Below are 72,089 nucleotides of genomic sequence, written 5' to 3'. Positions count from 1 at the left end.
CTGCTAAAGACAAAGCTAAGGAGGGGAGGAAAATTGTTTTCAATTAAGTGAAAGGATGTCACAAGGAAGGAAATTTAGACTATTTGGCTTGGAAATATTTAAGATTGATGTGAAGACACATTTTCTAACAATAAGAATGGTTCTAAACTGGAATGGGCGCCCTCTACAAGTGGCACTTCCCCACTTCTGAAGGTCTTTAAGCCAAGACTGGATGATCACTCGTCAGGCACATTAGAGTGGGACTTCCTTTTGGTTTGGGATTGGACCAGATGCCTCTGAGGTCCCTTTCAATTACCAAATTCTATAATACTGTGATTCTATCATTCCTCTCCCAAATGACAACCCTTTCGATACTTGAAGACAGCCATCTTTTTCCTCTTTTCTTCTCAAGTCTACATATCCCTAGTTCTTTCATATGGAAAGATCTTGATGCCATTCATCATTTTGAAGTCTCTTTTCTGCATGCTTTCCAGCTCAACCACATCCTTTATGAAAATGTGACACCTAGACCCAAAGGCAATCCTGTGACGTTACCAGGAGATAGTACAGTGGGAATATCACCTCTCTAGTCCTTGGCACTCTGTGTCTATTCACGTGGCTTAAAAAAGAATATGCCCCTTTTAGCCGCTGTGAGCACAAGTTAATTAAGTATGAATTTCAAGATCATTAGAATGTTGAGTTCCAGAATAAATCAATTGTTTCCAAATAAACACCCACAGAATGTTTGCTATTCCAGGTCTCTATGGGCCATGTGTAGGAGAGCAAAGAAGAACAGAGTGTGGCAGACATGTTAAAATAAAGGATTATACTTAGTGGGAAATGGTCATGTTTATCTTCTCTTTCTCCCTTCTTAGGTATTAATTAAACAAAATGTCCAAGATAAACCATACCATGGTGACCGAGTTCATTCTCTTGGGACTGACTGACCAACCTGAGTTGCAGCCTATCCTCTTCATAATATTTTTACTGGTCTATCTCATCACTGTAGTGGGGAATGTAGGAATGATCGCGCTGATCAGGGGTGACCCCAAACTTCACACTCCCATGTAATTTTTCCTCAGCCACTTGTCATTTGTAGATCTCTGTTATGCCACCAACGTCACACCTCAGATGCTGGTCAATTTTTTGTCTCAAAGAAAAACCATTTCATTTGTAGGCTGCGTCATACAGTTTCATCTTTTCATTGCTTTGGTAATCACAGATTATTACATGCTCACAGTTATGGCCTATGACCGTTATGTAGCTATCTGCAATCCACTGCTCTACAGTAGCAAAATGTCCAAGAACGTCTGTATCTCTCTGGTTGCTGCAACCCATATCTATGGCTTTGTCAATGGTCTGATACAGACCATCCTGATGCTTCGTCTATCCTTCTGTGGCCCTAATGAGATTAACCACTTCTACTGTGCTGACCCACCTCTCATGGTCCTCTCCTGCTCAGACACTTACATCAAAGAAACTGCCATGTTTATAGTTGCTGGTTCAAACCTCACCTGCTCTCTGACAATCATTCTCATCTCTTACATGTTCATTTTTGTGGCCATCCTGCGCATCCGCTCGGCTGAGGGACGGCGTAAAGCTTTCTCTACCTGTGGCTCCCACCTGACAGCTGTCACTATCTTTTATGGGACTCTATTTTGCATGCATCTGAGACCCCCCTCAGAGACATCTGTACAACAAGGGAAAATTGTAGCAGTTTTCTATATTTTTGTGAGTCCTATGTTAAATCCCTTGATCTATAGTCTGAGGAATAAAGATGTAAAGGAGGCTGTGAAAAGAATTGTCAGAAATAAATTACAGGCTAAATAAGGCCACGATTTCCACCCTATCTGTGTTTCTCCAAGATTACATATAGATGGCCCCCAATAAGTGTTTGCAGATTAATTGCTATTAGTACTAGTATCCAAAGAGACAGCACGGTAGACGTCCAAGAGATATGTAATAACAAGGAATTTTCAGTCCTTGTTAGCCATGGTTGGAGCATATATGTAAACATATCTGTATGTATACACACATACACATATATATATATATGAACATATGCTCCATATTGAGACCATATACTTCATATTCACTTTAAAAAGTTTTAATTGATATCTTTTTTTTTTATGCTAGTCATTTACTGATATGTATTCCAAAAGGATGGAGTATAGTACCTTCCCTTACAAGAAAGAAATCAAGAAACATGGACACAGTCACCATGTATTTGAATGCATGTACTATTCATTTATCTATAGTGTTCTCCTTCGCTATCTGTCCTGGGGGGAGGAAATATATATCATCATTTGTTCTCTGGGACCACGTTTGGAAAATGGAATTAATCTGAGTTCAGACAACAATGTGCTGTTCTCATTGATATTACCATAGTCATGCTCATTGTTATCCTGGCTCTATATTCTTTACTCTGCATCAGTTGATGCTGATTCACATTGTCCTGAATTCAGATGTGTTTCATAAGATACTATACTATTCTATTCTATTTCTATACTACAACTTGTTCATCCACCCCCCAACTAACCAAACCCACAATATTTCCAGTTTTTCTCCGTACTATACAATGTGCTAGTATCCACACATAGAGCATTTCTTTATTTTACACCCTTGTGGTATAAGATATGACAAGTCATGGAATTAAAAGGTCAGAGGCTGTGAGTTGCTCAATACTATTAATTATGTAATTCTAAATTGTTTTACAAAATATTATGTATACGTATATATGTCAGTATATACAGACATATATGTATATGTACATATGTGTGCATATATATGCCTTTTCAATGTCCTTCAAACATTGCTTAGTTCCATTTTTTTGTCATCTTTGTCAATGTAATGCATTCTTTTAATTAATAAAATTCATTTTTCCTATTGGATGTTCTAGTTATATTTTATAATGGAGGTTGCGTTGAGTAATTAAAATGATGGTATAGTCATAATTTAAAGACTGCCTTTTCAGACCACTAGTTAAACAAAAAATAAGGTAAGGCTGAAATCTGTGAGAAGAAACATGATCAAGTTTGAACTAACTGACCATGAATACATCATCTTAAAAGTTTCCAACTGTATTCTCCATATCTAAGACAGGTCTAGGCACCTGAAATCAATGACAAAACCACATTAAATTTACTTACCAAGAATGCATTGTTCACTTGAGAACTGTCCAACATTGTCACATGACACTTCCCACCAATTTGCTGGGGAGAAGGTATTTGCTTCTTTTCAGCAGTTCTTTAGGAACTGAGTCTAGGACCCTAAATAGTCATTCAAAGTTCTCCTTACACAGGAGGATCTTTGAAAAATGGTATAAATACAGAGCACCCTTGTTTAGATATTTTCTATTTCCTGCATGAAAAGGAGCTTGCAATCCATTTCGTCCAGGCCTTGTATGGAATGACAGTTTGTTCAAGATGGCGAAAATTACAACAGGGGAATAATTTCTTTTCTTTTTTTTTCTTTTTTAATTCATCTTGAACTTAAATACAAAAAGACAAAAAAAAGAACATTCCTATATACACAGAATAAAAAGAGGATTAAATAGAAAACCATAAATTTTCATAACACATTATTTACTTTTTTGTAAACCCATATAATAAATCATACATATCATTTTCAAAGTTACCCGACTTTTCCTTCTAAGTTTACTTTTGTCCTCTGTTGTGTACTTTTATTTTCTCTCAGCCTTCCCACCCCACCCTAGAACTGGTTACCTTTAGACACAGAAATGTACATATGTATAAAACCATGCTATACAGATTTCTATTTTTCAGTTGTTTCTCTAGATGTGGATAGAATTTTCCTTCACTGGTCCTTTGTATCTGATTTGAGTATTTACAATACTCAAAATGACTTAGTTGTTCAAAGATGTTCTTAGAACAATATTGGTGCTACTGTGTAGAACATTCTCTTGCTTCTGCTCATTTCACTCTTCATCTTTTCATGCAAGTATTTCCATGGTTTTCTAAAATCAACCAGATCATCATTTTTATAACACAATGGTATTCCATCACAATCATATACCATAACTTGTTTAGCCATTCCCCAACTGAGGAGCATCCCCTCAATTTCCAGTTCTTTGCCACCACAAAGAGAGCTGCTATAAATATGTTAGAACACTTAAGGTCTTCTCCTCTTTCCCTAATCACTTGGGAAAGGATCTAATAATGATATTGCTGGGGCAAAGTGTTATAATTCTTTGGACATAATTCCAGGTTGCACTTGAAAATGGCGGAATCAGTTCCCAGGAAATCATTTTAGAGAGGTCATTCAAACCTCTGAATCTACCTGATCTTCCCTGTTACATTTTAGTTGACAACCCCATTTAACAAAAGGTATTATACCTCAACAGAAGACATTTTCTCAGACAAGTGTTCATACAATTATATGATAAATTTTTTCTCACATTTTTCAGTCCATCTGCTCAATCAACTAACTGGGCCTAAATGGCTCAGTATTTCTGGTAACTGTTGAATGGGATTTGCCCTAGAAGATGACCTTTTAAGATCCCTTTTGGAGTTATGATACTTGCATCTTTATTTGTTTAACTTTTTAAACCTAAAACAAAACCAAAAGAAACAAAAAAGAGCCTGATTCTTCTCCTCACTTCAATCAACTCTGCATATCACAGCCAGTTATCAGTTTATGTGACAGTTTATGTTTCATGAAAAAAATATTCTATGACCTTAATCAGTTCCCCTCACTTCATTGCTTTCTCACTGCTTACAGAATGTTAAACAACTGGCATCCTAACACTGCAGGTCCTCTATACCAGTTTGCACTTCTGATCTTTTCTTGGGTGATCCCCAACGTCAATGTTCTCTGTCTTTGACCACCAAGTTCTTCACTGGAGTGCATAGGGTGACTGATGCTCTCAATCCAAGCCCACTGTGAAAGACGAATGCACTCAGATCTACTATTAGATGTCAATCTGTTAATTAAAGAGTCCTATTAAAGAGGAACCCATTGCTCCAGTAAAACTGCCTTCCTTGCGGTTCTCTGAAATACTATGTGCTTTCTAGCTTCCACATCTTTTGCCAAATCTCTCTGTCTATAAAATGACCTTGAACATGCAGTCACAGACACAATTCACAGAGTGGGAATGAATCCCTGAAGAGATCTTATCCAACCCTTATACAAACATGATATCCCTTAGCAACACCCCAGATAAATGGCCATTCATCTTTTTCTTGAAGATTTTAAGTGAGGATGAAACCATTGCCTTTTGAGGAAATGTGTTCTATTGTTGGATAACTCTAAAAGTTAGGAAGGTGTTCCCTATGTCATGCATAGGCTTACTGTTTTGTAACTTCGCATATAGTTCCTAGTTCTGCCCTATGGGGCCATGAAAAATGACTCTTATGTCTGACTCTCCCCTTCCTTCCACATAAGAGCCCTTCCAACACCTGAAGATAACTATTACATCCTCATCTTCTGAGCAGGCTTCCTCTGATTTCCACTTTTCATTCATCCAAAGTCTGTAAAGCCCAGGTGGGACCTGCCCCCCATCTAGTATGAAGCCTTCTCTTATCATATAAGGTCATGATGAGCTTGCCTTTTTATTGGCACATCATATACTTCTCTCCAACTAATAGTCTTACAGATGTTCTTGGAGACGTTGAGAGGTTAAGTGAAGTTATTTACCCAAGGTCACACAGTCAACATGCGTCAAAAGCACAAATTCGAACACTGGGCTTCATAACTTCAAAGTCAGCTGTCTATCCATTTTTCCCATGCTATCTCTTAGTACCAGTCTGCTTTGGCACAGCTAGTTTGCTCCCTGAGGAATCCCACAAATTGATAAAATCAACACATCACAGACCCCTCAAAATTATATACATCACTCATATTTAACTAAAAATAAATGCAAATCAGCAAACACATTAAGCATCTATTAAGTGTTATGTGCCAGGAATAAAAAAAGACAAACAATTAAAGAGGAACCACAGCACAGAAGCAAGTGTGTGTGCTGGATCTGGAGTCAGAGAACCTGAATTCAAATCCTGGCTCTATTTTCTATTAGCTTTGTGACCTTTGACAAGTCACTTAGTCTCTTTGGGCTTTAATTCTGTTATTTGTAAAATGAGGCATGTTGCACTTGGTGGTCTCAAAGGTTTCTTCTTCCCCTAAATCTACACTTAATCCTACGAAAGACTTCATCTTCCTTGTTATCAAAGAGTCATTTCAGTTGTATAAACCCTTCATGACCCCATTAGGTATCCTGGCAAAGACACTGGAGTGGTTTGCCATTTCGTTCTCTTGTCCATTTCACAGATGAGGAACTGAGGCAGCAGGGTTGAACGCCTTGTCCAGGATCGCACAGCTAGTAAGGGTCTGAGGCCAGATTTGAACTCGGGAATACAAGGCTTCCTGACTCCAGGCCTGACACTATCCACTGTGCCATCTAGCCTTCCTTACTTAGCAAAATCAGTCAGTTAAGAATCGTCTACTGGGAAGAGGCACATGGTATAGCAGATAGAAATTTTGTCTAAGAATTAGCAAAACCTGAGTTCTGGGCTCCTATCCAACATAACAGTCACTCTGTCAAGAAATATTTATTTAGCACCTACTACGTGCCAACCACTTTGCCGGGAGTACAAACACAAATATAATCCAAGACAGACCCTCCCATTCAGGAGCTCACAACCTAATGGAAGAAGACAACAAGCTTCAAAGTGGGAGGAGAGGCAGATACTGGGCATGAGGGCGGGATGGAGAGGTGCAAAGAAATCCAAAACTTCTACGGGTGAAAAATGGGGAAAAGATGGTGCTGATACGTTGTCACTACCAGGAAGATTATGATGGAATTTTGCAAGGATGAGTTTCCTGGGGAAAGAAGGCATGAGGGTAAGGTCTAAAGAAGTTGGGTTATATGACCCTGGGCAAGTCATGCAACCTTTCTGTGCTCTAAGCAAGTCTCTTAGACAATCAGTTTCAGAGAATGTGCAAACTTACACTGGTAGACATTTTCTTACCAGTCAATTTCCTGAAATAAGAGAAATCACAATATCACTATTCCAGTCCCTATCCTAAAAATAGGAAGCCACTAGAAGACAGGCTACATCAATCCCAAGCTTCATTCCAGGTGAGCTCCATTCCAGTTGGGTGTCGATACTGTTCTATAATGCACTGGAAGGTTTCCCAGTATGCCAGGATCTCTATCTTCTCAAAAGGAAATATCTTGGATTTTCCAGAGCCTTCCGTCTAAAATCCATAAATAAAGCTGATCTGAGGGTGTAATTCATGCTGCTTAGTCTATTTTATACTTCATACAGCCTGCTGCCTAATGCCATCAACCATTTCTATTATACTGATCCCTGCCCCTTTGCTGGTACTGAGCTGTTCTAACACCTTTGTCAAGTAGACAGCCATGCTTATCTCTGCAGGCATGAACCTCTCAAGCTCCATCTTGATCATTCTCATCTCATACATTTTCATCTTTGCAGCTATCCTACGATCCACTCCACTGAGGGGCAATTCAAAGCCTTCTCCACTTGTGGCTCCCACATGCCAGCAGTCACCATATTTTACGGCACTCTCCTCTGCATGTATGTGAGGCCTGCCAGCAAACAGTCAGTGGAACAGAGCAAAATCATTGCAATGTTTTATATCTTCCTCTGTCCCCTATTGAACCCCTTTATCTACAGCTTGAGGAACGAGGGTGTTAAAGATGCCCTTAGGAGAATCTTTGGGGAAAACATTAAAAAAATGAAAAGAAATAAAATGCTCACTATATTATAATGAATGAACAGAAAGAAAGAAAGAAAAGAAACTCCCAGGGGAAACATACAAAATGCATGAGCTCTTTTCTATATACCACAATATACCACATTATATTGAAGAGGATCTCAATAAAAACTGAATGCAACCACGTGGTTGCACATAACGAGCATGGGGTAGTGGGAAGAACAGTGGATGCAAACCCAGAGAACCTGGGTTTAAACAACACGTTTGTTATCATTCGTGTGACCTTGATTATATCATCTAACCTCCCTGGGTCATCTTTAAAGTGAGATGACTGGACTAGATGTCTTCAAAGGCTACTTCCATCTCTGAGACTATGACCTTATGAATATCGGTACTGATGGTGATGGTTTCCTTTTGATTGGATAGAATGTGTCATTCTTTATTTATTTGTTTGTTTATTTCTTTCTTTGTTTATTTGTCTGCTCACTCATTTATTTTTTTCATTCATCCATTCATTCATTCATTCATTCATTCATTCATTCATTCATTTATGGCTAGCCAATGGGGTTAAGTGACTTGCCCAGGGTCACACAGCTAGTAATGTTATGTGTCTAAGGCCGGATTTGAACTCAGGTCCTCCTGAATCCAGGGCGGTGCTCTATCCACTGTGCCGCCTAGCTTTCCCCTTAAATGTGTCATTCTGTTAGACCATAGGGAAAAATATTCTCTAAAGATGGTGATTCTGTTTCCTTGTGAAGCTTTTTTTTAATGAATAAAGAGTAAGTCTTCTAAGCATCTTTAGTTTTATATTGTGTACCTTGACATAGAAATATCTCCTTAACATTTCCAGTTGGTCAGTGCTTATCTTGATCCTCGACAATGTTAATTTTGCAAACGCCATTTGGAATGTAGGAACTTCCTATAACTCTTTCATCATCTAACTCAGGAATCGTTCTTTAAAAACAGGCTTTCCAGCATGTGCTGGCAAGAAGCACCTCTTTTAACCAAGTTTCCAGTACTTCTTCTGTTTGCGAGGCAGTTTAGGTACTAGAAATAGCACTTGACTTGAAATTATTAGAGACCTGGATTAAAATGTCAGATTTTGTATCTACTGGCTGTGTGACCTTGGGGGAATCACTCTATCTCTAGGAACCTTAATTTTCTCATCTGTCAAATACGTGTATTAAATAATTAATTACACTAACCACCTCACAAGTGTTTTGTGTACCTTAAGGCACATAGTCATAATTAACACGTCCATGTGAATCATGACATGATCACAGAAGTATCTACCTTTGCAGATCCCACATGGTACATTCACATTATTCCCTGTGCTACTGAGAAAGTTAGATGTTACACTGAAAACATTTCAGTGTTATTTGTATATAAATGTGATGCGACTGAATCATCATCAGTAGGGAGTTTCATTTATTCTTCCAGTTTTAATAAGGTATTGATATTACTCTATCATGTTTTAATTCACATTGTCCCCATTACTTGAATGGACTATTCTTTCCACCTCTTGTTTCAACTCTCTTGCCAGCTATTTCATAAACAATTCCACACAATTTTAATACCAGGTTTAGAGGTAGAGGCTGGTCAACACAACCAGTGACACCCTTCCCAGGCCTTAATACACTCAGTTTTACAACTCCTGCTCTGGTAGTTAGGCTTTCCTGATTGCCGAGTGCATGAAGACAATTCCCATAGTCACCTATAGCTAGCCAACCCTCCTCAGATTTGACCTTCCTTGTGTCTAGCCACTTGTCCTTCTGCTATTTCCTCTCCCCATTTCCACCTCTTAAAACCATAATCAAACCAGACCTTTAACTTCAGCTTAGATGAACAAACAAATAAGGCCTATCTCTGTCCAATTAAAAACAAAACAATAAAAAAAAACAAAATAAAAACAAAAATGTCACTTTTTTTTTTGGTATTAGCATCACATCACCACCACCCATCCAGTGGATGGATCTATGGAGACTAGAGAAGATGAGCATTCCAATTCAATAGTTATTCATTACTACCTCAATGGTTAGAAAACTCCCTTCACCTATGTTTTTATTTTTTTACATAATCACTTGTGATGAAGGAATAAATTTTCCTCATCCTCCTGTTCTTCTAGCCCCATCTTTGCTCTCTTTGATTTCCCACTGCATCTCTGCCTATCCCTTCCATGGTACCCTTTGAATTCCAATGCTGTAAGGAACCAACTTGCCTTCGTTCTGGGCATTTTCCTTTCATACCCCATCCATTTACTTGTACTCACAAAGACCAGGCCTCTCCTAGATGGCACTTCATTTGTGGCCATCATTCCAGTCCTGGGTGCACCTTCTCTCATAATCTAACCCCATAACCTGATCCTTAGGAGAAAGCAGGAACTTCTTGGTCCCCTCGCCAATGTCACTGACAGACTCACCCACTGCCGCTATCATCCAATAGGCCCTTCTCCTTTGAACTTCATTCTACTAATCATTTTTCACCCCTTTACAGGTCAAATCAGGATTTGGCCCCCAGGTCAGTCTCCTTCTTTGGCATTTAGATCTTCTCATATCTTGGCTTCTTTTTAAATTTTCATTCTGTTGATATTCCACACCGTCCATGCACCCTGCAGTCTAGTCATACTTAGATGCTTGCTGTTACTTACCCATGAAATGCCATCTCTGTGCTTCGTACTGCCTGCTCACCATATTCTGAATGCTCTCTCTCCCAACCTCCAACTTCAGAATCTGATTTCCGTTAAGACACAGATCAAGTTCGGAAGCGAGGCAGTGTAGTGGACAGAGCACCAGCCGTGGAGTCAGGAGGACCTGAGTTCAAATCTGATCTCGGACCAGACACTTAACACTTTACTAGCTGCATAACTGAAGACAAGTCACTTAACCCCAACTGCCTCACAAGTGTATAGACATAAAATGTACAGATTAAGATCAAGTGGTGCTTCCTCCTGGAGGATTTATTCATTTTCCCAGCTGGAAGCACTACCTATTTTATACCTATTTTCCTTCTATTCTTTGTGTATGTATGTGTACCTATGTATGTATGTGTGTGTGTATATACATACACATGTATTTATGTATATGCACATATATATACACATGAACGCATATATGAAATATGTGTTATATTTATATGGTCTCTCCACATTGAATGTGAGTTCTTCCAAGGAAGGGAATATTTTTCTGTTGTTTCTTTGTACCCTCATGCTTAGTAAAGAGTCTGATAAATATTAAGTGCTTAATGAATGTTTGCGGATTAATTATTTGACTAACTGATTTTTCAAGGAGCTCAGTACCTGGCTCCCTTTCCTCCTTTCCTTCCCAACTCCTGTTCTTATATCAGGGGACTTTAACATTCCTATTGATGCTCTTTCAAATACATTAATCCCTACATTCCCTAGTGTTCTCATATCCCACTCTATTCCAATTCAGCCATGTCCAGGGGTGGTTACACCCTGTATCCTACATAGCCTCCCATCATTCCATCTCTCCAATACCTCACCCCTCTGAAACCTATTCTATGCCCTCTTTCTCAATCTGCGGTCCCTTTCCCTTCACTACTTTTTTCTGATCTGTCTCCATGTTCCTTCCTTTCCAATATAACTGTTACACGTAATTAATACCATACTACATTATTTTCTGTTTTCATGTCACAATAACCACAAAAACCACAACCATTAAGATAGTGCCATTTATTATCCAGGCACCATGCTAAATGCCTTTTGTCTCATTTTATTCTCACAACAATCCTGGAAGCTAGTGGTTATCATTATTCCCATTTTTATAGACCTTTTGTTGCATCATCCACAGGAAAGCTGACTCATCTGTGGGCCACTAGTTAATAGGTAAAAAAAGAAAAAACATGATCATGGATTCCATGATTTTCCACTCATTAGGAAAATCAAGGTTGATTCCTCTTGTGAATATTAGGAACTATTCAATCTCTCTGCTATGTATTCATGGTTGGGGGGGGAGGTGAGGAAAAGAGCCTAATTGAACCCCAGGGATTCAGCCCAAAGTGACAAAAGCCTCATAAACATCATTCAGTTGCCATCATGTTTCTATCTTCTTGAAGAGACATTTCTCCTTTTACATGTAAGGTTGGAAATTCTGTAGGCTCTGGAATTCAGAGTATATCACATATTGCTCTGCTTTCAGATTTAATTTGTTTGTGTTTGACGTAGGAATTGTAGAATAGGAAGTGATGAGGAAAATCTTGGTGATGGTATTGTAATGGTTAGAAAAAAAAATCAGCTTATAATTGAAAGTATCCTCCAGAAAGACTCGAATTCCAATCTCCATCTGTACCATACTAGTTTTGTGTCCTTGGGAAAGGTATTTAAGGTGTGGAATTTCACTTGCAAAATACTGATTTTAATACTTCCTTACTCAATAGTTACGAAGAAATCACTATAAGCTTCAAATTCTATACAAATGTAAATGTCTATTCTTCAGTAGGATTGAAAAAAAAAAAGATTTCCTTGCAACCAAGAATAAAGGGGGAAAAATTTAGACTTTTCCTAGAAAAGCATTTCTAATACTTCTGTCATTAGTTAGACATAGCATGCTGGGTAAATCAGTTCACATCTGTGGACCTTCGTCTCCTTATGTATAAGATGAGGGAGCTAGACTTAAGTTTATCTAAGGTCAGGAACATTCAATTCAACAAGCATCTACTGAATTAGGGATATTTGTGAGACTCTGTGCTAAGACTGAAATTGAACAATCCGAACCCTCGAGTAGTAAAGGAATATATATATATATATATATATATATATATATATATATATATACATTTTCTACTAGAGGAAATCTCTCTCTCTCTCCCTCTCTCTCTCTCTCTTTCTATATATATATATATATATATATATATATATATATATATATATATATATATATATATATATACATATATTATAAACACACACACACACACATGTATACGCAAAACACAGAGAAAAGGAAAAGAAAGCAATGCTGAGGAGAGTAGGAACAATTAGAACTTAGGAGACCAGGAAAGACGTCCTGCTGCAGAAAGGGGCAGCAGATCTCTATTCTGAAGGCAGAGGTAAGGAGGGAGATAATCCCAGGTTCGGAGATAATCCAAGACAAAGTCATGGAAAGGGTGGATGGAATGGTACTTCAGGTTGAAACGAATAATCACCCACTCAATTACAATGTATCAGGCAGGCACTGCCCTAAGCACAAAGGAAATAACCAAAAAAATGACAAAAAGGCAGTCCCTACTCCCAAGCAGTTCTCAGAAGTCCTCAAGAAATTCTAGTGAGGGAGACAACATGCAAAGAACTATGGATGAACAAGCTATATACAAATAAATTGAAGATAAACAGAGGGAAAGTACTATCTTTAAGTGATAATGCCTTGGGAATTGGGAAGGCTTCCTTTAGAAATAGAGATTTCAGCTTGGATTTGCAGGAAACCAGTGAGGACAGGAGGTAGAGATGAAGATGGTGAGCATTCCACACAAGGAGGACGGGCAAGGAAAGTGTGTGGAGGGGCAGCTAAGTGGCTCAGTAGATAAGCTCCAGCCTTGAAGTCAGGAGGACCTGAGTTCAAATCCAACCTCTGACACATGACACTTACTAGCTGTGTGACCCTGGGCAAGTCACTTAACCCCCATTGCCTCACCAAAAGGCAAAAAAAAACAGTGTGAGGAGACAAGATGGCATGTCTTGGTCTAAGAAGAGCAAGAACAGTGTAGTTGCATTGCAAAGTATGTGTAAATGAATAAGTGCAAGAAGATGGGCAAGGCAGGAGGGAGATAGCTTATAAAGGACTTTGAATGCCAAACAGAGGATGTTACATTTGACCTTGGAGCTAAAGAGAACTACTGGAATTTACTGAATAGGTTGGGTGGGGGACGAGTGACAAGATCAGACTTGAACTTTAAGAACATCCATTCCACAGCTGAGCACAGCATAGCCTGTAATAGGGAGAGACCTGAAGCAGGAAGACCAACTAGAAGGCAATTGAACTAGTCCATGCATGGGGTGATGAAGGCCTGTACCAGGGAGTGGATAGACACAGTAGAAAAGGGAACAAATATGAGAGATGTTACAGAGCTTGTATTGATAGTATCTGGCAACGGGTGGCAACTGAGATTTAAGCCTGGGTGACTGTTTCCTTAACAGTATTAGGCAACTTTGAAGGAGACGGGTCTGGAGGAAAGATGATAAGTTTTGGACATGTTGAGTTTAGTATGTCCAATGTGAGCAACACTCAGTTGGAAATGTAAGACTAGAGGTCAAAAGAGAGGTTAGGACTGGATAAGTAGATTTAAGAAATATTCATAGCATCCATGAGAGCTGATGAGGTCACCAAACCAATAACAGTTTGGAGAAGAGGGCCCAGGACAAAGCCCTGGAGAATACCCCAAACTGGACAGTATGGCCTGGGCAAAGACGTAGCAAAAGAGATGGAAAAGTAATAATCCGATAAGGAGGAGGGCCAAGAAAGAGTGATGATGCACAAATCTCGAGAAAAGCCTGCAGAGAAGTCCAAAAAGAGGAAGATGGAAAAAAAGGCCATTAAATCTGCCAGTTCAGTGATCATTGGCAACTTGGGAGAGAATGATTTTGGTTGAATGGTGAGGCTGAAAACCAGAATGTAGGGAGCTAAGAAGAGAGTGAAAGGAAAAGAAGAAGAGGCATTGATTGTAGACAGCTTTCTCAAAGAATTTTGCTATAAAAGAGAAGAAAGATATGAGATAATCCTAACAGACCTACGGCATATTAGGATATGCTTAGTTTCAACAATTTAGAGAAAAATTAATTTTCCCCAAACACACACTCTCTAAAGTGTTTTTTTTTTTTGGCAGGGGAAAAGAGGAGTTTTATTTATTCAGATAGCACATAGCCAACTGGGTAATTTCAGTCAAAGATGCTGACTAAAAATAGATTATAAATCAAATTTCTGTACTAATGGAGATGAAAGAAGAAGAAGGTAAGCAAGGATCTATTACTTATTTTTAAAGAAATTCTTTCTGGATTTTTCTGCAGATTTGTATTTTTATTTGTGTTCTGCTTAGATTCTTGTTAGACTTACCGTAAAGCTCTAAATATCATAGAATGAGTCTAAGCCACTGAGGAAAGCCACGTGCAAAAACAACAGATAAATTGGTCGCTCTGTGTGTGTCTATGTGTGTGCTGTGTAGGCATAGATAGCTCACCATATTTGCAAACGACATAACATGTGGAGGAATGGCAAACACATTAGATGACCAAGTCAGCATCCAGAGATCCTGGCAGGCTAGATGGATCATTGAGTGCAATCTTATTAAATGATTCCATTGGGATAAATGTGAATTCTTAAACTTGGGTTCAAAAAATAAAATTCACAAGTACATGGTGAAACACACACACATATGTATGAATTTATGTATATAGGCTTGTATGTGTATATTTCTATATCTACCTATATCTATATCTATCTGGTTTGTACTTACTTATTTGCATGTTGCCTCTCCTATTAGACCCTGAACTCACTGAGATGTGTAGATGTGTGTGAATATGTATGTATGTATGTATGTATACGTATATGCATATGTGTATGTATGTATATATGTACATATGCATGTATATGTATATGTATGTGTGTATATATTTGTCTGTATGCTGTCTCTCCTGAACTCCCTGAGAGCAGGGACTGTTTTTAAAAGTCTGTTTGGATAACCTCAGCCCTTGGCACTATGCCTGGCAGATTGTAGGTGCCCAAGAAATTCTTGTTAGCCGACTGGCTCACTGACTAAACTAGGGCTTTTTAGCCTGCTAAAGACAAAGCTAAGGAGGGGAGGAAAACTGTTTTCAGTTAAGTGAAAGGATGTCACAAGGAAGGAAATTTAGACTATTTGGCTTGGAAATATTTAAGATTGATGTGAAGACACATTTTCTAACAATAAGAATGGTTCTAAACTGGAATGGGCGCCCTCTACAAGTGGCACTTCCCCACTTCTGAAGGTCTTTAAGCCAAGACTGGATGATCACTCGTCAGGCACATTAGAGTGGGACTTCCTTTTGGTTTGGGATTGGACCAGATGCCTCTGAGGTCCCTTTCAATTACCAAATTCTATAATACTGTGATTCTATCATTCCTCTCCCAAATGACAACCCTTTCGATACTTGAAGACAGCCATCTTTTTCCTCTTTTCTTCTCAAGTCTACATATCCCTAGTTCTTTCATATGGAAAGATCTTGATGCCATTCATCATTTTGAAGTCTCTTTTCTGCATGCTTTCCAGCTCAACCACATCCTTTATGAAAATGTGACACCTAGACCCAAAGGCAATCCTGTGACGTTACCAGGAGATAGTACAGTGGGAATATCACCTCTCTAGTCCTTGGCACTCTGTGTCTATTCACGTGGCTTAAAAAAGAATATGCCCCTTTTAGCCGCTGTGAGCACAAGTTAATTAAGTATGAATTTCAAGATCATTAGAATGTTGAGTTCCAGAATAAATCAATTGTTTCCAAATAAACACCCACAGAATGTTTGCTATTCCAGGTCTCTATGGGCCATGTGTAGGAGAGCAAGAACAGAGTGTGGCAGACATGTTAAAGTAAAGGATCATATTTAATGGGAAATGGTCATGTTTATCTTCTCTTTTTCCCTTCTTAGGTATTAATTAAACAAAATGTCCAAGATAAACCATACCATGGTGACCGAGTTCATTCTCTTGGGACTGACTGACCAACCTGAGTTGCAGCCTATCCTCTTCATAATATTTTTACTGGTCTATCTCATCACTGTAGTGGGGAATGTAGGAATGATCGCGCTGATCAGGGGTGACCCCAAACTTCACACTCCCATGTACTTTTTCCTCAGCCACTTGTCATTTGTAGATCTCTGTTATGCCACCAATGTCACACCTCAGATGCTGGTCAATTTTTTGTCTCAAAGAAAAACCATTTCATTTGTAGGCTGCCTCATACAGTTTCATTTTTTCATTGCTTTGGTAATCACAGATTATTACATGCTCACAGTTATGGCCTATGACCGTTATGTAGCTATCTGCAATCCACTGCTCTACAGTAGCAAAATGTCCAAGAACGTCTGTATCTCTCTGGTTGCTGCAACCCATATCTATGGCTTTGTCAATGGTCTGATACAGACCATCCTGATGCTTCGTCTATCCTTCTGTGGCCCTAATGAGATTAACCACTTCTACTGTGCTGACCCACCTCTCATGGTCCTCTCCTGCTCAGATACTTACATCAAAGAAACTGCCATGTTTATAGTTGCTGGTTCAAACCTCACCTGCTCTCTGACAGTCATTCTCATCACTTACATGTTCATTTTTGTGGCCATCCTGCGCATCTGCTCGGCTGAGGGACGGCGTAAAGCTTTCTCTACCTGTGGCTCCCACCTGACAGCTGTCACTATCTTTTATGGGACTCTGTTTTGCATGTATCTAAAACCCCCCTCAGAGACATCTGTACAACAAGGGAAAATTGTAGCAGTTTTCTATATTTTTGTGAGTCCTATGTTAAATCCCTTGATCTATAGTCTGAGGAATAAAGATGTAAAGGAGGCTGTGAAAAGAATTGTCAGAAATAAATTATAGGCTAAATAAGGCCACAATTTCCATCCTATCTGTGTTTCTCCAAGATTACATATAGATGGCCCCCAATAAGTGTTTGCAGATTAATTGCTATTAGTACTAGTATCCAAAGAGACAGCACGGTAGACGTCCAAGAGATATGTAATAACAAGGAATTTTCAGTCCTTGTTAGCCATGGTTGGAGCATATATGTAAACATATCTGTATGTACACACACACATTAGATAGATAGATAGATAGATAGATAGATAGATAGATAGATATAGATACATATATATGAACATATTGAAACCATATACTTCCTTTTTTCACTTTAACAAGTTTTAATTGATATCTTTCCTTTTTATGCCAGTCATTTCTTGACATGTAGTCCAAAAAGCATGGCATATAGTACCTTCCCTTGGAAAAAAAGAAAAACAGACACAAAGACCACATATTTGTATATGTATTATTCATTTGTCTAGAGTCTTCTCTTTTGCTCTCTTTCTTGGGGGGAGGAAATGTGTTTCATTTGTTTGTTCTCTGAGACATTGGAATTTATCTGAGTGCAGACAGCAGTGTGTTGTTCTCACTGACATTACTAAACTCATGCTCATTGTTATCCTGGCTCTACTTTCTTTACTCTGCATTAGTTGACATTTATTTACATTGTCCTGAATTCACATGTGTTTCATATGATACCATACTATTGTATTATATTTGTAAATTACATACAATTTATTCATCCACCCTCCAACTGATCAAACCCACAATATTTCCAGTTTTTTTCCCTACCATATAATGTGCTAGTATCCATATTTAGGGTATTTCTTTATTTTACACTCTTGAGGTATAAGATATGACAAGTCATGGAATCAGAAGGTCAGAGGCTCTGAGTTACTCAATACTATTCATTATGTAATTCTAAATTGCTGTACAAAATTATACATATATATATATACATATACATATATATACACACATACATATAAGGGTGTACACATATGTATGTATGTATATATATATATATATATATATATATTATATATATACACACACACACACACACATACTTGTGTGTGTGTCTGTGTGTATGCCTTCTCAATGTCCCTTAAACATTGCTTAATTCCATTTTTTTTATCATTGCAAATTTAATTCATACATTTCATTAGTAAAATTCATTTTTCCTATTGGATGTTCTAATTATATTTTATAATGGAGGCTGTGTTGGGTAATTAAAATGATGGTACAGTCATAATTTAAAGATTTCCCTTTCAGACCACTAGTTAAAAAAAAAAGTTAAGGCTGAAATCTGTAAGAAGAAACATGATCAAGTTTGCAGTTATCTGACCACGAATATATCATCATAAAAGATTCCAAATATATTCTTCATATCTAAGATAGATCTAGCCACCAGAAATCAATGATAAAACCACATTAAATCTATTAACTAAGAATACCCCATTGTTCACTTGAGAATTGTCCAGCGTTGTCACATGACACTCCCCACCAATTTGCTGGGGAGAAGGTATTTGCTTCTTTTTAGCAATTCTTTAAGAACTGAGTCTAGGACCCTAAATAGTCATTCAAAGTTCTCCTTACACAGGAGGATCTTTGAAAAATGGTATAAATACAGAGCACCCTTGGTTAGATATTTTATATTTCCTGCATGAAAATCAACCTGCAATCCATAATTATTGCTTTTGTGAATTTGTTCAGGCATTGTATATGGAATGACAGTTTGTTCAAGATGGCGAAAATTACACCAAGGGAATAATTTTCTTTTATTTTCTATTTTTAAAAAATTCATTTTGAACTTAAATACAAAAAGACAAAAAAGAACATTCCTATGTACACAGCACAGCATAAAACGAAGATTAAATAGAAAACCATGAATTTCCATTTCACATTTACTTTTTTGGAAACCCATGTAATAAACAGTACATATCATTTTCAAAGTTACCCGACTTTTCCTTCTGTTTACTTTTGTCTTCAGTTGTGCACTTTTCATTTTCTCTCTGCCTCCCCACCCCAGTCTAGAGCTGGCTGCCATTAGACACAGAAATGTACATATGTATAAAACCATGCTATACAGATTTCTATTCTTCAGTTGTTTCTCTAGATGTGGATAGAATTTTTCTTCATTGGTCCTTTGAATCTGATTTGAGTATTTACGATACTCAAAATGACTTAGCTGTTCAAAGATGTTCTCAGAACAGCATTGGCATCACTGTGTACAACATTCTCTTGGTTCGACTCATTTTTTCATGCAAGTATTTCCATGGTTCTCTAAAATCAACCAGATCATCATTTTTATAACACAATGGTATTCCGTCAAAATCATATACCATAACTTGTTTAGCCATTCCCCAATTGAGAAGCATCCCCTCAATTTCCAGTTCTTTGCTGCTATAAATATGTTGGAACATATAAGTTCATTTCCTCTTTTCCTAATCACCTTCAGACAGACATCTAACAGTGATATTGCTGGGTCAAAGTTTTGTAATTCTTTGGGGATAATTCTAGATTGTATTCCATAAGGGTTGGAGCAGTTCCCAGGGAATCATTTTAAAGAGGTCATTCAAACCTCAGAGTCTTCATGGTTTCCCTGTTAGATTTTAGTTGACAACTCCATTTAATGAAACATATTACGCCTCAGCAAAAGACATTTTCTCATACAAGTGTTCATAAAATTATCTTATAAATTTTTTCCACATTTTTCAGTCCATCTGCTCAATCAACTATCTGGGCCTAAATGGCTCGATATTTCAGGTACCTGTTGAATGGGGTTTGCCCTAGAAGATTACCTTTTAAGATCTCTTTTGGAGTTATGAAAATTATATCTTCATTTGTTTAACTTTTTAAACCTAAAACAAAAACAAAACACACAAAAAACAGCTTGATTCTCCTCACTCCAATCAGCTCTGCATATCACACCCAGTTATCCATTTATGTGACAGTTTATGTTTCGAAAAAAAAATGCTATGACCCTAGTCAGATCTCTTCACTTCATTACTTTCTCATTGCTTGCAGAACGTTAACCAACTGGCATCCTAACACTGCAGGCCCTCTAGTCCAGTCTGCATTTCTGATCCTTTCTTGGGTGATCCCCAATGTCAATACTCTCTGTCTTTGACCACCAAGTCCTTCAGTGGAGTAGGTATGGTGACTGATGTTAGCTGCACTCCATCCCAGCCCACTCTGAAAGAAGAATGACCTCAGATCTACCATTAGATGTCAATCTGTTAATTAAAGAGTCCTATTAAAGAGGAACGCAGTACTCCAGCAAAACTGCCTTCCTTGCAGTTCTCTGAAATACTATGTGCTTTCTAGCCTCCACATCTTTTCCCAAACCTCTCTGTCTATAAAATGACCTTGAACATGCAGTCACAGACACAATTCATAGAGCTGGAATGGATCCCTGAAAAAATCTTATCCAACCTATATACGAACATGAAATCCCTCAGCAACATTCCTGATAAATGGCCATTCATCTTTTTCTTGAAGACTTTAAGTGAGGATGAAACCACTGCCTTCTGAGGAAACTTGTTCTGTTGTTGGACAACTCCAATAGTTAGGAAGGTCTTCCCTCTGTCATGCATAGGCTTCCTGTTTTGTAACTTCATATATAGTTCCTAGTTCTGCCCTATGGGACCATGAAAAATGACTCTTATGTCTGACTCTCCCCTTCCTCCCACAGAAGAGCCCTTCCAACACCCGAAGATAACTATTACCTCCTCATCTTCTCCAGGCTTCCTCTGATTTCCACTTTTCATTCATCCAAAGTCTATAAAGCCCATGTGGGACCTGCCCCCCATATAGCATGAAGCCTTCTCTTATCATATAAGGTCATGATGAGCTTGCCTTTTTATTGGCACATCATATACTTCTCTCCAACTAATAGTCTTACAGATGTTCTTGAAGATGTTGAGAGGTTAAGTGAAGTTATTTACCCAGGGTCACACAGTCAACATGCGTCAAAGGCACAAATTTGAACACTGGGCTTCATAACTTCAAAGTCAGCTGTCTATCCATTTTTTCCATACTACGTCTTAGTACCAGTTTGCATAGGCACAGCTAGTATTTAACTAAAAATAAATGCAAATCAGCAAACACATTAAGCATCTATTAAGTGTTATGTGCCAGGAATAAAAAAGACAAACAATTAAAGAGGAACCACAGCACAGAAGCAAGTGTGTGCACTGGATCTGGAGTCAGAGAACCTGAATTCAAATCCCAGCTCTATTTTCTACTAGCTTTGTGACCTTTGACAAGTCACTTAGTCTCTTTGGGCTTTAATTCTGTTATTTGTAAAATGAGGCATGTTGCACTTGGTGGTCTCAAAGGTTTCTTCTTCCCCTAAATCTATGACTTAATCTTATGAAAGACTTCATCTTCCTTGTTATTGAAGAGTCATTTCAGTTGTATCAACCCTTCATGACCCCATTAAGTATCTTGGCAAAGACACTGGAGTGGTTTGCCATTTTGTTCTCTAGTTCATTTTACAGATGAGGAAGTGAGGCAGCAAGGTTAAGTAATTTGTTCAGAGTCACACACCTAGTAAGTATCTAAGACCAGATTTGAACTCAGGCCACATGTAATGTCACTTAGCTATGCAGTAAAAGAGTGGAGTTTTGGCCCCAGAAATTCATTAGCCACTGCTCTGTTTCCCTTGAAGCCCTCTAGTGAGGCTAGACCTGCTAACTCAGGACCCAACCCATGCCAGTGTGGGGCAACTTTTAAGTGATAGGAACTTCTAATTTTACTTTTCACAGCCTGACTTTCTGGAAATTCCCTTTGTTGCTTTGTGTTCTGTCCTTCTGAAAGAGGAAGGAAACCACTTCATGACAATTAGAGAGCTTCATATAGATCAAGTAATCACTCCTCCAGGGAAAGCCCTTCTAGTATGTCAAGCGAATTCTAACATCTCCCCAAGTCTTCTCCTCTGTGGGATAATGGCCTCAGAGGGAATGTGTTTAACTCAACCCTTAGCAATAGGGGCAGTTCAGAACAGCCTCTTGTAAAATAAATTAATGAATCAACTAGTATTTATTAAGCACATAGAATTTTCAGAAAAAATGAGAAGGGAACTGGATATCTTGAGACAAAAGAGCAAGTAGGAATATTTGAAAATATTTCATAAAAGGAAAAGAAACTACTTATGTTGGGAGATAAGGATGGAACTGAGGCAGGTTTTCTGTCTCCCCTTTCTCTCACTAAATGTAATGTATCCAGACAAATCCATCTAGTGCAGAGAACACAGAATTTGAGGGCGCTGAATCTGGGTTTGAATCCTGGCTCTGCCACAGCCTATTACAACCTGTGTAACCTTATAAAAATCACTTAAGCTCTCTGGGATTCAGTTTCTTCATCTGTAAAATGAGAACTTACATAGTTGATCTTGAAGGTTTACGGAACATCTAAAAATTAACACAAAATCTATGGAATTGCCCATTAATACTTCACATCTCAAGGGTTAATAATCAGGGGTGTTACTGTGAAAATGCTTTAGAATTATTGTGTATATTCCCATCTAGGATTCCACTTCATCACAGGATCACAGGATTTAGACCTCAGAAATCACATAATCCAACTTCCTTTATTTTAAAGATGAGGACACATGCTCAGAGAATATAACTGATTTGCCCAAGGACATACAGCTAGCTATTAAGACTCAAAGCTGGGTCTTCTCACTGTACATCTAATATTCTTTCAATTGTTCTTGGATGCCTTTATGGAGAGAGTAGAATGTAGATAAAAGAGGGAGACAGGGATGAGTGCACTGATTTTACAGAGAGGAGAAGGAAGGTTCACAGAGGCACAGTATCTTACAGAATGTCAGTAATTGAGTTGGGATTTGAACCAGAACAATTTGACTCCAAATCTCGAGCTCATTTCTCTACATTGTACAGGGAAAATATGATATTGAGGTTACTGAAGAAAATGTTTCCTCAACTGGAAAAGGTAAGAAAATACATAACATGATACACACTGAAATGTAATTAGCTGGAGTTTTGCCTCTACATTCAGCTGAAGGGAGAGATGTGGGGAAACTTACCTGCTAAGGAAAGATTAGGGATTACAGAGAGATGTTCCTTCACAATGCTCCCTCAATTGTAACTTTCTGGGGATGGGGGAATAACTTAGAAGAAACCTAGTTTAAGTACCTTATCTGCTGCACAGATTTAGTGAAGTGCTTAAGTGACTCTACTCCCAGAGTCAAATATCTATTCAGTTCCTGAAAATACAGTATTCCATCTTCCCTTAGGCAACTTCATCCTGCTCCTATTCCTATGAGACTAAAGCTACCATTCATTCCTTTCCCCTACTCTACCAGACGCATCAGAAATTCACTCAAATGATGGTAAAGGACACTATATCACTGCGGTTGTGTTGTGTATTCTTAAAATAATGCGTTAACACACGTTAGCCTAGTCCTGCATATGCCCAGTCCAGGTTTGGGAACCAGTATCAGTTGTACCCCAAGGACCACTCCATCCCTCCCCCCAAATATCCTAAAAGCTTGTGAGTTTTTAAAATAACTTCACTACTACAGAGGGATTAAATAGAAGTGGAGTTAGAGAATTAGGATTAGTAACAAGTCACTCTTCACACATAGCAGTCTTTTAAAAAATTGAATACAACCATCATGCCCCAAAATTTTCTCCTCTCCAGTTAAATATTCTTTGAAGTGGTTTCATATGATGAGATCATTTAGAATTCTAGGTGCATTGCCCTTCACAAAATATTGTTCATAGAAATGAACAAAATATTCTAGATGTGTCACAACCAGGTACAATTTCCTTCTTAGTCTAGGACACCATGGGTCTATTTGTATATAAAACCATTTACATTCAATATTTTGGCTGCCATGTAATGCTACTGATTAATAATAATGAGTTTGTAATACCTTCCAACTTTCACTTCCTCAAATCAAACTCTCAAAGCCATTCAACAATTTGCTGCTCAAGAGCAAAACATTAGGATTCATCTTTTTGTGTATTTTTATGTGTTTATGTTTAGGGGTGTGTGTGTTTAAAACAGAAGGCCTTTAGAAATGACAGTCTGAAACACGAGAGAATTTTGCAAATTTCTTCAAAAAGAAATTCAGTGTGCTTTCATGGATTAATACTATACTTGGTGGCAAAAAACCTACATGCGATTCCAGATGCCTTTATATTGCAATATTGGGCAGATCTTTTATTTCTCATGGGCCTGTTTCCTTCTAAATGAAATCATCACAGCAGCAGACATTCTCTGTGTTGTTTGGAGTTGTTGTGAAGGAAATGTTCTGTGAAATGCAAAGAGCCACATTACATTGATTTATTTCTCCTTTGTTTCCATTAATGTCAGAAGACCACGAAGACCCAGAGAAATGCCAAGGCAAAATAACAGCACCAGAGTAACTGAATTTATTCTCCTTGGTCTCACAGAACGTCCTGAACTACAATATATCCTGTTTGTTGTTTTCCTTGCAATCTATATGCTCACCCTATTAGGAAATGTTGGAACGATCATTTTGATCAGACTTGAGCCCTGCCTGCATACTCCCATGTACTTTTTTCTTACTAACTTGGCTTTTGTAGACGTGTGCTATTCCTCCAATGCAACCCCACAGATGCTGGCTAATTTCTTATCAGAAAGGAAGACCATTTCCTTTGCTGGTTACTGTGTGCAGTGTTACATTTTCATTGCTTTACTGCTCACTGAGTTTTACATGTTGGCTGCCATGGCCTATGACCGCTATGTTGCCATCTGCAACCCACTACACTACAGTGTGAAGATGTCCTGGAGAGTCTGTATCTGCCTGGCCACCTTCCCCTCCATCTGTGGCTTCTCTGACGGGCTTCTCCAATCCATCCTGACATTCCATTTGTCCTTCTGTAGATCCAACGTCATCAATCACTTCTACTGTGCTGACCCTCCTCTCATCAAGCTGTCATGCTCTGATCCCTATGTCAAAGAACATGCCATGATCATCTCGGCTGGGTTCAACCTCTCCGTCTCGCTGATCATCATTCTCATCTCCTGTGCCTTCATCTTGGCAACCATTCTCTGCATTCGCTCTGCTGAGGGAAGGAAGAAGGCATTCTCCACCTGTGGTTCTCACATGACGGCTGTTACTTTGTTTTATGGTACTCTCTTCTATGTGTATGTGAGAACAGCCACTGATAAAAGCGTTGAGGAATCCAAACTCATAGCTGTGTCCTACACTTTTGTGAGTCCTGCGCTCAGCCCACTCATGTATAGTCTGAGAAACAGGGATGTGAAAGCAGCTCTGAGGAAGGTGCTCAGGAGGAATCAACTGAAGACGATGGCTTCAAATGCATCACAGACCCTACTTATTTCAGTCAAATGGCCCTGTGGTCGGATACATTGAATGAGTAATGTGTCCAGTGTGCCAAAGTCTCAGTTTCTATATGAGGGAAAGGAATGGGACAAAAATTAAGATTATACAAAAACTACAGATTTCTTGCACATTTTAACCTCATTTCATATCAGATTTTACATAAGTAGCAAAGAAACTGTCCTAAAAAATCATCTTTGGTGCAGTTCTGAGCAGAGAAAAATCCAAATGCACACAGAGCCTTTTCAAATTTCCTAGTACATTAGGAATATTCCCAAAATATGGGTCTGACCACAGCACTCCACTACTCTAAGAAATCCTGTGGCTCCTCATTCATTCAAGAATGAAATTCAAACTTCTCTGTTTAGGAATTAAAGTCCTTAACAATTTAACTACACTTTGGCTTTTCAAATTTATTATTTTTATATTATAATATTATATTTTATTTGCTCTATAACATTCCCCTTTACAGACTCAATAGTCCAGCCAAAGTAGTTTTCTGGCTTTTCCATTCATGCTCTGTTTCATCTATTCTTTCCTTTTCAATTTTTTAAAACAATTAAATGCATTTTATTTTTAATTTATGGAATACAACAAGTATTTCCATAACACATTATAATTTAAAAAAATGATTGCACATGAAACTTCAAATCTACTATGTACAACTTGCTATTTCTTTTAAATACACAATAAAGTCATCATGTACGTTTATGTTTTCTTTTTTCTTCCCTCTTTCCTCCCCCTGCCCTAGAGATGGCCACCATTAGACTCCAATAGGTATATGTGTGCATGTGTGTAAAATTATGCTAACATGCTTCTATCATGCCCGTGAAAGCGTCTCTATTCACCTCTGTCTTTTAGAATCACACAGATTTCTTCAAATCTCAATTCAGATGCTCATTCCTCCACAGGGCCCTTCTGATTCTCCCAAATGTAATTTTCCTTTCCTTCAAATAATTTAATATTTACTTTTTATCTATTTTATACAGTTAGTCAATCATTCAAGTAAGTTAGTCCTCTAGGATTTAATAAGCAGGATATGAAGCTCTGAGAATACACATACAAGTGGAAAGAAATATAGTCCACACTCTCAAAGAGCTTACATATTAATGTAGAAAGACACCAATTAAAAGGAAGTTGAAAAGAGGAGTGAGACATGACTGGTTTGGGTTGTTATCTAATTAGAGGAGTGGAGGTTATTTCAATATGTATATCCTAGAGCAGGGGTGAGGTTTCAGGAAGAAGAACAGGAGCATTGTACAGGAGGTCTGGGCAGGATGGAGAGAAAACACACATGTACATACATGCATAAATACATGCACATATATCCATAAATGTGCATGTACACATCTATCCATTTATGTCTATAAAACAATTCATATATATCCATTTCTAGATATACAGATATGTGTGCATACATTTATGTATATATGTGTATGTATATATGTATATGTGTGTATGTATGTATGTATGTATGTATGTATGTGTGTATATGTGCATATATGTATATGTGTGTATGTATGTATGTATGCCTGCATATGCATATATTTGAGTGTATTCTGATGTTTTTCCCCACAATAGAACATAAGTTCCTTGAAGGGAGAGACTGGTTCATTTCTTTCTTCCTCACACTCAATAAAGTGCTTAATAGATGTTGATTTTCATTGAACTGACTACAAGCTCGAAGGTCATTCCCACATTTAATATCGCGTTATTTCATGTATTTGAAGACTTATTCTGTGATAATGATCTGTTTGGTTTAAAAGATGATCCATGATGCAATGTGAAGGAGTATTTCCAAACCCAATGATAGCAAATGAAGTGCAAAATATACCAAATAAATATACCTGCCATTAAATAAGTAATTCAATATTACATAAAACAAAATTCATAGTATCACAAATCTAATTAAACATTTTTAGTAAAGATGATTCCACCAATTGCTATTTCTCTCTAGGGATATTTACCCAAGTGACTCTTGATTCTTTGGAATGTGCTAGAAAATGTTTCAAGGAGAAAAGCATCAAACTGCCAAGAAGGAATAAGGTCACACAGTGAGACTCATTGAGTGTTCCCATGGTAGCTCACTCTAGATCTCACCCTTGTTGGCATGTAGGTCTGTCCACTGCAGTTTTCCTTCTCTCTGTGGCCTGTTTCATCCCACTTAGGAAACAGCAGGGTGTTAATGGGGGATCTCTGAATGTAACCTTACAGACTGTGCTCAAGGAAATCAGTGAAAGTGGTAGCATCTCTCAAAAATGTTATAAACACTAAACAAACTGTAGAAATTCTTGGGTGGGAGAATTCTGTTCTGGACATTAGAAGACATTTTCAAATACTCACAGAGCTGTTGCGGCAACAAAGAAAAGCTTTGGGAAACTTCAAGCATTATTGAAATGGCAGTATTCCTCACATAAGAGAAAAAATTATCCATATTTCCATGGATCTATTGTTCAGTTATTTTTCAATCATGTCTGACTCTTCATCTTCATGACCTTTTTTCTCCAAACGAGGTCATGAAGAGTCAGACATGATTGAAAGTTTTCTTGGCAAAGATACTGGGGTAATTTGCCATTTCCTTCTCCAGATGATTTTATAAACAAAGAAACTGAGGGAAATAGGGCTAAGTGACTTGCAGAGGGTCACAGAGCTACTAAGTGTCTGAGGCCAGATTTTAACTCAGGAAATGTGTCTTCCTTACTTCTAGGCCCAGCATTCTACACATATGCCCAATATACTTCAGGAAATTAGGAACAATGATTACATTGGTCTATCCTGGCTTTGAATTCAGGTTTGGCTGATTTAAATTAGCGTCAAAAAGTTGGAAACTAATTGTAAGTTACTCTAATAATAGAAGGCAAATCAATTAACTAAGCTTATTGCCATCTTATTTAGTTAAATTATATGTGGAGTACATCATACAAAATGCCAAGCTGGAAGAATCAGAAGCTTGAATTATGATTGCTAGGAGAAATATCAGCAATCTCAGATATGTAGATGATATGACTCTGATAGCCAAATATAAGAGGAATTAAGAAACCTATTAATGAGGGTGAAAGAAGAGACTATAAAAGCTGACTTGAAACTTAACATCAATAAATTCAAGATCTTGGCAACTTATCTCATCACTTTCTGGTAAAAAGAGGAAGAAGAAATGGAAACAGTGTCCCATTTTCTATTCTTGGGCTCAAAGATCACTCCAGATGATGATTGCAGCCGTGAAATTAAAGGACACTTGTTCTTTGGGAGGAAAGCTATGGTAAATCTGACAGCATACTAAAAAGCAGAGACAGCATCTTGCCAATAAATGATCATGTAGTAAAAACTACGGTTTTTCCAAGAAAACTATGTTTTTTTTATGGCTAAGAGAGATGGACTATGAGGAAAGATAAGCCCTGTCCTATCGATGCTTTTGAATTGAGATACTGGAGAAGACTATTGAGAAGTCCTTGGACAGCAAGATTAAATGAGTTAAAACTTAAAGAACTTGGGGTGGCAGAGCCAAGATGGTGCAGTAAAAGCAATGATTCGCTTGAGCTCTTCCTGAAACCCCTCCAAGAACTTGTAAAAAGTGGCTCTAAACAAATTCTAAAGCAGCAGAACCCACAAAAAGACAGAGTGAAACAAATTTGCAGCCCAAGACAACACGGATGGGTGATTGAAAGTTATACAGCACTGAGCTCCAAGAGAAACTTAGTTCAGCATGGTTGTGCAGGCAAAACAGGCCTCAGCATACCTGGAGCACCCTTCAAAGGACTGAATCAAGGACAGCTGTGGCAATTTCCAGTCTTTTCCACCCACTAATGCCAAAGACAACTTAAAAGGTCAGTAAAGAAAAAAGTCTGTGACTGCAGTAAGAGAGAAATCCTGTCCTAGCCTAGTCCCTGTGCATGGCCCCAGGGTGGTGGCTGCCTCCAGAGCTTCTGTCCCACAGACTGAGGGGGAATCGAGTGACTGATCAGATGGGGATTTCATGAATCTCTTTGCTGGTGCTGATGCAGGATTCTCTTGCTTTGCCCATGCTTGGATTTGGGTCAGAGTTCTGGGTGGCAGTCCTGGGGTGAGGAGGAGTGCTGGTGTAGTGGAGCTCATGGTGGAGGCAAAAAGGGAATCCTCCTCACACTTCCAAGGGAGAAAAGAGTGTTTTTGGTCACTCATAGACCAGAACACAGGCCAGGAAAGGAGTAAGGACCTCACTCCTGATCATACCAACTTGGAAGAACTGCAAAGTTACACGTCCCTAGAAGTATTTCTGAAAATAGTAGCACAAAACCCCCAAAGCTTGGGACAGTACATTCTCCACACTGGATGCAGACCCCTACCTTAACAAAGATTTTAAAATTCAAGTAACTGGCTGAGATCATGAACAAACTGTGTAAAAAAAATAAGACCATAGAGTCTTTTGTTGCAAAGAAGATGAAAATATACAACCAGAAGAACACAACAAAGTCAAAGCTCTTACATCCAAAGGCTCCAAGAAAAATATGAATTGGTCTCAGGCCTCAGAAGAGCTCAAAAAGGATTTTGAGAAGTAAGTAAGAGAAGTAGAGGAAAAACTGAGAAGAGAAATGAGAGTGATGCAAGAAAATATTAAAAAAAAATACTAGTCAACAGCTTGCTAAAGGAGACTCAAAAAATATTGAAGAAAATAACACCTTAAAAAATAGCCTAACCCAAATGGCAAAAGAGGTCCAAAAAGCCAATGAGGAGAAGAATGTCCTAAAAAGCAAAACTGGCCAAATGGAAAAGGAAGTCCAAAAACTTACTGAAGAAAATACTTCCTTAAAAATTAGAAGGGAGCAATTGGAAGCTAGTGACTTTATGAGAAATCAATACCGTGTAAAACAAATCCAAAAGAATGAAAAAAATAGAAAACAATGTGAAATATCTGACTGGAAAAACAACTGACTTGGAAAACAGATCCAGGAGAAAGAAATTAAAAATTATTAGATTGTCTGAAAGCCATAAAAAAAAAAGAGCCTGGACATCATCTTTCAAGAAATTATCAAGGAAAACTGCCCTGATATTCTAGAACCAGAGGACAAAATAGAAACTGAAAGCATCCACCAATCACCTCCTGAAAGATATACCTAAAGGAAAACTCCTAGGAATATTGCAGCCAAATTCCAGAGTTCCCAGGTGAAGGAAAAAATATAGCAAGCAATCAGAAAGAAACAATTCAAGTATTGTGGAAATACACTCATGATAACATAGGATATAGCAGCTTCTACGTTAAGGGACTGCAGGGCATGGAATATAATATTCTGGAGGGCAAAGGGGATAAGATTACAACCAAGAATCACATACCCAGCAAAAATGAGTATAATCCTTTAGGGGGAAAATGGCAATTCAGTGAAATAGAGGACTTTTAAGTATTCTTCATCAAAAGACCAGAGCTGAGTAGAAAATTTTACTTTCAAATACAAGACTCAAAAGAAACATGAAGAGGTAAATAGGAAACAGAGATCACAAGGAGCTTATTAAGGTTGAACTATTTACATTCCTCTATGGAAAGATGGTATTTATAACTCATGAGACCTTTGTCAGTATTAGGGTAGTTGGAGGGGAAAAAAATTATATGGAGAGATAGAGAGAGAGAGAGAGAGAGAGAGAGAGAGAGAGAGAGAGAGAGAGAGAGAGAGAGAGAGAGAGAGAGATGGCACAGGGTGAATTGAAGATGAAGGGCTGATATCTGCAGAATAAAATTAAGATGTGAGAGAGGATTATACTGGGAGAAAAGGAGAGGCAGAATGGGGTAAATTATCTCACATAAAACAGACAAGGAAAGGCTTTTACATTGGAAGAGAAATGGGGGAAGGTGAGAGGGAATGAGTGAATCTTATTCTCATTGGATTTGGCTTAAGGAGGTAATATCATACACACTCAATTGGGTATGGAAATCTATCTTACCTTACAGGAAATTAGGAGGGAAGGGGATAAGAAAGCAGGAAGATGATAGAGTGGAGGACATATTAAGGGAGGGGGTAATCAGAAGCAGACACTTCTAAGGAGGGACAGGGTGAAAAAGGAGAATAGAATAAATGGGACCAGGATAGGATTAAGGGAAATATACTTAGTTTTTCACAACATGACTACTATGGAAGTGTTTTGCATTACTGCACAAGTATAACCTATATCGAGTTGATTGCCATCTCAATGAGGGTAGGTTGGGGGGGAGAAAAGGAGAAAATTTGGAACTGAAAGTTTTAAAAAATAAATGTTAAAAATTGTTTTCACATGCAACTGGGAAATAAGATATACAGGCAATGGGGTATAAAATCTATTCTGCCTTACAGGAAAATAGAAGGGAAGGTGATAAGAGAAGACGGGGAAAATAGAAGGGAGGTCAGATTAAAGGAAGGGGTATTCAGAATGCATGCCATTTTGGGGTGGGGGGAGGGATGATATGGGGAGAAAATTTGGATCTCAAAATCTTGTGGAAGTGAATGTTGAAAACTAAACAATTTAATAAAAAACCAAAAAATATTTAAAAAAATTTTTTTAAAAACCCTTAATTTACACTATTCATTGGAAGGTCAAATATTAAAGCTGAAGCTTAAATACTTTGGGCACATAATGAGAAGACAGGACTCATTGGAAAAGACCCTGATATTGGGAAAAATTGAAGGACAACGAAAAAGGGGATAGCAGAGGACTAGACAGATGTTGTATTGAAGCAAGAAACATCAATTTGGACATAATTTGGGAGATAGTGGAGGATAGAAGGGCCTTGTATACATGGTCCATGTGGTCATGAAGATTCAGATATGATGGAATGACTGAACAACAACTATAATTAAAACAAACAAACAAACAAACAAAAAAGGGAGTAGTAAAGATCCTTACAATGGAGGGAGCACCCTCATGTAAGAAATCAAAAATATTTGTGAGTGTAATAACGGGAGTTGATATATACACAATGCCACACATATACATATACATTTATATATACATATATATAAGTGTGTGTATGTATACATATATATATATATATATATACATACTCACACGCATATATACACACATGCAGACATGTGCATATATACATGTGTACATATACGCACACATACATACATACATAATACATGTTTACAATAAGAAGGCACAAAGGAGAATAAAGGGAATCAGGTAATCTACAAAATGAACAATAATCCCATGATTTATCAAGAGTTGCTTATTAGATTACAAATAATGGTATAAATAAACACGTATGTCCTAGGCCTTGGTTGAGTAACTTCTTGCTTGGCCTCAGATTCCTCATCATTGCTATGACGTAGATTCCATGAGGTCTAAAACCTATTCTGTGTCTAAAATCTGATAATTCTTTTTCTCTTGTGACTTGTTCCACGATAATGATCTATTTTGGATAAAAGATGATCCGTGATGCAATCTGATGGGATATTTCAACATCGTAGGTCCCAGGTGAACACCAAAGAAATTCTTCATACAAACTCACTTGGAAAACAAATAAGTAAATGGCACAGCATCACACAATCCAAACCCATGTTTACAGCAAAGATGATTTCACCAGTTAGGACTTTTCTCTGGAGACATTTACCCAAGGGACTCTTGCTTCTTTGGGAGAGATTAGAGAAATGCTTCAGGGAGAAGGGCCTCAAACTGCCAGAAAGGTATAAACCATCCACCCAGATTCTTCCACAAGACCTCAGGTGTCTCTAAGAAGAGTTTGCCCTTGCTTAGGTAGGTTGGGCCACTTGGACCATTTCCAAATTGCGACTCAACTTTTCAGTTGTCTGGCCTGTTTTCATTCCATTGAGGCAGCAGTTGGGTGGCAATGTGGGTAGAGTCATGCCTGAACAGAAGCTTGAAGGCTGTGCCAACGTAATTAAATGCCTGTGGCTGGCATCTGTGAGCACTTCATAAGAAAAGGGTACAAACATCAAAAAGAGAAAAATTGCCATACATGATTCAATAGGTATTCTGTGGTCTAATGGCTTCAGACATTTATAATCTGTGTGACCTTGGGCAGATCATTTAACCCTGTTGCTTCAGTTTTGTTGTTCAGAACACACATTAGGATGAAAGTGGGCAGCATGGGGGTTGCTAAGTGGTACAGTGGATAAGGTGACAGGAATCAGGAAGACTCATCCTCCTGGGTTCAAATCTGGCTTCAGACACTCACTTGCTGTGTGAATCTGGGGAAGTCACTCAACTTTCTTTACCTGTTTCTTCATCTGTAACATGAGCTGGAGAAAGAAATGGCAAACCACTCCCTTATCTTTGCCCAGAAAACCTCAAACGGGGTCACAACGTATTGGACATGTCTCACAAATGAATGAACAAATGTCCTCTGAGTCCATATCCTTGGAAGAGAACAAATGAAATGTCAAACCCAGAGAATGTGCTTGATCCAAATGCTGATTGGCCCTTGGTGATGATTAGCATTTGCATGTTTCTTACCACAAGATGCCTCTGGTTTCTACCATTTGATTGACATACAGTATCTGAGACTCAGTGACATGGGCATTTAGAATGCTGCTTATGAAGGTTGAATAACTTACCCAAGGCCAAAATGTGATCTTTTTCTGAAAATAGGAGATAAAATTACTGGCCAAGACAGAAGAAAGTAGGCTGGAATTAGGGCACTGAGGAGAAAACTGAATGTAAGGAATGGCTTCTCGAGGATGAAACAGTCAACTAACCAAAAATGCATTAAAGTATACCAGTAAAAGCATATGGGTCAAAAATCCCACTGGAAAACTTGCACACGATCTTGAACCATCTTGATACTACACCTTCTTTGTTCTGTTTCTATGTAATATCTAACCTAGCTTGGGATTGGCCCAGGGATCTATGGTGTTGGGCCAGCTTCTGCCTAGGACAACTGACCTTTTGTAAATAAATGCCCTTAAACAACACACTTAGCTTAATTAGCCCTAATAAAATCTATCAGTAATCAAGCTAGTAGGAATCTCTCCTTCTTTGTATCTCAGTACTCTCTTGAAGAGCACCCCACCTTATCACCGGCATAATTGTGGCAGGAGAGTCTGTCCCCTTACCTTTGGCATAGTCGGCAGCATAGTTTGCTGCCTTACACCGTTTTCTTCTCCAGTGGATTAAGGGAAACATAGGTTAAGTGAGCTGCTCAGGGTCACAGAGCTACTGACTATTTGAGGCCAAAAAGAACTTAGGTCAAGGCAGTTAACACTGTTCTGCGGAGTAATAGGTCATGTTCCTGTTCTGGCCTACTGTTGTACTAATGGTAAACCACTCTGGCACTTTTGCCAAGAAAACCCCACATGGGCTCATGAAGAGTCTGACAAGACTGAACAACAACAACGACAACAACGACAACAATTCATAGACAATTTTCTGAGTTTCCAACGTTAGCTAGGGCAACACCCAGGCTACAGGCACCAGACAAGTTTATCATTATTTTAGGGTTCAAGTCCAGACTGGTGGGACTGGAAAGACCTATACTGCACTGCCGCAGTCAAATGAAGCCTGGCCTACTTCCATTCCACAGTGAGGAGCTGAAGAAGGACTTTGCTGGAGGGTAATAGAAATTATTCATTATTAATTCAAGTTATTAAAATAGCAAAACCGCATTACGGTGTTAAGAGCCTTGATTTGGAATTAGGAGATCTGGATTTAAATCCCAACTCTGACACTTACTAGTTGAGTGACACTGGGCAAGTAATTTAATTTTCACAAGCTTCAGTTCCTTTATTTGTAACAGGGAGATAATTGGTTTAGGATCTCTGCTTATTTGGAGGGTGAAAAAAAGAAATTTTTTAGGGGAAAAAAGTGAGTAAAGGATAAAAGAGACAGTGGCCTGGCTTGTCCTTTATAATTGGCCTGAAGTCAATGACATATCCTTATCTTCTTATTCCCAGAGCTAAGGGGCCCATCACCCTGAACAAATTGGGTATAACTCTGGTACACTGAGAGCTTGGATAAGAGGCTGCATTCTTTAGGAATACAAACATAGTAAACAGTAAAACTCTCCTTGGCTAATTTCTAAGCTTTGAAGCTAGCTATGTGGGTAACAGGTTGACAATAACTCAGGACTACTATTAGCATTTTGTAGATTGAAGTGTTTTGAATCTAGGAAATGGATCATCAGGCAAGCACTGGGCCCTATAAAGGGTTCCTACAATTAATAATACTAAATCCTACTACGTGCCAGGCAAAGTACTAAATACAATTTTTACTTCATTTGTTCTTCAAAACAATCCTGTGAGACAGGTACAATTCTCATCCCATTTTATGAGTGAGGAAACTGAGGAACAGATTAAATGACTTATTCATCCAGCCTGGTACTTTGTATGATTTTGTATGAATGACCTGTAATAAGTTAAAAAATAACGTGGCAACACAAAGCCCTGTCGTTTCCCTTTTCCAATCTTAAACCAATCACTTATTCCAGTTCTAACTGTTCTAAAAATATACAGCGAATTATTAGAGGAATGGGAAGAAGTCATCTCAAAGCACTAGCATAACATGATGAAGAATAGATCATGGCAGTCTAATTTCATTTCATTTACTGGAAGTGTAATTAAACTGTTTTATGTGTGTGTGTGTGTGTGTGTGTGTGTACACACATATACATATACATACGTGTGTGTGTATATAATGGATGTGATAAAGTCACTCTTCTATCTTTGTAGAGAAGACAAAGTTTGTGGCTGAAACAATAGAACAGTTAGGCAGATTCAAAACTGACTAAATGATTTGAGGGCAAGTAATCATTTATAATTCAAAGCCAATTCTGAAGGAAATCTGCACTGGAGTATTTCAGAAATCAGTGGTTATATCTCTGCCATTTAGCATTCATATTGGAGGCTTAAATAAAAGTAGAAATGGAATGCATGAACAATTTGCTGATGACACATAGTTGGAAGGAATAAAATATGATGCATAATGGAGTTAGCACACACACAAAAATTAAATTTTGGCATGATTAGATGCTAGGAAAAATCTAAGAAGGTGACATTTAATTGAGATAAGTGTTATTTCATGCTTGCGCTCAAAACACCTGCTTACAAAATACGAGATAAGGCTCAGTTGCGTGGTAGGTTGGGGGAGAGTCCTTGCAGCTTCCAGAATTTAACACTTGAGCCCCTCCTGTTATTACTGAACTGCCCCAAGTACCTACCCTGTCACCAAATCTCTAGGATACATACCAGCTCCTCCTTTTCTGCACTGAGTACAGGCTGTAAACCTGTATTTTTGAGGGGCTGATGGGGATGAACTGATCCTGCATCCTGACCTCCCATGCAACTTTATTCCAGCCTTATGCTCAGATCCAGGTTATAAACGCTTTATGTCACGTTCTTATAGAACTGTTTGGGTCTAGTGTAATGGAAAGAACGCTGCTGAATCCAGAATATATCAGTTCAAAATCTAGTTGTACCATTTACTAACTATGGGCTATCAGGACCCTGCCTCTAGAGTCAGAGGATTCAAATGCTGCCTCTGATGCTAACTGCATTTTGACTTTGGGTAAGTCAGTTAAACTCCCGGTTTTCTCGTCTGTGAAATGCAGGGATTGGACAAATGGCCTGTCAGCTCCCTTCCAGACCTAAATAAATGCCCTATTACCTACCACTTTCTGGGCTTCAATTTCTCCTTCCATAAAAGAGTTCAATCATGTCTAAGGCAGTCCTATAATCATATAGAATGTACTCAGGAACGATCAAAGCACAATAGAACTGGCCTCATAGGTGGGCCAAGTCCACAAACAATTATTAAGCTCTCATTATTTTCCAGTCATTATGTTAAGTGCTAGGGATATAAAGGTGGGTACAAAACCAACCAAACAAAGAAATATGATGATCCCTGCTCTCAAGAAACTCACAGTCCCATGGCAGATATAGATAGATAGACAGACAGATAGATAGATAGATAGATAGATAGATAGATAGATAGATAGATAGATAGATAGCATACAGGAGATATAAAGAAGAAAGCCTCCTCAGATTTGGGAAGTTTCTCAGATTTGGGAAGACAAGGGATGGCTTCATGCAGAAGCTAGGACTTCGAGACTTGAAGGAAGATTGGTAAAACTGGAGGTAGAGATACAAATGGAGATAGCTGGGATGGGAGGCAGCCACTTAAAATGCAGAGTAAGGAGTTGGAAGTAGACAGAAGAACATCACACCTCTCTCTCCTTCCAGTGCGCAGGCATTTTCTCTTGTAAGATCACAATGCTCACAGATTGACAATGACAAGCATTTGAGAAGAACCATACAATATTTTACAGATGGAAAAAATGTCATGGGTATGAAAAATGGCCAAATCCTTTCTTTTCTATAGCAAGAAAATAGAATTCATAAGTTTTAAAAGAATGGATGAAAAATACCTCCCTACTTAATGGTAGTACTGACATGGGAACTTAAACTATATGACTTGAAACAAGTCTAATGCTATTTGAACTACACCATAGCTTTGTCTATTGGGATCTATTTCACATAACCACAGAAATTCAGTGTTTGAAGGGAACTTACAATCCATTTGGTCCAAAATACATCTGCATATGAATAGACTCTAATACACACGACAGGTGGTCATCCAACCTTTGCATGACCACCTCTAGGGAGGTGGAACCTATTACTTAGTGAACCAGCTCATTTGGACTCTGAATGGCTCTAATATTGGAGGGAAAAATAATTCTAACATCAAACCGAAACATGATTCCTTTGGCTCTTGGTTGTACCTTCTGTGGCCAATTGGAAATATTCTACCCCATTGTCCATATGAAAGTCCTCCAGATAGTGAAAAACAGCTCTCATGCTAGATTAAACTTTTCTTTTCCATACTAAATACTCCAGGTTCCTTTGACCATTGCTAACATGGCACGACACTGAGGGTCTTCGCCATCTTGGTTGTCCTCCTCTGCACACTCTCTAGCTAATCAATGTCCTTCTTGAAAAATGGTGTTCAGAATGGAACCCACTCTTCTACATTTGCTAAAGCTGGGGGAATTACAGAAGCACTCTTCCCTTTTTCCTTCACTCTTTTCATTTCATAACAAAGCTAAACAACTCACTTATTTTAATGGCTACCAACTCACAATGTTGACATATTTATTTTGAAGTATATTCAGATCTTTTAAAATTAAATTACTATACTACCATTTCCACTCTATTGTGTATTTATAGTTATTGGATTTTTTCTCAAAGTGTAAGACTTTACAACTATTCCCTACAAATTTAATTTTATTTCATTCACATACATTTTCTAGTCTTCTTTTGACTTTGTCATATAATGGTTTAGGCATCTTTGACAACTTTTATCTGAAAATTGTATAAGAATGTCATGATTGCCTTTATCCAAGTCATTTGCAAAAAAAAAAAATGCCCAAGACAAAAGCTGTATCACTGGGGGACTTCACTAGACACCACTACACAACTTGACATTGAACAAATGTCTGCCCTTTGGGTTCCTCTACTGAAATTTAAAAAAAATGACCTGTGACCTTATTAATATTGATTTTTCCAATAATGCAGATTCCAATTGATTCATGCCTGTCTATACTGTGGGGTTCTTGTTCATGTGCTCTAATGTATATCTCATAGGAGAATGGTGTTACAGACAAGGGGACGAGTCAGTCTCTAGGAGAAGGCATTGAAGAGACTTTCAGAAACTGCAGAGAGGACTAAGAAAAAGCCATCAGATTCAGAAATTAGCAGATAACTCCATGACTTCAGAAACAGAAGTGACCTCCACAGGAAATAATGGTATCAAAAGCATAGATTTTCATGTTATGGATCACTGTATCTTAAGGAACCCAATGAGGCTTCCCCCAAATGCTTCCAGGCAGATAGGTGGAGCAGAGGATAGATTGTCTGAGGCTGGATGTGAACTCAGGCAATTCTTAAGTTCCTATTGCACCATTAATAGCATCTTATCGATGTTCCTTTATGTGACAATTTCAGATTGAAACAGTCCAGGGACAAGTCACTCTCCTGCTATTACTATTTTTCTCTTAATTTTCTCTGCATTATTACAGAGGTGGATCAATTAACTACTTTTTGAAATTGTATAATATAATGCTCATGTTCTGTTGGCTCATTGTAAACATCTTTTGGAGAAATTTAGTGATGGGACAGACAATAGGGATGACAGGTACCTCTTCCTGCTGAGTCCAAATCTGCCTTTTGGATCTTCTGTAATTTGCTCCAGAATTAGCCTAAGACATCTTTCATATGAAAACATTCACATACCTGAAGACTATGAGAATGCCCACACTAAGTCATTTCTTCTTCAGGCTAAACATCTCCAATTTCTTCAACTAATTTTTTAGCCTTCTATATAGCAAATGATGCCATGTCCTTATTGAGAATAGCATATTGTATATGGGAAGATGATACATGTAACTCCTAAGAACTTTATCATTATTAGGGCAGTTAAAAAAAGAGTTTACATAGACAGAGGTGTGAGTCCATTATGTTGGAATTATATTAAAAAAGTGAAGAGGTGAGGAAGCGGAATACACCAGGAGAAAGGGGAATGGAGAAGTAGAATGGGGAAAATCTCCTCACGTAAAAGAGGCATTCAAGGAAGAGTATTTTCAGGGGAGGGGAAATGATGGGGGCGGGCGGCTATGGTCAGGCCAGGCTTGAACTTCATTCTCATCAGAATTGGTTCAGAGAAAGAAGAATATATATACATACTCAGTTGAATATAGACATTAAACTTACCTAATAAGGAAAGAGAATGGGAAGGAGATAAGAGAAATGGGGTATGAGGGATGAAAGGGAGGGTGGATCAAGGAAGGTTAGAGGCAAAGTAGACTTCTGAGGAGGGACAGGAGAGGAGGAGAGGGGGGGGAGGAGAAGGAGAGAGAGAGAGAGAGAGAGAGAGAGAGAGAGAGAGAGAGAGAGAGAGAGAGAGAGAGAGAGAGAGAGAGAAAGTAACAATGCATAGTTAGTGATCATAACTGTGAATGGGACTGGGATGAGTTCACCCATAAAACAGAGGCTGAGAGCAGAATGAATTAGAAACCAAAATACAACAATATGTTGTTTACAAGAGATATACTTGAAACAGAAAGACACATGTAGAGTTGAAATAAAGGGCTGGAGAGTAAAAGAAAGACAGGTGAAGCAATCATAATCTGAGAGAAAGCAAAAATAGACATAATTAAAAGGGATACTCACTGAAATCACATTATGCTAAAAGGTACTATAGATAATGAAGTAATATAAAATATATAACAAGTTTATGTAATAAAGGCCTTCTTTCTCAAATATGTACTGACTATAGAACTGAGTCAAATTTATAAAAATAAGAGCCCTCCTCTAAGTGATAATGGTCAGAGGAAATAAAAAAAGCAGTTTTCAGAAGAAGAAATCCAAGCTATAACCATGATAAACAAATGTTCTAAATCACTACTGATTAGTGAAATGTAAATTAAAACAACTCTGAAGTATCATCTCAGACCTATCAGGAATGACAAGTGCTGGAGAAGATGATTGAACATATGCATATTAATGAATTGTTGGTGGAGTAGTACACTGATCCAACCATTTTAGAAAACAATCTGGAAGTAGACCCAAAGGGATGTAAAGCTGTACATATCTTTTGACTCTGCAAAACCACTACTAGGTCTGTATCCCAAAGAGATCAAAGAAAAAGGGAAATGACCCTTACAAAAATATTTCCAGAAGATCTTCTTCTGGTGGCAAAGAATTGGAAATTGAGGGGTAGCTAAACAAGTTGTGGCATGTAATGGTGATGCAGTACTATTGTGCTATAAGAAATGATGCTGGGGTGGTTCTGGTGGTGTGGGGAGAGATGGGAGAACTGGGAGATCACTGTGCACAGTAACAGCACTACTGGAATGATGATCAACTGTGAAAGACTTTACTACTTTGATCCAGCTAGTGATCCAAGACAATTCTAAAGGATTCGAGATGCAAAAATGTCATATACTAATGAACTCTGAAGACAAAGGAAAGTATAATTTTCTCATTTTCTTCATTTTTCTTGTTTCTTTGAAATGTGGATGATATGGACATAAGTCTTGAATGATTTCACATGTATAATTGATATCATATGGCATGCCTTCTCAGTGTGTGTGGGAAGGTGTGGAAGGAACGGACAGAATTTGGAACTTAAAATTTAAAAATAAAAAAAAGTTAAAATAATGAATAACAAATTAAAATTAAAAAAAGGAAAATATCCCACATTCTGAAAATGCTCAAGCAACAATTTGGGCCAGGAGGAGATGAGAAGAGGCAAGAGTGTCTGTAACGGTAGTTATATTAGGTTAATAAACCATAGTTAAGTCTTTCTGTCAATGTATGCTTGTGTTTTGTGTTTAGTGTTTCTTTTGTGTGGGGAAATAACTAGCTGTCCTATACCTGGAAAAAGCAAACAAACAAGCCTATGGTGGCTTCAGCTGAGAATGATTCCAAGGTTCAAATGAGATAAAGCATGGAGAGTACTTTGACAACTTGACCACACTATCTCAGTGTTACATATTTATGCTTCCTTTGGTAGATAACATCAGCTATGTCTCTCTCCAGGCCCACTGAATATAATTGTCTCAAATGTCTCCCCATCCATGGATTAAGTAGCGGATAAATCAAATCCATGACTCCTTATCCTGCTGCAGTGACACTGGATCCATAAAGGTCATGCCTGAAGGACACAGGTTCTGGAAAGGTGTACCAAACTGGAAAAGTTTTTTGTGCGGGTCAGGTGAGACATTCTGTGTTCTGCCAAGCTAAGTTTGGAGACACTGATAATCAAAAAGTAAGTTCCAAGGGCGTGCATTTTGTTTCAGCAACAAAGAAGAAAAAAACAAACAAGCAAACACACAAAACAACAACAACAACAAAAGGAACGGAGGGGTAAAGATCCCCACAGTAAGGGGAGCAACTTCACCTAAGAAATCAAAAACCTTTTTAAGTACAGCAAGGGACTGACACGTGCATATACAGAATGTCTAGCAAGGATGCAACACAGTGAGAAGGAGCAAAGGAGGATGACAGGAAGGTATTAAGCTACTAAACAAACAACAATCTTGGGAATGACTGATTTGCCCATTACACTACAAATTGTGGTATAAGTGAAATGCATTTGTCCTCAGAGTCAGAATCCCTGTGTTCTAATCATGGCTCTAACAGTAACCCACAGTGTCACCCTGGTGGAATGAATTGTGCTTTCTGGGACTCAGATTCCTCATGGTTAATGAGAAGTAGCTAGACTCTATAATGCCTAAAGCCTATTTTCTATTTAAAATCTGATAGTTCTGTGTGTCTGGGGACCTGTTCAATGATAACGATCTCTTTTGAATAAAAGATGATCCGTGATAGAATCTGAAGGGATATTTCAACAAATGAGGTCCCAGGTGAACACCACAAAAATTCCTCCTATAAACTCACTTGAAAAAACAAATAAGTAAATGGCACAGCATCATACAATCCAAACCCATGTTTACAGCAAAGATGATTTCACCAGTTATGACTTTTCTCTGGAGACATTTACCCAAGGGACTCTTGCTTCTTGGGAAGGGATTAGGGAAATGCTTCAGGGAGAAGGGCCTCAAACTGCCAGAAAGGTATAAACCATCCTCCCAGATTCATCCACAAGACCTCAGGTGTCTCTAAGAAGAGTCTGCCCTTGCTCAGGTAGGTTGGGCCATTTGAAGCACCATGTACTTCCCAATTGGGACTCAGCTTTCCAGCTATCTAGCTTGTTATCATTCCTTGGAGGAAGCAATTGGGTGGTGAAGGAGGTAGAGGGGAATATCTGAATAGAAGCTTGAAGGCTGTGCCAGTGGAAATGAATGAGTGTGGTTGGCATCTCTGGGCAATTCCTAAGAAAAAGGCTTCAAACACTGAAACGGCAGAAATTGCCCTTCATGACTTGACAGACAATCTGTGGTCTAATGTAGAATCACAATGGCATAATTCATACAGAAGGGCAAACATTATTGTCACGTCGGCCACTGAATCCTTACATTCTCCATTGTGTGTCAGTGAAATAGCACTGAAGTGTTGATTGGAGCCAACAAATCAGCAGATGACCCAGACATAGTATTCTCAAATTCAGGCTACATACTAAATGATTTAATATCACAGTTAGAAATGGAGTTTGGAACATACATTGATAGATAAATAGACAGATAGAAAGAAAGATAGAGAGATATAGATCTATACAGACCCATATATGTATATGCATATGTATATGTGTATGTGTATATATATATATATATATATATATATATGCATATATATACATATATATAATATGTATGTATGTATGTGTATGTATGTGTATATATATGCATATATATACATATATATAATATATGTATGTATGTATGTATATATGTATGTATGTATGTATGTATGTATGTGTATGTATGTGTATATATATATAGTCCAAACTGCTTATTTTGCATATGAGGAAACAATTAAGGTCCAGAGAGGTTGCTCGTTGACCCTTGTCACACAGGTAACAAGTGAGAAGAGCAGGATTTAAACATGGGTGTTCTCATTTTAAATACAATATTTTGTTTTGTTTTTTTATTGTACTTTGCTGTTGACAGTAGGGACTTCTGTAAAATCAAAGCACACAAGAAATCTTTACCTCTTCCTGACTCACTGTGGGTCAAGTGTCTGAAACCAAGGACTGCATACATTAGTGCTAAGCTGGGCAATTCAGGAAAGGGCTGGTAGTCTCTGTTGTGTTAGGGAATGATGCTTCCTGGATTGTGCCTTATTATTTATAACATTCTTGTATTCCTTCTTGGTAAGACTGGGAAACCAAGGGAAGACAAACATCCAGGCTCATTAGGCCTGGGAAGAAGAAAGGTTTTCACCAGATGCTAAACACTAATTCCCTTCCCGACTTTTAAAATCATGAACTACATGCATCTCTGATTGATTAGTGTAAATGGTGAATTATGGCCTGCTGGCAAGGAATTTTGGAGAGAGAGAAGAGAGGACTGAGAGAAAGCTGAAGGTAGCCAGTTGCCTTAGTGAGGCAACTGGGTGTGTGACCCTGGTTAAGTCACTTCACCTCTGTTTGCCTCAATTTTTTCAAGTGTAAAATGGGGATAATAAGAGAACCTACATCACACAATTGTTGCGAGAATCAATTAAGGTAAAGTTATAAAGTATTTAGTACTGTGCCTGGCATGTAGTACACACTGTATAAAGCTAGTTGTTAACATTGTTGTTGTTATCATTACTATTGGCAGGTCCTCTGATTCTAGATCCAGTGCTCTATCCACTACAATTATAACACCCCTGCTTTTCATGATAACTGTGATAAATTTACAGGAACATGTGATCACAGAGTTTGAGTTGGAAGGGACCTTAAAGGACATGTATTCCAACTCCCTCTTTGTAACAGATTAGCAAAAAGAGGTCCAACACGATTAAGCGATTCTTTCAAGCTCACATATGTATCAAGTTGATCCCAGATTATGTGACCCTGGAATTAATTGTGCTCTCCCCATTGCTTCCCATGGTGTCTGTTATCGTGAGCGTGCTGAGGTCATAGGAATTAACACAAAAGTGGTCAGCATCGACCCTGAAAGTTCATAGAGTCCTGTCCTCTGAATCCTTAGAAGAGAGCAAGTGAGAGGTCGGGCTCAGAGACTGTACTGCGTCTAAATGCTGACTGGTCCTTGGGGGGAGGGGGTGATGAGCACTTGGGTGCTTTTCACCACAACATGCTTCTGATGTCCACCATCTGACTAGCATATAGTGTCTGAGACTCAGTGATGTGGGCATGTAGAGTGCTGCCTATAAAGATTAAGAGATTTACCAAAAAACAAAATCTGATCTTTTCATGAATATAGGAGGTAAAATCATTGGTTGAGACAGAGGGAAGTAGAATGAAGTTAGGGCCTTAAAGAGAAAACAGAGGGTGTGGAATAGCTGCTGGGAGAAAGAAATAATGGACTAATTGGAGATGAATTAAAGGATATCAGGGCAATGGTAACGGTCCATTTGAGACTGACACCGCATGGAGATCACAACGTTCCCAAAGATCATGCCAATAACAATAGTAATGCACATTCATATAACAGAGACAGTTACGTGACTCAGCGGATAGAGCCTGGAATCTCGAAGACTTGAGTTCAAATCTGGCCTCAGACAATCGCTATCTGTGTGACCATGGCCAAGTCATTTAACCTCTGTTTGCCTTAATCTAGTGGAGAAGGAAATGGTAAACCACTCCAATATCTTTGCCAAGAAAGCCCCTCATGGGATCCTGAAAAGTTGGACATACCTGAACAAAAACAATCCTTATAACATTTTCAAACCTAAAACATATATTTTTCTTATTAAAAAAACCTACTTGCAGTTAATGTATTATTATCTCCATTTTACAAATAAAAGAACTGAAGTTTAAGTGACTTGTCCAGGGTCATTCAACTAGCAAGTGTCAGAGTTGGAATTTAAATCAAGATCTCCTAACTCCAAGTCCAGGCTTTTAAAATCATTCCATACTGTCTTGCTACTTCAGTCACTAGAATTAATACTGAATAACTTTTATTATCCTTCGGCAAAGTCCTTCTTCAGCTCCTCATTATGGAATGGAAGTAAGCCAAGCTTCATTAGCCCGCTCCAATACAGACTAGGTCTTTCCCAGTCCCACCAGTTTGCCCTTGAACATCAAACTAATGATAATGGACCTTTCTTGGACCTGTAGCCTGGGGGTTACCCTAAAGTCAGGAAGATTCATCATCATTTTGGCTAAAATACTCCAACTAATTACTGAGTACTGAGAGAACTGGAAAAGGGTATTGGTGAGCCATGATGATTTTTTTAATGACCTTGCAGAACAAGAAAAGTACCACAAAAGTGGGGAAAAGATATATGTCATAATGGTTTTTTTTTTAAAGAGGAAGGGAATGAAATCTACAACTATAGGTCACTAAGAATGCGAGGTAGAGTTTGGATATTTATTGGTCTTTGTACCGTTTACCAGCAAATGTTTTCTGAGTAGAAGATACAGTGGTAATACAGAAGCCACCAAAGAAAGACGAAAGACAGCCTATGCATAAACATTTTGTATTTGAATCTAAATTTATTGGGACGGCACTTCTGGATGCAATTGTCTAGAATTAGTTCTGAAGGCAAAGTACAAGAATACAGCTAATGATTGGCGGTCCCTGTGGACTTCCAACCAATTCACGTTCTGCCAAGCTTTGGAGTTTGGGATTCAGGATTGGGGCGCTCCAAGCACCACTCTCACAGACCTGTGAACATAATGGTAATCCTGGGGTAGTGTCTCCTGGCTCTTCCTTATGTATAAGAGAAGACTAAGATCCCTACGTGACATCCGAAATTTTTAACAGTTTCACCCACTTCTTGATCTTGCTTTGCATTTCCCAGCATCTTAATTAGTGAGGAGACAAAAAGTTTATCTATTGTTTCTCATTCTTTTATTATGGTTTAAGATCTTGCACATTAAGAGGATTTTTTTAAAAAAGGATATTTTTAGGGGGAACAAGGCAGATAAAGGATAGAGGAGAGAGTGGTCTGGCTCAATTCATAAGATTAGTTTGGAGTCAGAGATATATTCTTCTTTTCTTATTCCTGGAGCCAATAGGCCAATCCCTTTGCACAAACTGGCTATAACTCTGGGTCACTGAGAGCTTGGACAAGAGGCTACATTTTTTAAAAAATTATTTATTTATATTTTTTCAGCAATTGAGGTTAAGTGACTTGCCCAGGGTCACACAGCTAGTAAGTGTCAACTGTTTGGTCTGAGGCCACATTTGAACTCAACTCCTCTGAATCAGGGCCGCTGATCTACCCACTGCACCACCTAGCTGCCCAAGAAGGTGCATTCTTTAGGAATATAAAGGTTGGAAGTGGCAAAACTCTCCACAGTTAATTCCCAAACCTTGATGCAAACGATCTCAGTTGACACTGACTCAGGACTACTATTTAGCACTTTGTAGAGTGAAGTGTCTTGAATTTATCAGATGGATCCTCAGGCAAACCCAAGACATTATGTATTAATAACAACAGTTCACGTTTATATAACTGGTACTACGTTCCAGGCATTGTACTAAGTACTTTACAGTTTTTACCTCATCTGATCCTCACAAGAAACCTATGAGATAGATATGACTCTTTGCCACACTTTAGAAGTGAAGAAACTGAGGCAGAGGTTCAGTGACTTGCTCAAGGTCACAACTTAGTAAGTGTCTGAGGCTGGATTTGAACTCAAATCCTCCTGAATCCAGACACAACACGCTATCCACTGCGTAACCTAGGTGACAATGATTCTTGTAAAAGTGTACAGCGATGGGGCAGCTAGATGGCACAGTGGATAGACCACGAGCCCTGGATTCAGGAGGACGTGAGTTCAAACCCCACCTCAGACGCATAACACTCACTAGCTGTGTGACCCTAGGTAAGTCACTTAATCCCACAGCCTAGCCAAAAAAAAGGATACAATGAATTATTAGAGGAATGGGAAGCAGTGATCTCAAAACACTAGTATAGCATGATTAAGAATACATCATGGAAGTCTCATTTAATTTCATTTCCTGACAGTGTAATTAAGTTGTTATGTGCTCAGTTGGGTTGCTACAGTTATATTTTATCTAAATTTGAGCAGAACACTTGATAAAGTTTCTCATTTGTCTTTATAGAGGTGACAACTGGACAGCTAGGCAGATTTAGAACTAACCGAATGATCTGGAGGCCAAGTAGTCATTCATGGTTAAATATCAGTTTTGAAAGAAGTCTGCATTGCAGTAGTCCAGATATAAGTGCTAGGTTCTCTGCTTTTTAGCAATTCTTATTGGGAGCTTAAATAAATGAAGAAATGACATGCATAAGCTCTTAGTTCACATAATCACAGAATTCGCTGTTTGAATGGAATTCACAGTCTGTGTAGTCCAAACTATGCCTGAACATGAATAGACTCTATAATATACACAACAGGTGGTCATCCGATCTTTGCACGAAGACCTCTAGGCAAGTGGAAATCGTTACCTAGTAGACCAGCTCATTTGGCTTTTAAATGCCTGAAATTGGTGAGAGAAAAATCCTAACATGAAACCTAAATGATTTGGATTTTGTTTGGTTTGATTTTGGTCTCTTGTGACCAAGCAGAGCCAGTCTACCCCATTATCAACATGGAAGTCCTTCAACTTGTGAAAGAGAGCTCTAGCGAAATCTTCTCTTCTCCATGATAAATACTCTAAGTTTCTATGACCGATCCTTACATGGCATGAAGTTGAGGCTCTTCACCATCTTGGTTGTCCTCCTCTGCACACGCTCTATCTTATCAATGGCCTTCCCAGAAAAGGGGAGTGCAGAATTAAATAGACTATTCTAGATTTGATAAAGCTGGGAGAAATTACAGGAGTACCATTCCTTTCTTTTCTGACACCCTGGATTTCATAATGAAGCTAAAGAACTCATTAACTCTTTTGGCTACCATGTCAAATTGTTCACTTATTTATTTTGAAGTATACTCAGATCTTTTGGAAATAAGCTTACACTATACCACTATTTCCACTGTATTGTGCTTTTATAGCTTTTTTTCCTTTTTAATCCAAATGGAAGACTTTATATTTATTCATTTTATATTTAAATCATTGTATTCATTTACATTTTCTAGTCAGTCAAGATCTTTCTTGGACTGCTGATTCTGTTATATAATGGGTTAGGTATACTTACTAGTTTTTTGTTATCTGAAAATCATATAAAAATGTCATGTCTGCCTTTATCCACATCATTTGCAAAAATAATACCCAGGACCCAAAACAGATTACTGGACAACTTCATTAGATTCCCTCCCTTAACTTTATATTGAACAAATGTTTCCCCTTTGGATTTGGCCACTTAACTCAAAAACTGGATCTGGTTTTATTAATATGGATTTTTCTCTCTAGCAATACAGCTTCCAACTCATTTATGCCTTCCTATCCTGCAGGAATTTTTGTTCATGTCCTCCTACAAATTTGCCATAGGAGGTATACCCAGAGTATACCTCTGATGCTGACGCCTTTCACACTTCCTTGTAACATGAAAAGTATAGTAGTGGAAGACTCTGGCTACCTATTTGTCACCTCTCATCCCTGCCATGTCAGCAGCATGTCATGCCTATATTTCTCTTTTCATGGCTTTTATTTCCATCTTTAGTATTCCCTAATAGATTATATATCACAATGTACCTGTCGCCAGTGTGAGTCCTGATTGACTTCTAAGATATATCCATTTTCAGTTCTTTAGACATTGCTTTTTAAATGTCTTTCAACTCTGTAATAACTCTGGAAAAGTGTTTGCATTAAAAACAAATCTCTGTTTCTAGGCTAAGCTGAGAGAGATTAAAGTAGTTTTGACATTTCCTGAATGAAAGATGGCCTGCTCCCCTTCTCCTATTTAATTCTGGACCCAACTTGTTTTTCATTTGTGCTCTCCATCCGTACCGTGGTATATCTAGATTGATCTATGCATGTATGTATGTGTATATGTATGTATCTATCTATACATGTCTGTTCATCTATGTATATCTATCTAGATATATAGACAGATCCATGTGTCTATGTCTATCTATCTATATTTACAATCTAGATATGGATAAGATTTAATTTATCTATATTTGGTAGATCCAACAGAGACACAAATTTAGAAAAGTTCTAAAGGTCAGATATCAAAATGCAAGTCACAACCTGGGCAATATAAATTCTTCAAGTCATTCCAGTGTGGATGGTCAAGTCAAATTCTTTTGAATGGTTATAGATCACTTTCAGGAGGCCTTGCATTGTTCTAGGAGGCATGCAACCAGTACAGAAAATGCTGAAAACAGAAACCTCTAAATGACTTCACCATCTATATGAATTCTTCCTTCAAATCACATGCTGTACTGGGTCTCTTCCATTTCAATAGCAAACACCAATGATAAGTATACATTACCCTATCATATGTCCCCTGGGATGATTAAGATTGAAGGGACATGGGATGAGGTTATTTTTGTTGTTGTATCTGAAATTTTTTGAATCATTTTGATGTATGAATGAGAGATACTTGGTTGGAAGAGAAATTTAAAGTCAGTATTTTGTTCTTTCAAATAAAACTCTTTTTTTCATTTTCAAGAAGCAATAAGCAGGGAAGAACTTATGTCTTCTACATGTTAGTCAGTTTTAAAATGATAAATGATATATTCTAGAATATTTCTTGCATAATGTAACAATATATAGTCATGCAAGAGCCAATGTTCCCGTAAGAGTCATTGCCTAAAACAGTTAATTTAATAAGAACTGCTACTAGCAAAACACCCCAGATCTGGAGAATGTAAGATTCCTTGGATTTTAAGTGTAGGGAGAGGTTTGGTGGAATATGCAAGCTAGTGATGAATTTACTTTTTTTTAAATGTCTGTTGACTTCCAGTGAAGTCTGGATGGATATGTACTGGGGATATTTAGGATAAGATTCATATTTTGTGTAGGAATTAGAATAGATTAACTTTTTATTAACAGGATTCTATGAAACATTGCTATGTCTGTTTTCCTAATGAAAATGGGCCAAAGCCACATTCACTTCGATTCCACACACTGAATGCAACATGATACAACAAAGGTAGCATTAAATTGATGCAACAAGGATAACATTAAATGGGCAGTAAAGAAATATGGATTCTACATAGACTCCTTAGGCCCTCACTATATCCTTCTGTTTCCTTAGGTGAATCAGTTAACCTCCTCTGGGCATCAGTTTCCTTATTTATAAAATAAGAAGATGAGCCTTAATGATCTATAAAAATCTCTCAACAGCTTAGATTATATGTTTCTATAAACTAAGTCTGGGAATAGCTATGTATGTTGGTGAGTGTGTGTGTGTGTGTGTGTGTGTGTGTGAGAGAGAGAGAGAGAGAGAGAGAGAGAGAGAGAGAGAGAGAGAGAGAGAGAGAGAGAAAGAAAGAAGAAAGTGTATGGATGTATGTGTATGTGTGTTTATGAAAGAGAGCAAGAGAAAGGAGGAGGATAAAAGAGAGGAAAGAGAGACACTTGGAGATTTGTTTCTCAATGTCCTCCATTATTTATTTTAATTCATCTAAGTGGAAAACGCTGATCCCTAAAGAAATGAAGAGAAGGAATCACACACTGGTGACTGAATTTATCCTTTTGGGATTAACCGATCGTCCAGAGCTACAGCCAATCCTTTTCGTGCTATTTTTAGTAATTTACCTCATCACTGTAGGAGGGAACCTTGGAATGATGGTGTTGATAAGGACAGATTGCCGCCTCCACACTCCTATGTACTTCTTTCTTGCTAGTTTATCATGCCTAGACCTCTGCTATTCCACCAATGTCACCCCCAAGATGCTAGTGAACTTCTTATCACAGAAGAAAACGATTTCATACCCTGCTTGTTTGGTTCAGTGTTATTTCTTCATTGCCATGGTGATTACTGAATACTACATGCTAGCAGTTATGGCCTATGACAGGTACATGGCCATCTGTAACCCCCTGCTCTACAGCAGCAAGATGTCAAAAGCTGTCTGTATCCGCCTGATCGCTGGTCCTTACATCTATGGGTTTCTTAGTGGTCTGATGGAAACCATGTGGACATATCATTTGACTTTCTGTGGCTCCAACATAATCAATCACTTTTATTGCGCCGACCCACCTCTCATACGACTCTCATGCTCTGATACCTTCATCAAAGAAACCTCCATGTTTGTGGTTGCAGGATTTAATCTCTCCAACTCTCTGCTCATCATCCTTATCTCCTATATCTTCATTCTCATTGCCATCCTGAGAATGCATTCAGCAGAAGGTAGACGCAAAGCCTTCTCTACTTGTGGGTCTCATCTTGTGGCAGTGACTGTATTTTATGGGACCCTATTTTGCATGTATGTTAGACCACCTACTGATAAATCAGTGGAACAGTCAAAGATCATCGCTGTTTTCTATACCTTTGTGAGCCCCATGTTGAACCCCATCATCTACAGTCTAAGAAATAAGGATGTGAAAGAAGCATTTCGTAAATTGCTCAGAAAAAATGTATTGTCTAAATAACATGTTACTTGGATACTCTGAAGGATCTATGATCTCATCAATGACAGTCTACTAATCTCCCCATTGTTACATACTGCAACGTATCTCATTCTCCTCTGTCATTTTTTATCAATGACTTTTTCTAAATAATCTAAAGTTCATCCTCTCAATCTGCTGAGGATCTTCCTTGGGTTCTTTCAACATTAGATTGATATCAATACATTACATAAGCTTTCCCTTTTCTCATCTATCATCTTATTACAGGGCTGGCTCATCTCCTTGACTAGCCATAAGTCCATGACTCAAGAAACAGACTTAAAATAACAACAATGTATTATTTTTACAAAAAATTACAGTAAATATTTATGAGAATTGAGAATTTGATTTGATTTTGATGTGGTTTATACTTGGCATAACTCCACTCTGCCCCTACACACACACACACACACACACACACACACACACACACACACACACACACACATACACACACACATATACCCAGGGGGGCGGGGTGGCTGGTTTTTGGTTTTGTTTTTGTATGTTTGTAGCAGGGCAAGACATGTCATTGAAATTCTTATAAGACATGAGATTTCAAGAGAATCCTGGAAACAAATTCCTAGTCTTACAGAGATACCTTGGGCACTGAGAGCTTGTGACTTGCTCAAGGTCACACAGCCAATATATTCTCCCAGTAGACTCAAAGGTCACATAACCCTGTTTGTCTCAGTTTCCTCATCTGCAAAATGAGCTGGAGAAGGAAATGGCAAACCATTCCAGTATATTCCCCAGGAAAATCCCAAATGGAATCACGAAGCATTGGATATGACTAATATACACCCATGGGTGAACACATGTATAAGTGTACACACCTGTATGACATTTATGTCTGGGAAACATTTTACACACATTACTCTCAGTTCATCCTCACAACAACCCTTCAGGTTAGATACCACAGGCATCATTATTTCCATTTCACAAATAAACAACTTGAAAATAGAGGGCATCCAGATATCATACCTAACCGGAACAGCAACAGATAAATTTTCACCTTCAAACAACATAAAACCAGGCTTGATCTGCCTTTCCCATTCCCTTTGAAGTGAGTAAAGCAGAGCTAACACATATATAAATGCATGTCATCTATCTTTGATGTAACTAGGTTCCTATCCATTTCTCCCACTTAATATATAAGGAAACTGTGTTCCTTTTTTTACTCACCATGTTAATTGGGATAAGGTCAATAGCATGCTATTAATCATATTGGTCATGGCATTATAGATCTAGAGAACTGCAAGAGATCTAAGAACTCACTAATTGAACCCTCTCATTTCACAGCTGAGAAAACTGAGGCCATGTGAGGTTATGACTTGTCCAAAGTAATTTACATAGAAAGCATGAGAAATAGTATTTGACCCAGTGGTCTTTCAAGTTTGGCTGGTAAGGCAATATGGCATTATGGTCACTTTATTTGTTCACCAGGCTATGACTAGAGATTGAATTAGATTCAACAAACATTTATAAACTGTGCCAGGTATACAATGACAAAAATTAAATAATCCCTGTATTCTAGGAGTTTATATGCTAGAGGAGCAAACTGCAGCTACACAGCTAAGTTGATATAAGATTACATATACACACATGTATATATGTATGTATATGTATGCACACATATGTACACATATACACACGTGTGTATAACATCCTAAATTATTAGGGGAGCTGAAGTACAGGAAAGACCACTTTACAGAAAGTAAATTGTTCTACCCCAAAAAAAGAAAAGTCCTCTGCATTGCTGATTGTTCTGCTTTTATCTTTATAGAAAAAAGAGCTCAGATGGAAACATCCAGTGTAAAGCTCACTACAGTTCTAAAGACACTGGCTGATTATCCTGAGCTAGAGAATATCTTCTTTATAATGTTTCTGGGGAATTCTACCCTCCCTCTAGTGGAGAATCTTGGGATGACTGTACAGATTAGCATTGACTACTGTGTTCTAATCTGGGCCTACTTTCTCATCAATAACTTGGCAATTGAGGACCTATACTGCGACTCAAATGTAACCTCCATGATTTTGCTGAATGTTTTATCTGAAAATATCCCTACTGCCTTTGCTGTTTTCTTCCTAAAGGGATATACTTGCATCACTCTGCTTCTTGCTCAGCATTATATCTTTACTGCAATGATTTACAATAAATACATGGTCACATACTAGCCAAGCAGATATAGCATCATCCCTAAAGGGATCTACATGTGTCTAACTGTTGCTTCCTATATGTATGGCCTCATACATGGCTTGGTTTAACCAAGACTGATATTCAATTTGTCCTTTGCAAACACCACAGCATGAACTAATACTCTTAAATTCTTCTTATAAAAATAAAATAATACCTGCAAAAGCCAGCCAAAACCAACAACAACAATAAAAATGACGACAACAAAATGTGCTCCAGTGGGCTGTTTAATATCTCCAAATTGTTCAGGAGCATTATGGTTATACACACACACACACACACACACACACACACACATATATATATATATATACACACATATACATTTACATATACACATATGTGTATGTGTGTGTGTATATATATGTGTGTGTATCTATATATAGATATATGAAGATATACATTAGATACAGATATAGATATATAGATATAGATATAGATATAGATATAGATATAGATATAGATATAGATATAGATATAGATATACACACATATATATTTACCATCTGCCATTGTATAGGAGGAACGTTCTAAAGGAAGGAAGAATTTTTTTTTTTAACCCAAGAAGTGTCACATTAAAATGGAAACAGCACTCCACTTGGACTTAGGAGACTTTTGTTCAGATCTTTACTCTGCTCCTTAGGATAACAGACTGACAATGAGAAAAGAGCACAAATAGCATGTAGCTTAAGCTTCTAATTTGACAGATGAGTATATCGCAACCCAGAGTGTTTAAGTGGATTATCCAAAGTCATAGATCTAGTTATTTATTGAGCTGGACTTTTTTTTTCTTTTTAATTAAATATAAATTTATGTAATTTTAGTTTTCAACATTTACTTCCACAATATTTTGAGTTCCAAATTTTCACCCCATCTCACCCCTCCCCCCACCCCAAGATGGTATGCATTCTGAATACCCCTTCCCCTGGTATGCCCTCTCTTCTATCTCTCCCCCCCCTTCTCTTATCCACTTCCCCTTCTATTTTCCTGTAGAGCAGGATACATTTCTGTACCCCATTTCCTGTATTTCTTATTTTCCAGTTTCACGTGAAAACTTCTTTTTAAACATGTGTTTTTAAAACTTTGGGTTTCACATTTTCTCCGTTCCTCACTCCCCTCCCACCCTCATTAAAAAGGCAAGCAGCTCAACACAGGTTATAAACGTGCAGTTATGCAAAACACTTCCATAGTAGACATGTTGGGAAAAACTAACTCTATTTCCCTTAATCCTATCCTGCACCCCCTATTTATTCTATTCTTTCTTTTGGACCTGTCCTTCCTCAGAAGTATTTGCTTCTGATTACCCCCTTTCCCAACCTGCCCTCCTCTCTATCACCCCCCTGTTCTCTTGTCCCCTTCCCACCCGATTTTTCTATAGGGTAAGACAGACTTCTATACCCAATTGAGTGTGTATGTTACTCCCTCCTTAACCAAATCCTATGAGAATAAGATTCACTCATTCCCTCTCACCTTCCCCTATTTCCTCTCCACTGTAAGAGACTTTTCTGTTTTTCGTGAGATAATTTACCCCACTCTACCTCTCCCTTTCTTCTTCTCCTAGCATAATCCTCTCTCATCCCTTAATTTTATTCTCCAGATATGACCCCTTAATCTTCAACTCACCCTGTGCTCACTATCTATCTATCTATCTATCTATCTATCTATCTATCTATCTATATATCTATATACATACATATAATTTTTTTCCCCTCCAACTACCCTAATACTGACAAAGGTCTCATGAGTTATAAATATCATCTTTCCATGCAGGAATGTAAACAGTTCAACCTTAATAAATCTCTTATGATTCCTCTTCCTGTTTACTTCTTCATGTTCCACTTGAGTCTTGTATTTGAAAGTCAAATTTTCTATTCAGCTCTGGTCTTTTCATCAAGAATGCTTGAAAGTACTCTATTTCACTGAATGACCATTTTTTCCCCTGAAGGATTATACTCAGTTTTGGTGGGTAGGTGATTCTTGGTTATAATCCTATCTCCTTTGCCCTCCGGAATACTATATTGCATGCCCTGTAGTCCTTTAATGTAGAAGCTGCTAAATCTGGTGTTATCCTGATTGTGTTTCCACAATAGTTGAATTGTTTCTTTCTGGCAGCTTGTAATATTTTCTCCTTGACCTGAGAACTCTGGAATTTGGCTACAATATTCTTGGGAGTTTTCCTTTGGGGATCTCTTTCAGGAGATCAGTGGATTTTTCAATTTCTATTTTGCCCTCTGGTTCTAAATATCAGGCAGTTTTCCTTGATAATGTCTTGAAAGATGATGTCTAGGCTCTTTTTTTGATCATGGCTTGCAGATGGTCCAATAATTTTTAAATTCATTCTCCTGGATTTATTTTCCAGGCCAGTTGTTTTTCCAATGAGATATTTCACATTGTTTTCTAATTTTTCATTCTTTTGGATTTGTTTTACAGGGTCTTGATTTCTCATAAAGACACTAGCTTCCAATTGCTCTATTCTAATTTCTTCAGTAATCTTTTGGACTTCCTTTTCCATTTGGCCAATTTTTCTTTTTAGGGCATTCTTCTCCTCATTGGCTTTTTGGACCTCTTTGGCCATTTGGGTTAGGCTGTTTTTTAAGGTGTTATTTTCTTCAGTATTTTTTTGGGTCTCCTTTAGCAAACTGTTGATTTGTTTTTCATGATTTTCTTGCATCACTCTCATTTCTCTTCCAAGTTTTCCCTCTATTTCTCTTACTTGCTTCTCAAAATCCCTTCTGAGCTCTTCCAAGGCCTGGGACTGATTCATATTATTCTTGGAGGCTTTGGATGTAGGAGCTTTGACTTTTTTGTCATCTTCTGGTTGTATGTTTTGATCTTCTTTGTCACCAAAGTAAGATAATATAGTCTGACTCTTTTTGAGAGGTTTGCTCATGATCCCAGTCAATTACTTGAGTTTTAAACTCTTTGTTAAGGTAAGAGTCTGCTTCCAATGTTGAGAGTGTACTGTTCCAAGCTTCAGGGGTTTGTGTAGCTGTTTTCAGAGATACTTGTAGGGACCTGTAAATTTTCAGTTCTTCCAAGGTGGTATGATCAAGGGTGAGGTGTTTACTCCTTTCCTGGCCTGTGCTCTGATCTATGAGTGACCACAAACAGTCTTTTCTGTCTTTGAACTGTGAGGACAATTTCCTCTCCCTAGCCACTACAAGCTCCACCACACCAGCGCTCCTCCTCACCCCGGGTTCGCCCCTCAGAATTGTGACCCAGATCCAAGCAAAAGCAAAGCAAGAGGTTCTTGCCTCAGCACTGGCAAAGAGATCCCTGCAATCCCCCCTCTGATCAGCCACCTGATTTCCCCCTCAGTCTGTTGGCTGGAAGCTCAGGAGGTAACCGCTGCCCCACACTCTGGAACTGGGGCTGAGACCTAGCTTCTCTCTCACCACAGAAACAGACTTTTCCCACTGCCCTTCTAAGTTGTCTTTGGCGTTCATGGGTTGAGAAGTCAGGCAACTGCCACAGCTGCCTGTGATTCAGTCCTCTGAGGCCTGCGCACCCAAGCCTAACTGTGCTCTTCTACCATCCAAGCACAATATACCTTTCTGATCAACCACCCAGGTTGATTGGGGATGGAAATTTGTTTCACTCTATCTTTCTGTAGGTTCTGCTGCTTTCGAATTTGTTTAGAGTCATTTTTTTACAGGTATTTGGAGAGGTTTGGAGGAGAGCTCAAGGAAGTCACTGCTTTCACTCTGCCATCTTGGCTCTGCCCCTCTGACTGGACTTTTGACTCACATCTTCTAACTCCAAATCCACTGATCTTGCCCAATGTTATACAATGATAATTTAAGTCAGTCAGGACTTTGTTTCCTCATTTAAAATGAGCATAATAATACTTGTATGAGCAAGGGTTATTGTTAGGATGAAATGAGATCATGCAAAGTATTTGTAAACCTTAAAGCATTTCCTGTAATAACACTATTAATACCTAACATTTATTATGTTTCTTCAAGGATATTAAAGTGTTTTATAGACTTGCATTATCTCCTTTGATCATCACATTAACCTTGGGAAACAGGTGCCATTATTATCTCCTTTTTACAGAAGAGAAAAGTGAAGATAAGAGAGACTGAATGAATTTCCCAGGGTCACACATCAAGTAAATGTCTGAGTCAGGGTTTAAACTTAGAATTTCCTGACTTCAAGGTCAACACACTCTGCCCAAGTTGCCTGTACAGGAGATGTCAGTTAGCATCATCACCTGTGAGACAAGAAATTTTTCATTTCTAATATTCTATGAGTCTATGAGTTTTCTATCTCAAGCTGGTGACCATTGTGACATAGAGTCTGTGAGTGAGTCAATAAGCATTTATTAAGTGCTCATCATATCCCAGGAACTGTGCTAGGCATAAGGGATAATAAGAAAAGCCAAAACATAGACTCTGCCTTCAAGACGGCCCAGGATAGAATCCTAGCTCTGTAATTGACTGCTTATGTGACCTTTGGCCAATTACTTCTCTCTGGTCCTCAGTTTCCTCATTTACAAAATGATGGTATAAAACAAGAAAATCTCTAAAGCCCCTTCAATACTAAATATGATCCAAAGTGTATTAATATATACTAAAGAAAGTGACCTTAATTTAAGATCATAGACATAGACTGGGATTGGTCAGCCTCTTTACATATGCCTAAATATATTTAAGAACATAGACCCCTCTAAAGTCAAGATTCTCCAACATTTTGATCTCAGGATCCCTTTGTACTCTAATAATTACTGCAGACCCTAAGAGATTCTGTTTAGGTAGTTTATATCTATTAATATTTACAAAATTAGACATTACAATATCTTAGTATTATTACAAAAATAGCTTTCTTCTTGAGTATCCCCTGAAACAGTCTCGAGAACCACTGGCCTACAATAAGGAGGGGTGCTTGATCCTTGAGGGATGGAGGGGTGAACCATGCCAGCACACCTGGTGTTGGCCTCATGAAATAAAGCAGGCTGGACTGTAAGACAGCTAATCTATAGTCCCCCACCAGAAGTTGTTATACTCTGCTGGTACAGACCATGAGGTACTAGAATGACTACCCCAGAACAATGAGGCTTAAGTGAAGGTCATCAGTGGAGGCTCCAAGGCAAAGAATTGCCTGAATAAAATAATATTTTTCACAAGTATGGTGAGAATATAAGTTAATATTGTACAAATAATTAGGGTAAACCATCTATCACAATGATTTTATTGCTGTGTTGTTTGGCATGTTTATAAGCTATCCTACTTTTTTTTTCTTTTTTTCGTGGAAGGAATACCACTACTAGTTCAGTGTACCAAAGAGATCATAAAAAGGGTAAAAGACCCACATATACAAAAATATTTATAACAGTTCTTTTTGTGATGGCAAATAACTGGAAATTGAGGGAATTCCCATCATTTGGGGAGTGGCTGAACAAGCTGTAGCATATTAATGTAATGGAATACTACTGTTCTATAAGAAATGATGAGCAGGCAGATTTCAGAAAAAACCTAGACAGACTTATATGAACTGATGCTGAGTGAAATGAGCAGAACCAGGAGAACATTGTACACAAAAACAATAGCACTGTGTGATGATCAACTATGATTGACTTAGCTCTTCTTAGCAATATAAGGATCCAAGACACTTCCAAATGACTCATGATGGAAAATGCTATCCACATCCAGAGATAGAACTGATGAAGTCTGAATGTAGATCAAAGCATACTATTTTTGTTGTTTTTTTTTCCTTTTGTTCTGCAACTTCTTTCACAACATGACTAAGGTGGAAATATTTTACATTACTGTACATGTGTAATCTATATCAGATTGCTTGCTGTCTTGGAGAGGGGGAAAGGAATAGAAAGAAGGAAAAATTTGTAACTCAAAATCTTTCAAAAACAAATGTTGAAAATTGTCTTTATATGTAAATGGGAAAAATATAATACTATTTTAAAAAGTTACCAAACTACAAAGGTCATTTGACACAGATGTCCCCTACAACACATCCATCATGTGGTCATGTAGAAACAATCAATTTACAATCATTGATTAAGTGACTTGTATATGCCAGGTGCTAGAAAGACAAAAGAAAGAAACAATGCTTTCTTTCACTGAGTTAACATTCTAAACAGGAGACAGGAAGTGGATAAAGAAGCATACAAAGAACAAGTAAAAAAGAATGAAATGGAAATAAATATTCTAATGAGGGGAAACTCAACATTTCCAAAGACAGCTCTTTCCACTCACTTTTGGGTAGAGTTGTACAGAGTTTTTTCCTTACATTAGACAAAAATCTGTCTTGGAACGTTCAACCCAGTGCTCTTCCTTGAGTGCTCAGGTCTTAAGTAGAGCTCTTCCATTCTTCTGCCTCACAGATCTTTAGATACATAAAAATGAAAATTACAAACCCTTTCCCTCTACTCCTGCCATCTTACTGAGCCTTCAAAGCATCTGTAATAGTTTTTTAAATACTCTTTAGACAATACTGTCTTCACTCCTCCTGTTACACTGCTCACCTTACTCTAGATATACTAAAGGCTTTCAAGGTTTTCCCTAAAATATGTTACTCAGAACACTCTAGATGATACGCTGTGACCAGAGTAGAGTAAAGAAAGGCTGCCATGACTTCATTCCTGACACTCTGCCTATCCTACAGCAGTAGAGGATAACACTGCCATTTCTTCTGGATGTGCCTTACAGATGAAACATGTTGAAATTCCAGGCCACTAAAATTCCCAATCTTTTTAAAAGAAGAATTACTATGCAAATATGCCTTCCCCATTCCTTAAAGAGATTAGATTATACATAGGGAAAAATAGCATAGACAGTGATTTCAATTAAAATTTATACAAAATATAATAAGATGTGGTGGGAGTGGGAAGGACTAATGACTGGAGTGATGTGTTGTTGTTTCGTTCCGTCATGACCAATTATATGTGACCCCACGGTCTATGGGGTTTTCTTAGCAAAGACACTGGAGTGGTTTGCCATTTCCTTCTACAGTGTGTCCCCATTTTACACATAAGGAGCTGAGGTAAATAGAGATTAAGTGACTTGTCCAGGGTCACAGAACTAATAAGTGTCTGAAGGCGGACTTGAACTCAGATATTTCTGACTCTAGGCCTGGTGCTCTATGTACTATGCCACCTAACTCCCCCTAGGTGGGGTAAATAAAAATAAAAGCTGGGACGTCTTTTGGAGAAGGTGGAGCTTGAGTGGAACTCTAGACAGAACTAGGGATTTCAAGAGGTAGAACTAAGGAAGAAGAACATATGAGGCACGAAAAACAATCCCTACAAATGTACGAAAGTGGGAAATGCAATTGTATAAAGAAGGACAGCAAAGAGGCCAGTTTGAACTGAAAGGGGTGAGATCACCTTGGAAAGGTAAACCGGAACCAGATTTTGGAGGACTTGAAATCATAAACATGCGAGTTTGTTTTTATCGCAGTCACAACGGGAAAATGTTTGCGTTTTTGGGCAAGGGAACTGTTTATACACACACACACACACACACACAAGTGCATGTATAGACGTGTGTTTACGTGTCTGTCTGTCTGTGTGTGTATATATATATATATATATATATATATATATATATATATATATATATATATATATATATATATATATACACACACACACACACACACCATTTATATCATATATTATAGTTAACACACATGAAGTACTTAACAATAGCCTACAATGTAAGAACTAGGAATACAAAGATAAAAATAACTTTTGTCCTCAAGCTTACATTCTACTGGAGGGGGTGACATGTACATAGAAAAATTAAAAACAAGCCATATGGTAAATAGATTCACCCATGACACAGATAACCAGAACATGAGGAAGAGAAAGAGCCTAGTTCCCTTACCAAATTGTTTTTCTGTCAATTAAGAATTCCCATGGATAATTAGAGGAACATCCCTTTAATTGTTACAGTTCAGCATTTGGGAGAAATTCTTTGGGGAAAAGGGTTCAGCACTACAAATCCAGACCTAATTCTCCCTTGATTCACTGACAGGCACACAGGGCTCCTCGGAAGTGGCCATCACTCTTCCACAGGCCAGTCTGTATGTGCCCAAGATTAGACCCAAGGGATACTATTGCTCGTTCTGATATTCTTCCTCTCCTGGCAGAAAGAAACTCAAGGTTAGTGATGGTTTAGTGATGAAGAACTAGAATTGGTACTAGAATTGGAACTAGGATTAGGCACAGAAGACCAGGGTTCACATCCTGCCTTCGAGACTTACTACCTTGGGTAAATCACTTTTCTCTGAGCTTTGGTTTCCTTTTGGCTAAAATGAGGGAGTTAAATTAGATGGTTACTAAGCATCCTTCCCAGATCTGATTTGTATGTTCCCAAAAGAAGAGTCAGTTACACAAGTATGTCTAAGGTGATAGCTATTTTTAGAACTCTTTTCCCATCAAATGATTGATAATCCTTGATAATTAGTTTTGAAAGGGGCCTTAAAGATCTTATAGTTGCCTCTCTCCTCCTCATCTGAACATGAAGAAAATGGGCTCTAGAGAGAGGAAATTTGTCTAAGGCCAATGGAGGATCATTAATAAACTGAAGTATCCTGGAGGTTCATTAATACACTACCCTTTTCTATATCACACCTAAACCTTTCATTTTTAGACCTTCCAAAATGCATAATGGCACCGGTGCATATTTCATCTTGTGGTGATGGTACTAGGGGGTTGGGTAGTATGGAGATAAGAGATTGGATTGGTAGCAAGGAGTCTCTATCCAAGTAATTGATATTTATATAGCTGTTTCCAAGTTGGCAAATTGCTCAATCAAGCCTCACAAAAATTCTGTGAGATAGTTACTCTGCAAATTTTATTTTCTCCATTTTACTCATGAGGGAATTAAAACTGAGGGCTTGTGCGACCACAGACACACAATCAACAAATACCAAAGAAAAGATAGGAATCTAAGTCCACCTGATTTCTAGTCTAGTTATTCACTCTGTCTTAAAAAAGGAAAGAAGGAGTAAAATGAAAGATAGGGGGGAAATGAATTAAGAAAGGAAAGAAGAGGAAATAGGGAGGAAAGGAGAAAAGAAAAAAGGGCAAGAGGGAGGGAGAGAAAGAGAGGATTTATCTAAAAGACTCAGGTCACCACAGCAGCAACACTGTGTTTTGCCCTTTATTCCCATAAAATAAACATAGTTGAAATCAGAACAATGTCTCCAGCCCTTGGGGACTCTGAAGATGTGCAAGGATATTCACCTTGTATTGAGGGCTGCTTTTGATTTCCTGACTCCATGAAGCCAGCTCTCTTCTCTGAGGCCTCCTCAGGGTGTCAGCTCTTAAATGCTGCTCTCTCTGCAAACTTCCAATAGCCATTGGTCCAGCTAGAGTCTGCTGCTTTCACATTTCTACTAGAATGAAAGTTCCTTCAGAGCAAGCACCGCTTTTTGTCTTTGCCTTTGTATGCTCCATGGAGTCACTAGAAATAGCTGTGCCTGGGACAAGGCCCACTAATGTTCCTGATGCAGGTGACAGGAAGGGATGGGAAACTGGGGGGAGAGGAAGATCACAATACAGGTCACCAACCTGCTGTGGGAGGGATTTTTATCAGGAGCTGGGGGCAGAGGAGCAAGATGGAGGAGGAGTCCATCACAGCCCATCAGCTGGTAGCCTCCTATGGATCTCTCTTCTTCTTTTGTAGCCATTACTAAACGATGACAATATGCCTTTGCTTATGATACTTGACAAGACCAGTTCAATCAGACCGAGTGTATTAGAGCTTTTCATCCTTCTCATGAACCTACAATATTTTACATTGTGTTGGATAGTTCTGGTTTCAAATGTGCATTTTATGTAAATGAATGAAGCCAAAATACAACCTTCTTATTCAGGGAAAAAATTCTTTCTATGGGAACCTGTCTTTTAAGTAGGAGACACTATATCAGAGGTTCTCAAAACACAATCAAGGCAACCCTGGGAGACCTTTTTAAGAATTCTACAAGGTCAAAACAATTTTTGTAATAATACTAAAACATTTTCATTTCTAATACAGTAAATACTGAGGGATGCAACTTATACAAACTAAAGTTCCCTCTGGGGATCTACATAATTTTCAAGAGTATAAAGGTGCTGTATCATAGGGTTCCAAGATCTATCTTGTCAGGATCTAAACCATTCAGAGAAGGTGATTGTCTATCTTATGCTGAAAGAGTTCCAGTGAAGTGAGGTTTCAGTTTTCCAAGAAAAACCTGTTCCAATATCAAATTAGTGATTCCTACCTCCTTGTATTTGTGCAAGCCCTCAAGAAACAGTAGAAAAACATTCCATTTAAAGTTAAGACCCCTGGATTCAGATTTGTTACTGACTAGCTAAATGACCTTGGAAACATCATTACCCTCTCAGCCTTTGATATCCTCACTTGTAAAACGAGTGTTTTTAGAAAAATGTTTCTAAACACACAAAATAAAATATTTAGAATTACAAGTGAAACCAATTATATTAAAATGTAATTATCAAAATACTATAAAAAAGGACCCCAGGTTAAGAACTAAATTTTAGAGTACAAATTCCTTGAAGGCAGGGGAGTGCCATTTTTTTTTTTCAGTTTTTGTATCTTCTGCACATTTCACATGCTTTTCACATAAACAAGCACTTAATGTTTGTGGAATTGTATTAAGGAAATACACATTGACATAAACACTCTTTTGTGGAAACCTAATTCTATTAATTTTGTTTCAGTCTTCTGTGAAGATAAAAGTGAACCTGGTCAGCTGGAGAGATTTTATCTCATTTCGTACTGAGGTAAATTCCTCCCCAGGCAGATAAATTAACATAGGTCCTAAAGAATACTGAATTTCAAGTCAGAAAATCTGTGTTTAAATACCAGGGCTGATACTTTCCAACTATTTGACATTGGGCAAGTCTTACCCCTATGTTAATCTAGCTTTTTTTTTTTTATTTCTGTCATGTTTCAGTATTATTTGCACTAATCATGTCCTGGATTTTTGAGAGACATTAAAGAAATAACTTACATAGAGTAATCTGTAAGTGCTAAGTAAATAGGAGCTAAAATTATTTTTAGCTCTTAAGATACAACCTTTTACTAGATTAAAGGGAGGCAAAATCAGTTGTTTTTGTTTTCCTTTAGCTGTAGAGCCAGGGTTCTGAGGGTAGGCCTTTACATTCAGTAAGGCCTGAATCAAGAAGGAAGAAGAAATCAAACATTTATGAAGTGTTTACTACAGCTAGGTAGTGTGCTATCAGGATTTGTCTGTACAGGAGATGCACTGTGATATAATAGAAAGGAATGTGCATTAAGTGCTCTGAGAATCAGGTTTTAATCTTACCTCTATTTTTTTTTTGACATCTTACCTCTATTTAAACAAGGGAAAGTCAGACATCCTCAGGCTCTTTATCTGTATCTTAAAAGGACACTGGGGTGAGTTTTTGTTTGTTTTTGCCTCTAATGGTCCACTAGAAGCTCCTCTTACATAGCACCTTGAACATTTGACCTAGAGTGGGAAACATCTGCACTTCAATCTCAGTTCCAGTCTTTGCTAGCCTTTTATTGTTGGTAACCCAGTTTTCCTATCTGAGAAATGGAGCTAATAATATGAGTACTACCTACCTCACTGGATTTCTGTATAATGAAATAATGGGCCTAAAGCAGTAGGTCAGCAAGTCAGTAAAAATTTACTCTATACCTGCTATATGTCAGACATTGTGTTACACATTGGAGGTACAAAAAGAGGCAAAACAGTCCCTGCCCTCAAGGAGCTTATAATCTAAATGACAGCACATTATAAATGTATACGACATAAATAGTGTCTCTTTTCATCATTTTGATCACACACTCTCAAGTTGCTTGCCTGGGACTGTCCCTATAGACATTCATGTTTAATTAAAAGAAGAATCTACCTTTTAGGGGCCTGTGTTTTTGCTGGAGATGTTAAGTAGAGGAGAGTCCAAACTGCTGTATATGTTGGTTTCAGAGACTTCTGCCTATTGTAGCATCTCCAAAAATAATCCTTAAAGGTCCTGGATTTGGGTTAGCTCCTCCTTTGTTCAGAGGGATAAAATCCATGGTGTAATGCCCTAAAGAACTAGGCTATGTTGCTTCTCTACATAAAAACAACAGAGCTTTCTCACAATGCAGAGAAAGGCAGAATTCTGGGCTCTAGGTTTCTAGTCCTCTTCTGTGTGTGGCCAAAAACTCAGCCCCCTCTTTGTCTGTAAAGTTCTCCCACAGTGCTAGCCATGGCTGAGAACTTCTGGTTGTCAGAAGAGAGGTGAGAAGGGGGGAAAGAGGCAAAGAAAAAGCGAAAGAAAATAGGGCAAATAGGGAGAAGGAAGTTTGATGCTGAGGAAATTCATCAAAAGCTTCCTGTTGAGCCAGAGGATGCTGATTATTGTTTTTATTTTTCTTGTTTCTACTTAAATAAAAGTAGCAAAGTAGAGAGCAGTACAAAAAAGATGACCTTGTTATGAAGATAGTAATTTAACATTTTCTTTTAATAAATCTTGAAGCAGAGTCTAGAGCCTGGATCTCATCTGGAGAAGTGATGTGTAGGAATATCACAACAAACCCCTACTTTATTCTCTTGGGACTAACCCACCGCCTGGAGCTTCAGGTCCTATTCTTTGTCCTCTTTCTAACCATCTACATCATCACTGTGGTGGGGAACCTGGGGATGATGGTGGTAGTGCGAATCACTCCCAGGCTTCACACACCCATGTATTTTTTCCTGAGTCACTTGTCTTTTGCGGACCTCTGTTTCTCTTCCAACGTGAGTCCAAAGATGCTGGAGACTCTCATAGTGGAAAAGGCCACATCTCCTACTCAGCTTGTCTGGTGCAATGTTACCTTTTCATTGCTTTGGTCCATGTGGAAATCTACATCCTGGCTGTGATGGCCTTTGACCGCTACATGGCCATCTGCAATCCTCTGCTCTATGGCAGCAAGATGTCCCCAGCTGTCTGCACCTCTCTCATCTCAGTGCCCTATGTCTATGGCTCCCTTACAGGCCTCATGGAGACCATGTGGACCTATAGCTTATCATTCTGTGGCCCCAATAAGATTAACCATTTCTACTGTGCTGATCCTCCCCTTATCAAACTAGCTTGTTCTAACACCTACAGCAAAGAACTGTCTATGTTTGTTGTTGCTGGGTTTAACTTTACATTTTCCCTGCTCATCATTCTCATCTCCTATCTGTATATCTTCCCTGCTATTTTCAGGCTTCGCTCTGCAGACAGCAGGCGCAAGGCCTTCTCGACTTGTGGGTCTCACCTGACAGCTGTTACTATATTTTATTCAGCTCTTTTCTTCATGTATCTCAGACCACCCTCGGAGGCATCTGTGGAGCAAGGGAAAATGATGGCCGTGTTTTATACCACAGTAATTCCCATGTTGAACCCCATGATCTACAGCTTAAGGAACAAGGATGTGAAAGAAGCCTTAACCAAAGGCCTCTTCAGAAAAGATCTCTCTAAATAAATCTGTCATTTTTGTTCATGGTAGTCCAGTGATCTTAAGTTACTAAATGCTGTACCATATGTTGCCACGGATACAGGGCTTGGAGACAAGAAGATGAATGTGTACATCATGCCTCTGGAACTCATGTAACAGCTATTGTAACTTCTTAGCATTCCAAGCGTGTGCTTCAGGTTACTTACATAAAAACATAGGTTTGCTGCACCCTTTTCCCCCTCCAAAAATAATAAAGGAATGAACAAAAACCCCAGCTATTATTTGTTTTTAGAGGTCTAGGTTACTTTAATATTACATTGACAAATTAAAGTAGGTAGTTATTTTCTTGTTATACTTTGTAAAGGAAATTGGTCCAATAAATGCAAATGCTTATGGAAGGTCTCTCGGGCTTGCATGGATTTTTGTTATGCAACAGACTGTCTATAATTCTCCTAATATGTCTTTTAGGTGTGGGAGGAATCTTAAGACTTGTAATTGAGTGCTACCTAAATTATCCTGGAGAAAGGAAGTGTAACACATAACTATAAAATAATAAGATAACTCTAAAAGTCACTAACATGAAAACCAGCCTTGTATTTCTCCAAGACTCAGTTTCCTCATCTGTTAAATGAAGTTAATTATAGCAACTACCTCACAGACCTTTTGGGAGACTCAGACAAGATGAAGTGTGTAAAGTTCTTTGCCACCCTCAAAGCATTGTATAAATTTCAATTATTATGTTTATTAGCAGTATTATTATCATCCTTTTCCTTCTTTCCTTCCTTTTCCCTCCCTCCCTCCTTCCTCTTTTCTTCCTCTATTCCTTCCTTCCTCTCTTCCTTCTTCCCTCCTACCCTCTCTGCTTCTTCCCTATTTCCTTCTTTAATTCTTTCTTCTTGTTGTACATGTATAAGAATGTAAGTATGTGAACTTATTGATTATCTTTGCCTACCTCATACCAGGCTTCAGTAACACTCTCTGACTTAACTAGCTCTATAGAACAGTGTATGATTCTTCATGTTTCTGCAGTTTCTGTCTGATCTCATTTCACTTCTGGCAATCTCTAGGATTTGAATGAATTAACTTGTGGCAGAAGTAGTTGCCTTAGTAAGAAAAACTCTTCAGTGGTAAGTCAGTGATGGAGTTCTTTTCTTTCTCTATTGCCAACAAGCTGTCTACACCTCAAGCACACTTTCCTTTTTTGCCATGCCCTTTCTCTAGACATACCATCACCCTCATCCCCATAAATGGAATCTTTTATTCAAGGTTAATACTTCAAGGATCTTGCCTCAGATGACTGATGTCTCTGGGCATGAAGACCATCATCCCTGAGGCTTTCTGGGGATACCAGTGGTTATATTTTTTCCCTAGCCTTTTCTGTCCTACTTTGAGGTGACTATCCTGGTATCAATATGCATATTTCTGGGGGTGAGGGGTGTGGAGAAGTTGGGAATATCTTTGGACTGTTATTGACTTTCTCTTGTTCCTGAATCCCAGCTTTTATACTTTCTTCAATTTTTTTTCCAGTTAAACCATATAACCTTCCCTTAAATACACACACACACACCCAACACATACACATATGTGCACATGTGCATATGTAAATACACAGCCTATTGCTTTCATCCTTGACAGGATTATATAATTCTTATGTGAAGCCTCATAAGCCCAAGTCATGATGCCCCTTCATAGGTTCTCTTTCACATGTGCATCTGTGAAACAGAAACCAACTAGAGAACAGAACAAATAAGAATGAGGTGGAAGCTAGAGGCAGAGAGGAAAGGATTCCCCATTACTTGTTCATTGAGGACTAGTTTCCAGGTACCCAGTGGTACAGGGAAGTCTGCTGCTCCAATTATTTGTGGCTGGAATGAGCAAATTATTTGGGATTACAAAGCAGCAAGAGTGGAATCTCATCTCTATTAATTATCTATTATTTTTCCTGTATAAAGCTTACTTTTTTATATACTTGTTTGTGGGTCCCATTAGATTGTAAGGTTCTTGAGGGCACGACTGTCTTTTGTCTCTTTTTGTATTCCCAATGCTTAGCACAATGCCTGGCACATCATAGGCACTTAATAAATGTTGACTGACTAATAACAGGGACAATTGCATTTTTTTTTCTTTTACATTTCCAACATCTTATATGTTCCTGGGCACACAGTAAAAATTGTTGAATGTTGATTGGGTTCTGATAGTAACAGCTAAAAGGTAGAATTCATTATGAGGTATACCTGTCCTGGCCCTAATCCAAAGAAAATTGATTACTAGAGAACCTTAAAAGGTAGTCTGCTTCATTGGCACACCAAATAAATACAAGTTGACCTCTTGGGACAGGCATGGGGAATCGGCAAAATGTTCCAGCGTAAAGAGAAGAGCCAAGTCAATAAAACATAATCTAAAAGAATAACATGTGTCTTTGGATAACTTCATTTCAGGTTCAAAATGTGACACTGACTAGTTGAGTCATTTGAGGCCAATGAATTCACCTCTTGGCTTCCATCCATCTCACTGAATAATGAAAGGGTTGGTTTCAATGATACCCAAGGCCCTTCCATCTCTGACACTTCATACTCTATGTCCGTTCCAACACCCTTGCCTGCTCTGACATTCTACGTGTTATAGTCTAAAGTGTCTTTCAGTTCTCAGCCTGTGGTATTCTATTAGATTAGGTCCCGTCTAACTCTGGATGTCTACAAGATGTATGGTTTATACTTACACAGGACCCAAAGACACTAAGTAGGGATTGCACTACTGTTCCTGAAGTTTTTAAACGTTTCTTGGCAACAATGCCAGTTACAGATATGTCTAATTCCTCTGTACACCTATGACAAAACAGACACATATACACCTCAAAATGATGGAAACATAAGTAATAATGAATGCAAAACAAAACTTGTAAACATTTCTAAATTCCTTGTTTAAAAAAAATAGCGTAATCCTCTCAATTAGGATCTACCCCAGGGATGTTCAAGACTCCCACTTGGATTATTCTTCTTAGATGCTTTTATGAAATTCTTCAGGGATAAAACTCCTAGTTATTACCTCAAATATAAATATTTCTGGACAAGGGGTTTCTTTGATCATGTTGTCACTATAAAAATATCCTTTCTCAGGTAGGACCGACAATTCTGCAAAATTGCCGTCAGAAATTTATGTACACATTATTCGCCTTTATTCAATTGTATTTCTTTTATAGTGTGACATTTTAATGCTGGCTTTTTTTTTTGGGACAGAAGAAAAGGGATTTGAGAGTTTTGCATAGAAAATAATAAGCCAGCTCCTGGAAGAAAACACAAGAGACTAAGAGACAGGAGATGTAGGTTCTGGGTCTATCTCTGCCACGGACTTTCTCAGTGTGAGACCTTGAACAAGATATATCCTTTATCTGGGCTTCAATTATTTTTCCTTATGAAATAAGGTGGTTATGGCCACTGATGTCCCTTCAGTCTACAAAACTTCTATGACTTTATAATCTCTGAAGTTCTTTTTACTTCTAAGATCTAATGAAATACCTTCCTATGAATAGAAATCCAGTTGAGTATAATTTATATTTCTTTTTCTATAAAATAATGAAAATATTCTCATTCCTGTTCTTGTGTATCAAAATAATGACAGTGTTTTATAATTCACAAATTACTATCACTACAACAATTGTATGAGGCAGATAGTGTAGTCATTATTATCTCCATTTCAAAGTTGAAACTGAGTCTCACAATGTTAAGATTCTTTGCTCATACAGAAGAGTGGGAAAATGCAGAAATGGAATCATTGATTCATGTTTATGTTTCTCAAAGTGCCCAGTAATATAAAGTATGAATAAATGTAATGTCTATTTGATAGCAGAAGAAAGGAGGTTCATTAACTGTGGACCCATTTCTCTGATTTCTACATTATCAG

General features: G+C 38.1%; 4 protein-coding genes and 1 pseudogene across 4 annotated transcripts; all 5 read left to right on the top strand.

The window, feature by feature from the left end:
- Positions 1-870: 870 nt before the first annotated feature.
- LOC110199630 (olfactory receptor 5M5-like) lies at positions 871-1,809 on the top strand. The gene is given in 1 exon segment (XM_020974503.1): positions 871-1,809. A coding segment is annotated over 1 exon segment (939 nt).
- A 14,517-nt stretch (positions 1,810-16,326) lies between these two features.
- LOC110199504 (olfactory receptor 5M5-like) lies at positions 16,327-21,572 on the top strand. Its single transcript, XM_020974396.2, has 2 exons — positions 16,327-17,238; positions 19,427-21,572. Exons 1-2 carry the CDS (start codon positions 16,327-16,329, stop codon positions 19,523-19,525), a joined length of 1,011 nt encoding a protein of 336 aa, XP_020830055.1. The 3' UTR covers positions 19,526-21,572.
- A 2,584-nt stretch (positions 21,573-24,156) lies between these two features.
- LOC110199657 (olfactory receptor 5M11-like) lies at positions 24,157-25,626 on the top strand. The gene has a single exon (XM_020974537.1). It carries the CDS (start codon positions 24,608-24,610, stop codon positions 25,610-25,612), a length of 1,005 nt encoding a protein of 334 aa, XP_020830196.1. The 5' UTR covers positions 24,157-24,607; the 3' UTR covers positions 25,613-25,626.
- A 25,985-nt stretch (positions 25,627-51,611) lies between these two features.
- LOC110199661 (olfactory receptor 5M5) lies at positions 51,612-52,559 on the top strand. The gene has a single exon (XM_020974538.1). It carries the CDS (start codon positions 51,621-51,623, stop codon positions 52,557-52,559), a length of 939 nt encoding a protein of 312 aa, XP_020830197.1. The 5' UTR covers positions 51,612-51,620.
- Positions 52,560-67,281: 14,722 nt separating this feature from the next.
- LOC110199659 (olfactory receptor 5M8-like) lies at positions 67,282-68,216 on the top strand (annotated as a pseudogene).
- Positions 68,217-72,089: the final 3,873 nt, after the last annotated feature.

This window comes from Phascolarctos cinereus, unplaced genomic scaffold (assembly GCF_003287225.1).
Source record: "Phascolarctos cinereus isolate Bilbo 61053 unplaced genomic scaffold, phaCin_HiC Scaffold_9;HRSCAF=440, whole genome shotgun sequence".
In the NCBI taxonomy this organism is placed as follows: Eukaryota; Metazoa; Chordata; class Mammalia; order Diprotodontia; family Phascolarctidae; genus Phascolarctos; species Phascolarctos cinereus.
This window is presented reverse-complemented; position numbering and strand designations above follow the sequence as displayed.

Coding starts and splice junctions, on each gene's coding strand:
- LOC110199661 (XM_020974538.1), top strand. CDS start 51,621: ATGAAGAGAAGGAATCACACACTGGTGACTGAATTTATCCTTTTGGGA.
- LOC110199657 (XM_020974537.1), top strand. CDS start 24,608: ATGCCAAGGCAAAATAACAGCACCAGAGTAACTGAATTTATTCTCCTT.
- LOC110199504 (XM_020974396.2), top strand. CDS start 16,327: ATGTCCAAGATAAACCATACCATGGTGACCGAGTTCATTCTCTTGGGA. Junction 17,239..19,426: donor AGGAGGCTGTGAAAAGAATT/GTCAGAAATAAA, acceptor AAAATGACTTAG/CTGTTCAAAGATGTTCTCAG.